The sequence below is a fragment of the Drosophila obscura genome, unplaced genomic scaffold (genome assembly GCF_018151105.1).
Source record: "Drosophila obscura isolate BZ-5 IFL unplaced genomic scaffold, ASM1815110v1 contig_179, whole genome shotgun sequence".
NCBI classification, from domain to species: Eukaryota; Metazoa; Arthropoda; class Insecta; order Diptera; family Drosophilidae; genus Drosophila; species Drosophila obscura.
The window spans coordinates 4,883,291-4,955,379 of NW_024542766.1; the positions used below are offsets into that span (position 1 = coordinate 4,883,291).

Below are 72,089 nucleotides of genomic sequence, written 5' to 3' on the forward strand. Positions count from 1 at the left end.
TTTGCATAATGTAAGATTTTTCCTCAGATTTTCCACAGATTTTTCGTATAAACAATAAACCAATCTTGTGGCTCGGCCAGCCAGCCACTCCTCTGCAGACGTACAAACTACACTCTTTCTTGCCTCAAAAAATGTTGTATGCTGCACAAAAATTATGTAGCACGTCCAAATGCTGTATATGTTTTGAAAAAAAAAAAAAAACAAAAACAAAATATTATGCACGACAAGTTACATGCATCAAACTGTGGCAGCACCACTGCTGCCTGTGCCAGTGCCATTGCCGGTGCCGGTGCCGGTGCAGCACCAAAATCTGAAAACGAATGCCCCATAAAATCAAAGCACAAACCAAGAAGGCGGTGGCGGCGGCGGCGGTGGCTCCAGAGAGGGGGAGAGTGCTGCTGGTGGTGTGCTGGCAAGTGGGGTTGAAGTTGTGGCAGACACACACACCCCGTCGGCGGCGGCCATGGCAGAGAATGGCAACCTGTTGCACGTAGCACACAACACACACACACACAAGCAGCGGGTAGGAAATCTTTTGAAATGCATTTCATTAAAAGACAAAAAATAAAACCAAAACAAACAGAGCCCGACAAAAGTGAAGAAAATGAGGTACGGGAACGGGAACGGGAAATTATATATATTTATTATAGGGAAAAGTTCTGGGAAGTAGTTCTTGAAAGGATCTAAGATCTGTGCCCAAGCAGGCCCACACAAAATTCTTTAATTTTTAACTATTAAAATCCAAAATTAAAGATGCTTTTTTTACGTTTTAAAGATTTTTTCAATCAATAAAAAATATATCTGGGTTCCCTTATAAAAAAGAAACCCTTACCACATCGCTTGCGACTAATTTGTGGGGTGTACCAGTCGAATATTGAGCCGCCCAAGAACCATTTGCACTTTAGCCTGCCCGCCACAAGGCCCAAGAAGAAGGCCAAGATGAGGCCGAAGAGGCAGCAGCAGTAGAGGACTGATGCAGCAGCAGTAGAGGACTGATGCAGCAGCAGTAGAGGACTGATGCAGCAGCAGTAGAAGCTGTAGCACCAGCACAGGCTGTGGCAACATCAGAAGGAGTCTGGGGCACAGTCTGAGGCAGAATCTGTGGCACTGCTAGCAGGCAGAGAGCAAAAGAGGCTGACGCCTTGCACCTCTCCCGGCGCATTGTGTTTCGGGCGCATTGTCCGAATCAATTGTGGGAAACGACGCACAGGAATAATCTGCCACACCGTTCGAGGTGCAATTGTATGTGTGTGTGTGTGTGTGTGTGTGTGGGTGTCTTTTGGGTGGGTGGCATTGGCCGCGCGACGACGCGACGTTTGTCGCTGTCAATTAAAGCCGGGCATCGGTCGCAACAGCCAAAGCCAAAGCCAGCGACAGGAACTGGAACTTGTTGCACAAGTTGCACTGTTGCTGTTGTTGCTGTTGCAGTTGCAGTTGCAGCAGTGCTGTTGCACTGGCACATGGCTGTGCCACTTTTCTATGCCTTCGTGGCATTTTTTGACACTCTGGCGACGTCGTCGTCGTCGTCGTTGCAGCAGCAGCAGCAGCAGCAGCGAAGTAGCAGCAGCAGCACCAGCAAGCGAGCAGCTGCTGTGGCAGCTACGCCCCTCGCTCGTTTCAGCCGCCGCCGGGCATCCAGAGCCAGAGCCGGGGCCGAGCCCTTCCGCTTCACGCTTGCCACCAGCTGCATTGTCTGTGTCTCTGTGTCTCTGTCTCTGTGCTTTTGACCAACTTTGGTGTTGCATGCATGTGGGTATGGTGAAGGGGGAAGGGGGAGGCTGCTCTCCACTGATATCGGTTTTCTGTCGAATGATATATTGACAGGCAGTGGAGCTGGAGCTGGAGCCAGGCAGCATTTGAATGCCATTTAAATGATGAGATACTTTTTATTGTATCTAAAAGGGAGATGGATAGAATATCTGTGAATGTATCTAACGCTTTTGAAAAGAGATAACTAAAAGTTCGATAAAGGTTGGGCATATCAACGGTAGTAACATTTTTGAGATACTTTTCTAGCACTAAGGAAAAAGAAAGGAAGAAATGGGCGGCTTCTAATGGATTTTTTTGGTCTTAAGTCGAAAAGATCTGTCCTGAAATCTATATAAAGTATCTCTCTCTATAGGAGAGTATCTGAATTATGCAAAAAGATACATTTGTATCTCATAATGGCACCAAAAAGGTTGTATCTTCGCGTATCTAGAGCATTTTCCTATGTATCTTTTATTGCCTACTCAATAATTAGCCAAAGATACTTTTGTATTTCCCACACAATTGACAAGAAAGTTTTCTCATTCGATCTGCTCCATCAACACTCTAGATACTTTTTGTATCTGAGCTTGTGGGGTGCCTGCAAATGAAACTAAATTGAGTGTAGCCATATCTGATGGCTGCACTTAGCTGCCACTCTCAAGGCTAGATATTGTATCTGCCAGATACAGATACAACCACCAAGTGCGATCATCATCATCGTCATGAGGATCGAAGAGGCAAGTCCAGTGCGATGATGATATAAAATTTATGTGCCCCAATCGCAGGCAACGCTGCATGGGAGCCGGGACCCAAAGGTTCGAACTGCTGGAATGTGGCATGTCCATCATGTTGCATCTCCCACTGTGTGCTGATGGCGAAGGTGGCAAGTGGCAGCAGTTGCTCAACTGAAGAGGGACACTCTGCTGTGCGTTGATTCGTCGTAATTCAAGCGATTGTATCTGTGTGCAACAGCAAGCCAGCAGCTTCCATGTTTATGGCTGCCACTGACAGCCGCCAAGACAGAGGAAACAACAACAACAACAAAAAAAGAGACGATGACGATGATGATGATAATGATGTTCCCTTAACCATCCACCATCCATCCATGTATTGTATCTTGTATCTCTCGCTCTCTCTTTCTCTGCCTCTGTGTGTATCTGCATCTCTGTCTCATTTTGATTGCGTGTTTCCGAAGTCCAATCCCAAAAGCGAAGACTCGAAGACGCGACGACGACTCTTTACCTGAACATCAATCGGCCATAAATTAGCATTTGAGTAAATTGCTTAAATTCGTTATTCGGAATTAGGCTCTACCTCCACCGCTACCCCTCCTACCACTGCCAACAATTTACCCACTCCCCAGTTAAGCGATCCATTGGGCATGCCAACTTGTTTTTATGTATATTCAATTTTTATTTCATTGATTGATTTATTTTTTTTTTACTGCTTGAAAATCTTCTTTTAATGGTGGAAATCTTGCGCAGATTGAGTTTGCCTCGTTGAGAAATTACGGCAATTAATGACAGTGTGAAAGCTTCTTGGGGCTGAAAAGCGTGTTAAGAAAATGTGTTTTCTTATAGAAAGTGGCTGTAGAATGTGTCTGGGAATAAATTGAGTTTGGGAAAATTGAGAGATTCCATTTGTTTAGGTTTGCAATGAAAAATATTAAACATAAGCTAAGATTTCAACAATTTGGCAGCACAGTAGGGGTAGCACTGGCACCACAAAAGCCAGCAAATTGGCAGCACTGTCAAGGTGAGACTCAAATTAGAGAGCAAGCAGCTTGGCAGCACTCAGGGCACAACCAGGTTGGCGGCCTCCAAAAGCTAATCCCAATTCTAATAAATAAAAATAATTCCAAAACTTAAACCCTTTTCGAAAAATAAAACCAAACCCCTTTTTGATTGCTGAGACAATTCCACAGCACAGAAAAACTTTCAGAAAATCAAAATGAATAACAAATCCATAAACATTGGAAAAATGCCTTCATAAAGACGTTGAACTCTTGAACTAGCGCCCGCCCGCCCGTTCGCCATCAATCCACAGACGGCGATGGACGGACTTCCAGCCGCGTGGAACGATAACCATTCGAATAAATAAAACTTTGAAAAAAAAAACAACAAAAAATCAATTTCAAAAGGAGATTTTTTTCTGAAGCTGAAAGTCTGGGCTTGGAAATTACCACGAACTCTATAAATCAATCGAATTTATTGACCAAATGACAAAATGGACAACAAATGAGATGAGAAAGAGAGAAAGGGAGAGAGAGAGAGGAGAGGTATAGAGAGCAGAACGAAATTAAAACAAAAACGAAAAGGCATTAAGAAGGAACCATGAAGATTAGGCCAAGCAGGAGCAGGAGGAGGAGCAACTAAAAATCGATTAAAACGAATGGAATGTCAAATGGAAGACCCAGAACCAGAGGCAATAAAAATGATAAAAAAAAAAAAAAAAAAAAACAGAAACCCAAATAATTCTTGGGGTGTTCTCTGTGGCATCTCCTCACCTCTGAGGCGCAGCTTTTTGTTTTGTTTTGTTATTTTGTTTGTTGGTATGTCTATGCCACAAATCAAATGAGAGACACCGAAGGATGCAAAACGGAACAGAACGGACTGTCTATATTTCTCGGTGGGGTTTGCTGTTGCTGTGTGTTGTCTCTGTCTCTGACTGCGACTTCTGTCTCCTTCTCTGGGAGTCTGTGCCTTCTGTCTCGTTCTCTTGGAGTCTGTGCCTTCTGTCTCTGTGTGTGTCTCTGGGCTTTGGAGCTCCTTCTGGATCTGGGGGAATCGGCAACGCAGATCGAAGCCCCCGCTGCAGGGCGTCCAACAGCAGCGTCATAATCACACGGCTGCTGCACTCGGCTTAGGGCAGCAGTGGGGGTAAATGAAACGATGATGGAGGAGGTGGGGAGGGGAGGGAGGGTCTCAGGAGTGTGGCATGGCTCTGTGGCATGCAGCTTTAGAGCAGAGCTGCCTCCTCTTGCACCTCCGCCGATAATTATGACGGGAAATAAATTGTGTATGATTGCTTGATTGGCGATTTATTGACTCACATTATTGGAAGCTGCCGTCGCCATCATCCTGCGAATGCGAATGCGAATACGAACACTCGTATGTGTTTGTGTGTGTGTGTGTATTCGTATCTGAGTCGCTCGAAGTGCAACCCATGAGTGTTCATAATCGATGCCCCTCTGACAGCGTATTTATTACCAAATGCGTATAATAATTCCAACGGGCACACGGTAAGGGAAGGACAGTAATAGGATGATGATTGAAATTGCGAATACGAGGTACGAGTACGTTTGTATCTGCCAGAACCGGAAGCTATTAAAATATAAAAGCTGCAACCTGCACGAAAAAAAGGCGCGTAAATGTTTTTGGGGAATGTCTTTAAAGGCCATTAAAAAACAACATTGGAAGCAGATAATTCTTGGATATAAAACTAAAAATAAATACAAATTTGAAAAGAAACATTTTTGAAACGTTTTTCTTACATTTAAAAATATTTTAGAGCATAACAATTATTATATATTGTTTTAAAAGTAATTTTTCGTGACATTTATCAACAAAAATTTAATATTCTTGCTGGAAAATACTACTATATATTTCTTTTGTACCCTCTAAATATCTGCAACTCCCAAAAAAGGCATAAATTAAGTATAAAATACTCCATGGAGTAGAAGAGCATTTTCTAATATTAATTCAATTCATACATTAAATATTAAATACACCATGGAGTAGAATAGCATTTTCTAATATTAATTCAACAAACTCCAGCATTTGTTCCACTATCATTAAGCATATATTAGGCATTAAATGAATCCTAAAACGACTTCAATTATGTTAAACCAAGACTTTTGTGTGTGCGTCCATTGTATCTGAAACTATGTATTTACCAGCACAAAGGTGCACCTATTAGATTGATTGGAACAAAGAGTTTATGCGAGATGGCAACGAAGAGTTTTAGTTAAGCTTTGGCTTTTGTTTGCCTGGCAACAACATTGATATGCTAAGCAGCTGCTGATGGAAAAGGAGACAAGAAAGAGAATCTAAAGATGGTGGCGAAAAGCAATTAACTAAATCCCCCAAATGCAGAAGAAGCAAACCGAGAGAAATGGAGTGAAAGAAGTGAAAGTGGAACTTAGAGCTAAACAACCCCCCTAGCAAAAAGTCCAATCGTTTTTGTGGTCTTTGGGTCTGGGCATTAAAATATAATTGCGACTATTTAATGCCATTAAAGTCACTGCAACGATTAATGACTAATGGGGTCACAGGGTTAGAGGGTGGCTCTCTAATCGGAACGCTCTCTGGCAGGCAGTCGGAGGCAAGGTGGGGGTGGTGCGTGGGTGTAACTCGTGCCTGGGATTGATAGAATGATTTAATGTCGCCAATAAATGGACACACAGACGAATGACGGGGGGGGGACAACGACAACGACAACGTGCTAGAAATTCGAAATGTTCTCTGACCCGCATGGGGATCTAAGCAGAGCCCAGAGAAAAACATGGCGGCTGGCTGCCTATTCTCATTGCATGCTCACATGACATTTAATGTGTCATATAAGGGTTACTCCCCCCAGGAGAGAGACAAGCGAGGCCTCGTCATCATCATCAACATCCACATCCACTTTCTTGAGGCCTCTCGCACTTGGACTACGGGTGTAACTTTTATGTGAAATTGATATCCCATCGACAGGGGTCCTTCCCCGCTCTCTCTCTCTCTCTCTGTGCAGTTCTTTCTCGCCCTTTCTCTCCAGTGATATCTGCTTTTCCTGCTTTTCCCCTGTGCGTACATAAATCTGTCAGTTGCTGGGGTTTTTCTCTTCGCTTCTCTTTTTTTTTTTGTTTGTCACTGCTCCTCTCCGACTGTCAATTCACACAAAAATTATGATCCTGAAAAGTAGATTATCCTTGATTTATGGCCGCATCATTCGAAAGTTGAAATTGCCTTTCCCCCCGCCCCAACCCCTGCAAAGAGAGTAAACGAGAGATGGATGGACACATGTGCACACACACACAGAGAGCAGTGTATGTATCTATGTATCTGTGTATCTGTATCTTTTGTGTGCCAGCATGTGTTGTCGTGTGCATTTTCATCTGTCTGTCTGTCGTGTCAGTCAGAGTTACGACACTTTTCGGCTTTCTTTTCGCTCTGGCTCTGGGGCAGGCCCTTTCTTCAATCTTATGGGCCTTTTATTTATGTGGTGGTACCCTCATGCACCCATACATGGTGCATGGTTTTGGTTCTGGGCTCTAGTTAGATAACAGGATACATCAAAATCATTTTTTGAGTGAAAGTTTCCGACTGCTGGAAAGGATACATACGTCTCTGAGTCACAGACACACAAAGGACATGGACATGGAACCATCCCCATCATCATCATCCACGCCGAATGATAATAAATAAAATTAAATGTGCTTTTGTTTGAAGCAATTGAATTATGTGCGTGTGAATGGCTCGTTTTTCCATTGCCCATTGCCATTGCCATTGCGACTCCATTTCCCATTTCCCATTTCGTTTTTCCTGTTTTTCTGTTTTTAAAACTCTGGCCAGTCAAATTTTATTGCCTTTCCATCGCATTTTTCCCATACGAAATGGCTTTCTTTGCTCATCCGCACATCCATCTGTCCATCCAACCACTTCTCATGAGTTATTCTCATTTTATGTGTGACATTATATTCTGTCGATATACCATGGTGTTTTTTTTTTTATTTTTGTCTGTTTGTTGGATTTTTTATGGCTAAAATTCTAAGAACTCTCATTCTGGACTTAGTATTAATTTACAAGACATTTTTAGCAGAGTATTTTCTTGGAAATATAGGCAAAAATAATTGAATAAAAAAAAAATAAGTAAACAAATAATTTAAAATAATGTTATTAATTTTAAAATATAAGCAACATTTGGTTCACTTACATAGAGTATTTTCTTGGAAATATAATCCAAAATTATTGAATATAAATATAAATAAATATACAAATCATTTAAAATATTGTTATTATTTATTATTTTTTTATTTTATTATTTATTTTATTTAATTTATTTTCATTTATTTTATTATTTTATTTTTATTTATTTTATTTTACTTATTTATTATTACTATTTATTATTTTAAAATATATTAGCAATATTTGGTTGATTTACATAGATGGTATTTAAGATTTTTCAGACACCCAAGCACATTATATTATTCATAGAATTATAAAGAGTAAATCCTATAGTTGAAAATATTTTTAAAATATATTTATAACTCTAGATTCAGCATATCATTGCTAAATTTCGAACTGAAACAAATACTCCCAATAATCCAACGCCGTGGAACTCTATTTTAGACCATCTTCCCCCCTTAAAACCCCTGCCTTTCACTTTCAATCAACTCTGGTTTTTGGATCCCCCATCAACGTTAAGAACTCTCATAAGAACAGCTCTGCCTCTGCCATCGCCCCTGTAGCTTTCATGCCATTAAAAGTCCTGTGGGCGTGTCAACTAAGTGACAGAATATAAAATATATATTCCAAGAGAGACTATCTTACAGATACAAAAATGTAACCCCTTTCGTTTTTAGATTTATGGATGGGCGGCATAAGGAATTGCTTTAGGCAAACGGAAAGGGGGAATGGCTATGAAGGCAGGATGGACTCGGACTCGGACTCGAACTCGGACTCGAACTCGGACTCGAACTCGGACTCGAACTCTGACTCTGTTGGCAGAACAAAAGGAAATACCAGCACCAAGTATCGAATCGACCACTAATCAAGTTTTGACAGTGGAAAGTCCACCATCGTGCGCGAGAGAGTGAGAGGCAGCTGAAGTCCACGGAGAACATGGCCGCCGCCTGATGATGGCGGTGCATCATCTAATGAAATGTGCCACCATATCGGTTAAATTAACACACACTGACGGTGCCGTCCCGTCCCGTCCCGCGTCCCGCATTGCATCCATCCCTCAGTTCGATGGCCATAAAACAATGTCACGCAATTTAAAATAAAAAGCCAGCACCCAGAGAGCCCAGAGCAACGAAGAAAATAGGGAAAAAAATGTCAAATTTTGAGTGATTTACAGGGGCAAAAAGGGCGGAGACGGACGTGAGTGAGGAGTTTTGGTATTTCCTATGAAAAGTGGAACATAAAAGGAGTTCATAATTCTGGCAGTCAAAGATAAGAAAGTTGGGAAAGTGACTGTGTCTCTGTGTCTGTGTCTGTGACTACGGGTGGCGGCAGCAGCAGCAGCAGCGACCCTTGACCCTAGCCAGCACATGCTGCGCTTTCTCCCTGCTCTCTCTCTCTCTCTCTGTTTGAATCCTTGTAAATTAGGCAAAACAGGACACGCCGCCGCCACAGGAGCAGCGTAGCGCTGATGCAATACTGAAGTCACGAAGACAGGCCCTGGGACATAAATCACGAGCCCAGGGCCAGGCACAGGGCCAGGGCAGCGCAGGAGGGCCCACTAATTTGGCAGAACGAAATCGAACGCGTTGCATCCGTCAGATACTTTTGCGCAGGCGTGCAGCTGCGCCTACGATACTCTCGAGTCCGCGTCCTTGTGGAAATATGAAAATTATGAAAGAGAAAGAAATGTTGATGTTTAAGAGCGCGTGTGCCCCTCAAATCATTCGATTTACGTGACCTTCGACAGGCCATTCCATCAGCAGATACTCATATACTTAGATACTCTCTGCCTTAATGCACTGGAACGACACGACGTCCTACAGGGTTTTATCTTTCCAGAAAATTATGTGCTGAGAGAGCGAGAGAATTTCTCTGATTTTTCTAATATTTTTATGATGCACATTTCCGTTCCGTTTCGCAGTTGTCTTTAATTTTTGAAGTGAAGTCAACGATTTATGTCTTTTTCTTTCACTTCGATTATGTAAGCCAAAGGCGGGTGTTTTTTTTTTCCTATTCTTTCCATTCCATTTTCATTCTTTCTTTCGGCTCATTTGTGTGGAAAGTCAATTATCAAATTTATGATCTTTCAACCATGAGATTTTTCGTTCACTCTCTGGCGGCACTTTTCTTTCGTTGTTTTCCCATGGAATAATTATTCTTGGATATTTTCGAGGGCATCGTATATCGTATATTAGAGTTTCCCAAAAAATCCATCGCATCTGTTGTTATTTAATTTGTTTGTAATTTTTAAGTTATTAGTCATAATTTTTGGTATTTTCAGGCAATCGCTGACAGCTCTGGATTTTTTTGATTATATGGTTTTTAATCAGGCAGGCTATGGTTTTAAATTGGGGAATATTTTTTGTGGCAGGCAGTGTTGTTCTATGGGAAATGGAGTTTTTTTTTCTGATGGAAATTATGATAAAAGGTAGAAATTTTTCTATAAAGGAAATAGGGATATCATTGATTTATGGGGTTTAAGAGGTGCTCTTTGATGTTTGCTGCAGAGAATATGAATGTTGGTAGGGGTCTTAGAGGCAGTTCTATTACTGCCTTAGTTTCCTTATAATAATACAGAATATTCCATGGATTAATATCGTCTATAGACCCTCCAAACCCTTCAAATTTAATGCTCTAAATGCTAAACAATTATTTTATATCAATTTTCTTTAAAATCGTTCCACTTTAATAAACTTTTCGAATACAAATTCCATTTTCTTTACCCACTGAAAATATTTAGCTAAGAATTTTCCTTAAGAAACTTCTCTGAAAAGCGTAACCAATTTCCACAGCTCAACTTTAGCTTTCCCTCTTCCCCTTTATCTTTGACCCATTGCTATTCCAAATGTATAATCGAAAAAGCACCCACACTCTGCTGGCATTGAAGAAAATTTCATTCATTTGTTGCGTTTGCCTTTCGTCAAAATTAACAGCAGCAGAGAGCGGCAAAAAGTTTTTAATGAAAAACCCGCATTGGGGACCGTCACACTCCACTCCACTCCACTCTCTCCACCCCTAAAACCCGCAACGCAAAGAAAACTTTGAAGAGTTTTCTTTAGAATTAGAGCAAAAGAGAGGGAAATAGAGGGCACACACACACCCATAGAGAGAGACGATGATTCCATCATGGCCGACGAGCGACGAAGAAGAAGGGAAACGACAACGACACGACGCCTGACAGCCTGTCAGTCATTCCAAAGGGGGCAGGGCAATGGCCATGCAGCAGCAGCAGCAGCAGCAGCATGTGCGGGCTCTCTCTCTCACTCACACTCTGTACTACTCGCTCTCTCCTTTACTTTTTCCCACTCGGTTTTTGGTGGGGTGGGAAGGGGGAACCAGCTCTGACGTTTTTCATCCACCATTCAAAGTCGGGGTTTTCTGGTTTTTGGCAAACATTTCCTTTACGTTTCCGAGGAGGATTCGAGAAAACGACCCTTATACTCCACTCGTGCACACACTCGTGCATATTCCTCTGCTCTTCTGTTGGACAGGCGGGTAGTCATAATTCTTTTTTATTTTGTGACACGAATAAATCACTCAATTGTATAAAATTAAACGCAAAAAGGACGAACTGAATGCCAAAAGGGGCACACACACACAGACATACCCAGAGTGGCAGAAATGGGGGTTGAGGGCAGGACTCGGGAGTTAAGTCACTCGCAGAGTCGCAGTTATTTAGGGCTTTCTCCCTCTCTCTTGCTTTTTGAATAAAATAATTCTGATTCGTGCGGCCGAATAAATCAGCAGATTGGACACAGATATCATAAAAATAATATCCTGTTCTGAGCAAAAAGAACCTCTGTTTGTCCTTTGGCAGCCGTTTGATGCGACCCTTCCTTTTCCATGTCCTCGTCCTCGTCCTTTGGCCAGCAAATCGCACTCATAATTTTCACTAGTTTTTTTTTTCCTTCCATTTTACTTTGCAGTTAAATGAGCATTTGGCACACATCAAAGTTTTTCTTTCCCTTTTTCTTTTTTAAGTAGATGGCAAAAGGAGATGCAAGATCCTACTTTATTGGATTGTTTTTGAGAAGGCAAAGGAGATATCTTTTGGGGCAGATTTGGAGAATGTTTTTGCTGCATTTGTAATTTTCAAGATTTTGAACACTTTTCTGAGCAACATATTTCAAGAACTTCTTTGAAAGCAAAATTAAAAGTCTTAAAAGGTTGTAAACTAATTTTAAAAAAATAATTCCCATAGATTTTTGTGAGAAATTTAACCAAATTAATTAACCCTTTTATATTATACTATATATATTATATTATATTATATTATAATATTATAATATAATATATATAATAATATATATTATAATATATTATATTATATTATATTCTTTAATTTGAATGCTCTTTACAGCCTTTTATTTTTTTGAAATCTTTATTTATACGAATTATCTGTCTAATTAATTAATTATTCTTTTTTTATAGTGTAATATTCACATGTGAGACTTGGAATTGGTCATCATGCAGGTATGGTTTTTGTTTACCGAAATATTTCTTGGCATCACAGAAATGCATAGAATTTCCGTTCACCTTCATTGACTCCTTTGCAAGATCTGACCCAAAACCCCTGCCTCAGAGCATCTAATATTCTCCATTACACAGCCCTCCACTCTCCCTTAATTTTTTCAGCCATTTTTTCGCTGCTTTCTCCGCCTTATGGAAGGTGGATGGCGGGTGGGTTGGCTGCTAAGTATTTGGTCCACGGCCATCACATGGCATAATATTCGTAATTTGATTTGTGATGTTTGATAGCGGCATATGAATTATGGCAGGAGAGAGAGAGCGAACGGGAGTGTGTGTGTGTGTCCTTAGTCCTTCCTTCGTGTCATCGTCATCAGCATTAAACGAGCGTTCATCTCCCAGCTCCCAATGCCACTGCCACTGCCACACAAAGCACAGCACAACCCCCTCCATCCGCCCATGCCCGTATCCATCCACTGATGTGGCATTTAGCAACCCTTAGCACGCATAAATTACTTTTATTACCTGTCAGGGGTATTTGTACGCTATGTTTGGCTGTGTCCTGTGTCCTGTGTACTCTGTTTTTTCTCATTTGGTTTTTAGCTATATTTTAATTGCATATCGCGCGGGCCATAACTATTTTGCGCTGCACTGACAGCAGATTGAAGATATTTATTAATATTAGATGCGACAGACAGACAGACAGACAAGCAGACACACAGCATTGGACACACAGGTTCCAGCCCATTCCGACTGCTGCTGTCTGTGTCTCTCTCTACTCTAACCCCAAATGAGTCGCATAATTCCGGGGGTTTCCATTAATTCTATTTTATTGCGTCACAGATTTTTAGATGATTTCGACTACATATCTATGTAGATTTTTGTGTGTGTCTGTCTGTGTCTGTGCCATTGTTTTGTCACGGATATGTTTTGTGTTTGTGTGCATTTTCATATTTCATGTCATTCAAAAAAAAACTGTGCAAATGACATTTTCAGACCATCATTCGTTTACGGGGGATTACTTTTGAGCAAGGGTTATGGCAGAGTATGGAAGATGGTTTTAGGCTGCTGGAAACTGGATTAAGGGAGAAGGGGCATCAAAAGTGTAGCTGGAAACACCTGAAATTATTATTATTTTTTTTTTTCAACCACAATCAATGGAAAATTGGTTTATGGAAGGATTTAGGCAGAGCGTGAAAGAGGAAAATATATGGTTTTATTGTAGGAAAAAACTATTAAAAAATAAGGAAACATTCATTCAAAAATTGCATCAGAATATGCATAAAATTCTATAATTTTCTCAGTTTTTAGCTACAATCAAATAATTTTTTACGAAAATACCTGAAAATACGTGAATAGCCACAATCAAAGCAAAAAAAAAAATATACCTTCTACTACCACAAGAACCTTCATCTTAAAAGATACAACTGCGGATATTGTATACCCAGACCCTTCAATTTATCAACCAAAAGACCCACTTCATCAGAGAGAGAGAGAGAGAGAGAAGCAACTTTTGTGCTGCCAGCAGGGCCAGCAGGGCCTACAACTGAATTAAAGTCTGAGACTCTCAAGAGAGATGTCTGCTGCTTTTATCGCTGAATTAATAGAGCTATTAATAAGTCTTTTGTAGGGGATCTTTCGATATCAAGCCAAAAAGAAAAAGAAATCCCCGGTTAACCTTGAGGTACTACGAGAAGATGGAAACACCAAAGGCGGGGAGGCGGAGATACAAATGTAAATCCTTCAGCAATAAAAGAAACTGATTTACCTGCGATGAAAGTGACATGTCCTCCATCTTGTGGAGGCGCACAGGTTCCTGCTGCATCTCCATCTTCAGGGGACTGCTGGTCTCCTGCCTCTCCTGCTGCTGCTGCTGCTGCTGCACATGGTGCTGCGCGGCCTGGAGACGACTTTGATAAATACCATGACAAATTCAAAACTGTCAGACATCATTTTTCAAATTGTAATTGCATTATTATCGAATGCTGAGTAGGGATAGGGATATACACAGAGGAGAGAATGAGGAGAGAATGAGAGTAGTGCGGGCGGTCCTGCCTCAAGAGTGAGTAGGGGGGAAAAATGGGAAATGGGGAAATGATGATGGGAACAATTGGCGCATTAATCTCACAAAATGTCGTAGCGAGAGAGAAAAAAAAAGGTCGCCATCCACGACATGTGTTTCGGCATATAGGATCTTCCTGCGTCTTCTCTCCCTCACTTTTCTTCGCTCCTATCTCTCTCTCTCTCACACTCACCTACTCACTCGGTCTTTTCTCTTTTGAATAATTGAAATGTCAAATGTCGGCATAGAGCAACTCCATAAGATAGAGAGCGGAGCAGCCACGGCACTGCCGTTGGGGGAGTGAAAGAGCAAGGTAGAAAGTTGCTTGAGTGCTTCACTCAATGAAGCAGAAACAGGTAGAGGGACACCGTAGGAGTTGGGTTGCGGCGGAAAAAAGGAGTGCAGGAAGAAAGAAATATAGAGGTGGTGGCGTAGGCGACAGAATTGTCGTCGTTTATGCGGTAGAAGCGAGTGATTTCATTGGGAATATAATAGAATAATAATAATAATTAATAAAATAAAATAATAAAATAATTAATTAAATTAATAATGTATGTTAGCTTAGTCATATTTTAAATGGTTTTTGTTTTTGGTCACCAAATAATGCAAAATACTGAAGAAATAGAAGAAAATAATTTAAAATTCTACTTTTTGGATTTGTAAACTGCACAACAGACGCAATGCCAGAAGATGCCTTGAATACGATACTCAAGGACCTCCAAAAGTAATAAAATCTAATAAAATACCTATCTTCCCTTTTCATAATTCATTTTTTTAAATTTATTTCTCCATAAATTTATATCTTAAATACATAGGGAAACAAAACAAAAAACCATTTAAAATATGTCTAACATGCATAACATACATCCATTATTAATTTTATTAATTATTTTATCTTTTATTATTTTATTTTATTAATTAATTTTAATAATTAATTTGATCCAGTATCCACTATTTCCCTTTCAAATATAGTTTCAACAGTATCATCCTACTATCCTTTTCATCATGATTTCGTTAACCGCATAAACGATCCACCATCCATCCACCATTTACCATTCCACATCCATTGAATTTCCCCTCGTCGAGTGAGTTGTGCTGCATCTGCAGTTTTTGGTTGCTGCTTAAAAAGGAAAGGCGCAAAGATTAATTGCGCGTGGAAACTCCTAATTAAATCATATCATGGTTTTTGGGTCGCCCGTTGGCACCTCCTCCTCCACCACCATTCTCCCCCATCTCTCTCACTCGTACTCCGCAGGCACCCATCGAATTCTTTTGCTGCAACTTCCCCGTCTGTGATGCCTCCGCCTGCTGGCTTTGCTGGTTCTTTTGGTGCCACTTAACGATGTTTTGATGTGGTCGATTTTTCATTTCCATTACACTTTGAAAAATTGCATATTCAAGTGTCTCAATTAAGGAGGGACAGACATACAATTTGGGTGTGTGTGCCACAGGGTGAACTAAGACAGGGACAGAGGGAGAGTCTGTGGTGCAGCGACTTAGAGGGATCTTAGGGCAGGTCCGTTCTACACTTTGTTTCACATTTTCAGTGGCATTTGCATGGGAAAAGCTCCCCCCAACCACTCGCTGATAATGCCTTACCTTTTGTTTAAGTTACATTTTCCATGCAGGTTGCAGGTGGCAGGCTGCAAGTATGTAGGTTGCATGTAGTAGCTGAAACAGAGGAGATGTCTACCATTTTGTAGGTGTGTGTGTTGCATGTGAAATCTGAAATCCTTTTCGGCCAAAGAGGCGGCAGCAGCAGCACCGACCTGATTGGTAGTTGACTGCTTCTCTCTGCTTTTGCTTCGTGCCTCTTCTGGCCAAGAGATTCCATCAGCCACAGCCACCAGCCAGCAGCCAGCAGCCAGCAGCAGCAGCAGCAACAAAAAGGGGCAACAACAACAACAGAAACTACAAGACAAACGAAAACGAAATGCTGCTGCTTGCTGCTGCTGCTCCTGAGACATGAAGTTGACAGCTCAATGCGCTCGAACACAAAACTCAAACTCGAACTTCGGAACAATGCAGCCAGAGCCAGACAGAGAGGCAGATACATGCAGCGACAGGGACAGACCAGGGCGAATGAGTGAGCAGGCGAAGCGAAGGAACACCAATACACATGAGCATGAGGAGCAAAAGCACAAAGGCGAACTGCAAGAAAAGAAAAAAAAAACAACGACATCAAAAAAGAAACTGCAAAAAGCTGCAAGGAGAAGTCAGAGCTGGAACGCTGTACAATCAAGGGCAAGGGAATAGCAGCAGCAGCTCAGGATGCAGTTGGGTAAATTGGCTAGGCGGTTTCAGGGGGGAGCTAATAGAATAGTTTTCTTTCGTAGAGGATTCAGTATGGAAATGTGTTATCTGAAGTAGAATTTTAAATAAAATTAAACAAACTAAAATTTCTCATTTCCAGAAAAATTTGCTTGTCATTTAAATCAGCTTTCTAGTACCTTTCCAGTTACCCTTGCATATGCTGAGTAAATTTCTGAGTTCCATTACAAAATAGTGTCTCCTAGCATAGGAGCATAGGGAATAGGTTCAGGTCACCTGAGGAGTTGTTGGGATTTCTAGGGGTTTGAAGGGAGTGGGAATAGAATAGTTTTTGTAGATAATGTATTCAGTATTGAAGTCTGTGGATATCTGAAGGAGCATCGAATCAAAGTTATATAAACAAAAATTTCTCTTTTCCATGAACTTTGCTTTTAAGATTTTTTTTTTTTTTTGTTTGAAATTTTTTAAAATTTACTGTACGATTTTCTTTTATTTATTCTTCCCACCGTTTTATTCGCTTCCCACTTAATTTCGCGTTCTATAATTTTGTTCCCTCTCCAATTACATATTTATGTATTTCCCTTGCCGTCAGTTCCTATATTACTGCCCCACACTGTCACTGGGCTTCAAGCTAAACGAATCGCAAAACGAGCTTCTTTACCTCCCAGCTTTTCCACCTTCCTTCCACTGCCATGCCATGCCCTTTAGCAGCAGCAGCGCAGCACCCACCCACCCCAGCTTCCTTTGCTTCAACTCACTGCCAGTCCCCCCTACCCCTCCACACTTCCCTTCAGCCCATGCACCGCATTGGAGAAGCGTTGAAGAAGAATCCATCAATTTTTATGTTGCCCTCGGTCGACATTTTTGTCGATTCTGTTTTTGCTCTCCCTCTCTGGCTCTGGCTCTGGCTCTCGTCGCTCTCGCTGTGGCTTTGTGTTTGCCTCGTAAAATGCAAATCGAAATTCATATCTCACACACAAACACACACACATACGCCCTGATATCTGCTGCGTGTGTGTGTGTGTGTGTGTGTGGGTTGAACGATTCCACCCCTTTTCCTCATTGTTCTGTCCATCAAAAATGTACCAAGAAAAAAAACTGAGCAAGCAGAGCATGGGTGATGGCTCTGAGGGAAAGAGAAACTTTGGCCGTCGAAGATTTTGATGCCCTTTGCAGAGATATAGGAACTAACGCTCTCCGATATTGGATAAGATATATGCCAAAATTAGTCGTGCTGAAAAAATAGTGTCTTTATAGGGTAGGAATTGAATATATATTAATTACACTACTCGACAAAATTGAACTTTTTATTTAGGCTGTGAACCAAAATGACTTTTTCTGATAGATTTCGGGACTTAAAAATTTTTGTAGTGGGGGTCCGATTTATAGCTGCATTTGCCTGCATTTCAGAACTGCAAAGTTCTATGCAACCAGATATAAGATACTTAAGTTATGTGAAAAATAGAAGCACTACCTCTGAAAAAAAACATTAAAAAAATACCAGATTTTAAAAAATTCATAAAAAAAACTAAACCATAAAAAAAAACCATAATTTGTTAAAAAATTGTTAAACCCCGAAATCTATAAGAAAAAGTCATTTTGGACCACAGCCTAATTTACGTGTTGACTAGTGTTATTATTAATTATTTATTTATTATTTATCTGCCCATAGTTTTTTCCCCCATTTTTACTAGGGTATCCAAGCAGCCATGCACATGATCTTCCTGCTGCTGCTGCTGACTGTCGTTGTTGTCTCGTTTCGTTGACTTTTTCGTCTGCTGCCTCCTCCTCGTCGTCGTCATCATCATCATCGTCGTCTCCGTTGTCTCCTTCGTTGTCGTTGTGTCGTCTCTCATTGTTCCTCCTTTACTGTTGATTCGTCGTTGGCTTCTGCTGCTGCTGCCTGCCTGCTGCCAGCCTGCCGCCTGCTTCGTCTCCTGCTTGAAAGCTTCGCTGCCAGCGTTTCAATTGTAGTTGTTATCGTTGCCGTTTCGATTTTTCTCATCGCTGGATGCTGCTGCTGCTGCCCTGCCCCTACTTGCTTGCTTGATTTTTACGCCCATTGTTGTTGTTGCTTTTTTACTTCACTTGCCACATGCCACTGTAGATGCTGCCACTGCCACTGGCACATGCCTCCTCCCGCTCTAGCAAAACTCCACTCCAAATGTCTGCCCCGAAAATGCCAACCCGCCCATTTTTCCATAGTTCTCTCTCTCTCTCTCTCTCTCTCTCTCGATCTCATGGCAGTCAACAGAAGCCGCTGGCTGGTTGAAAGGAAGTACCATGCCCCCCTGCCACACAATAGCAAACCATCCATGCTCCATCTCTGCCGCCTGCCTTCACAAGAGACTCCCAAGATGCAGCTTCAAACTTCATTTCTGTTACTTTTTGTGGGGGGGTTTTATGTTGGGCAACATTTCAAACTTTTCATTCAAAAATTGTTGCCTTTCAGCATTTTTGTGGCTTGAGATAAAGCCTCGATGATAATGCCATAAAAAGTTAGTGCAAAAGATCACAGGATAGGGCATAGAATTGGTAGCAGATATACATGGAGAGAATGCCAATGAATGAATGATATAAGGAAGATATTGTAGTAGAAATTTTATAGAAATCACTTGGAATATTCCACGCTATTTACTCATAGAAAATGATTAATTTCAAACCCATTTTACCCCTTTTTACTGCCCCCCAAAGTAGTTTCTTCTACACTTACATTAATATTCTTTAAGCTGCAGCTAAAACAGTTACCAATCCGCATGCCCTGGATACCCTTGCTTCCCTCTGCCCCTCTCTGCAGCTGCAACAGCCTCGTATATGCGCCACATTGCCCACATTGAAGCTGCAACCGTAAAACTAATTGAGTTGCAACATAAACCACGCCCCCCGTTTCGGGCTAATTTTCCCAAACACAATTTTCACTTAACTACACTTAACATAAATTAACTGGAGAGGGGGAAATCATTTCTTTAAAAATAATTTCAAATTGCATTTGTGCATGAGACGTGAGAGGAGACGCCGCTGCCAGACGGCAATAGCAGCAGAAGCAGGAGGCAGTGGCAGCAGGCAGGACCCACAGCAGGACATAAGTGGTAATTGCCATTAACGCGAAATAATTTTTGCGAAAAAGGCAATAAGAACGACAATTTTCAACACGCACGCACCAGTTCCAGTTGCAGTTGCAACTGCCCCCACCCATAACCCACGACCCCGTTCAGGACACAAATTGCAGGACAATCATCAGGCTCTGACGCCAGTCAGTGAGTGCCTCCCCAACCCGCCACGCCGCGCCGCGCCGCTCCGCACCATGCCATTAGCTGCTGGCACAACGCATAAAATGCACTGCAAAAAGGACTAAAAGGATGTGCCCCCACCAACCATTGCAGGATTGCAAAATCCACTCAAATGAATTTGTATTTGTATTTTAGGAATAATTTTCGCGTGCTCTCTCGCTCTCTGTGTTTGGCTCCTCATGGAGAGGCAATCAAAAATTGTTGACCCAGGCGAGAGTGGGTGTGTGGCGGTGTGTGGAGCGGTGTGGTGTGTGGCATCAAGTTAGAGTGGGTCAGAGGTTGCACGATTGGGCTGGTGGTTCGCCTGTCCTTCTGCTGGATTTTTATGCGGTAATCAACATTGGATTGTGTCGGATGTTTTGAGTGCTGATATGTGTGTTGTGCCTGTATGTGCCTGTGTGTGTCTGTGGTTGCTCTCTATCGATATGGATATACACCCACACTCTCTATCGCTCTCTCTCTCTCTCTTTCGCTCTCTATTTCCCTGCCCCCTTGCAACAGAACTTTATGTGGCGTCCTGAGGCTTATGCAATTTGGTCGAAATGTTTTTCAACGCCTGTTAATTGGCGGCATCAATTTCGATAGCCAGTTCGAAGTATGGATAAAAGGATATTTAAGGACTTTAGAGAGCCATATGGTCAGAGAGACAGAGAGAGAGAGAGAATGAGAGAGTGTGGTATTATTCAGTTATTATGGCCCATAATGCAGCTGACATATTAAATAGTTGACGAGGCAAATTTAAGGTTTATAGCAGCACGAAAAAATCAACATAAAAATGCAGCTGCTGGATGATTACACTACTCGACAAAATCGAACTTTTTTTTTCCCCAAGGATCCAAACCGACTTTTTCTGATAGATATGGGGCTTTAAAATTTTTTAAAGAATTTCAAAAATTTTTCAAAAAAAAGTTCTGCCATAGAAAAAAAAAAATATCATCTAAGCCCCAAATCTTTAATAAAAAGTTGGTTTTGTTCCTTGAGGAAAAATCGTGTTGACCAGTGTTATACGTATGTGAATTGGGTTTAAGTTAAAGATTCTTTGGTAGTCAAATCAAATATTACATTTGTTTCTATTATAACAGAATAAAATAAATAATTATTTATAATTCTTATAATTATAATTATTTATACAATTAATATAAATAATGAAAAATTATAGAATTTTACATTAAAATCTCCACCTTTTTTTTTTAAATTTAATCAATTTAATCAATTGTTCGTGTTTTAAAATACTAGAATTATTTTCAGATTATTCTTAAATATTTCAATTAAAACTTGTGCAATTTTCCTTGAATTTGTTTATATTTTTACCAACACTAAAAATGTTTTTTATAAACCTCAAAGAACCCATGGAAATTGCTCCAAAAAGTGTCCATTAAATAAGCAAAATCGAATATATTTCCACATAATTATTCCTTATTCTTCAGTCATGAAATTATATCATTTAGATAACCGAATAATGTGTGATTCCCTCCATCAAATATCATTCGATAACCTAACCCAAAAGCTATTTAAAACCCCCCCACCATGCTCTATAGATATATTTTTGGGGTTTGCGCCGAATGGGGAAATTGTTCAATTTTCTGGAACTCATCATGGGGCAAAAATCATAAATAATAACCAAAAAGAAAAGGCAGAACAGAACAGCAGAGCAGCAGAACAGCAGAACAGCAGAAAGAAACTAAATAACTCCCGAATAATGAATTATGACAGTTCTAATTGACTGAAATATGGTGCGATGGCTGCTTTCCATCATCTGTGTGAGAGATCTTGAGAGGGGGGTGGGAGTGGCAGAGTGGCAGCGAGGCAGAGTGGATGCCATTTCAGAGGGAGGATTGAAGTGAGCAAACGAGCATCTTACCAGATACTTTTGCTTCACTTTTCGTTTCAGTTACGCTTCTACGCTGATGCCGCCGCTTGGTTTTTGGATTGGATTGGATTGGTATTTGAGATACACAGACAGACGGACAGACAGACGGACAGACAGGAAAGGCTGCTGCTGATTCGAGTGGATCTCTCTTGAAAACAGAACCCCCAAAAGAGACGGCGACAGGCACACATACATATATATATAGCCACTGCCACACAGTATTTCATTTTCTTTTCTTTGCTTTTCGGTTTTTGAAGTGCCAGTTTATGTATCTGAAAGATACGCTTAGCAAGCACACACACACGCACACAGGGAGAGAGAATCGAAGTAAAGGAAACGCCATGCGATGCTGTTTTTGTCGGGTGGGAGGGGGCTTTCAAATGAAAGAAATGGATTTTTGACAGATTTATGACTATCGGAGCCGTCTTCATATTTTGAATTATTGCCATCGAAATAGACGAAAAATTTCGGGTTTTTCTTGCCTTCTTTCCTTATTTCTTTCTTTCTACTTCGCCCGCGGCCCGGGCTGGTTTGGGGGGTAAAGGGAGGCAAAAGGCAAGGTTTTGGCTGTCGTTTCGTTTCGATTCGGCTTGAAGGTTCCTTAGACTTGAGCTAGAATTTTTATATGATTTTTCTGGGTGTTAAAAGGGTGTTTGAATGGATTGTTAGCAGCAGATACCTCAATGAGCAACCACAAAACGCATTCAAAACATGCCACACTTCCTGCTCCATGCTTTTGAAAGTCTCTCACATATTTCTAATTGTTAAAAAAAATGTATTTTTTTTGTGTAAACATGCACATTCCACTCGTAACTACAACACATTCACCAATTTGTACGATGGCGCATGTAAATGCCTTTCTCTCTGCATCTCGGGAAAGACTCTTTCTCTCTATCGCAGTGCAATCGAGCGTATCGACAACTGTTTTCATTTGCTTCGTGACATCCACAAAATGCCCAAACATCCCCCAACATATACCCAAACCAAACAATATCCGCCAACAACAACAGCAACAACAAAAACAGCCGTAAACATAAACATCTAATCGGAATCGGCAGCAATGCGGGGATTGATAAGAGAGACTCGGAAAATTAAGTAGCGCTAAGAAATTAACCCGCAGGTCCTTTCGCTTTTTTTTTTGGCGATAAAAACGATCTCATAAACAAAGCCAATTTTGGAGGCAGCCAACCAGCCAGCCACTGGGGGAGACGGGCACTGTAGATCGAACAGGGGAAAAAACTCTTCGAACGAAAAAAAACAACAGAAGCAACAGCAGCAACAGCAGCAGCTACTTTAAATGAACAATTTTATTTTTATCCCGCAAACAAATCTTGCCCCAAACGAATGTTTTACAATTCCACTGTGCAGGCCGCCTGCCTGCCCGCCCGCCTCCTCCCACTGTGCGGCGGTGGACGAATCGGAGAGGAATCAGAGAGGAATCGGGAGTCCGCATGGAGTTGCCAGCCCAGAGTCCATCGTCGTATTTAAGCAACATTATTGCCAAATCGTGACTATAGTTCCATGAAACTGATATGAAGGCAGCCGCTGCCGCCGCTGCTGCCGCTGCTGCAGCCTTCGTTTTGGTCGCTTGCTGCCACGCCCCCGCGGCCACTGCGCTTGATCTGGTGGCGCCCTCCCAACTCCAACTCCTACCACAACTTCTGTGCTCGCTTTTTGCTTCACTTGTTGTTTGCCATACAAATTAAATTAAGTGCAAAATGCAGCAGCCAGGCCAGGCCAGTGAGCCAGCGAGCTAGAGCGCCATTGCCCGGCAGCAGCAAAACTATTGGAAATCATAACGGTGTTACACCCTCCCCCTCCCCACACCCAGCTGCATGTTGCATGCCGGAGGGTTCCGTTCCGTTCCGCACACTCGCATATGCTTAACTTTACATCAAATCCAGCGATGGAGCGATACAGCGATCAAGAGATCGTAAATTCCCAGCTTATAATGCCAATATTTATGGATTCTATTTAATGCTAGACGTTTGGAGTGTTCCTAAGGCTAAGCTAATGCATTTGTTTGTTTGTCTCTGTGGAATGTTTTTGGGCAAACAAATTCTTTGATTGGAGCAAATCAAAGATTTTCGAATTTTTCTGGTTTCGATTTTTGAAGACTTTATTTGAACATTCAGTTCACATTTTTGAATTAATAAAATTAATCAGTTGAAGTTTATTTTTAGCTAAAAGTTCATGTTTTATGTTGCTTTTTCTTTGCCTGTATCACAATTTGTATGTTTTATTGTCATTATGCTCCCAAAATATGACTAAAGGAAATACATCTGATATTTCCTATTTTTCATGGCCTTTTGATATTTGTTTTTCGTGGATCCGTAAGTAAGCGGAAGAGGTGCGCTGTTGCAAGACGCGCCACATGTCTTATCGATCTACAGATCTAGTACGCTTGAAATAAAACTTTCAAGGATGCATAGGACTCAACAAAGATCAGCTACAGATTTACCATTCTTCAAAAAGATACTTTTATGATTCATAGACTGTGCAAATATCCCACAAAATAAATACACAATATCCAAGTTCCTGCTGAATTTTAACTTCCGGAAAATCAAAATAAAATCCAATCAAAATAAACCCAACAGTAGTAGCTCTTTTCCAGTCTTTTCCTTTGCAGTTTTTTAGCTTAAAAGCTTTAGTGTTTGTCGCTTAAACTCCTTGCTGCTTGAGTTTTGCAGCTTGATCTCTTTTCACCTTCAGGATTCCCCCAAAGGATCCATCGATGCCTCGCCGATCCCTCATACAAATATGGCTCTGGCCAGGCGCGCATCGATATTCGATTACAGATCTGAGTGTTGTAGTCACTCGGCTGTAGTCACGGCCCCTGGGATTGGCCTTTTGGCCACTGCCAATCGCCAAAGAGTGGTCTGGTCGTCGCTGTTCTGTCGTCGTAGCAAGACGACCTGTGTAGCCTGTGTGCTGTGTGCTCTGCTCCCGTTGTACGAAGTAAATGTTGTCGCCATCGTCGCCCCACAGACGACATCACACATTTTTGGTTTTTGGTACCCAATGGAGAATTTAGTGCAGTTGCCAGCAATCGTTGTATGCATAGTCCTATAGTCGTCGTAGTCTTTTGCTGCACGTTGTGTGCCCCGCTGTATGTCTGATTTACGAGGCAGAAGAAGGTGCATGCAGCAGCAGCACCAACAGCAGCAGAGGCAGCAGCAGCAGCAGGAGGACTGCTGTTGCGATGCCATGGCCATGATCATCGGTTTTTGTGGCGCAGGTCAGTTCCATTATTTCTGGCTGGCCAATTCGCCATTGTTACAAATGCTAATTTTGATATTTTGTATTTAAATGCAGGCGCTGATCCCAAAAGACAGCAGCACTGCAGCCAGCCCATGCAGTACTTGCAGCAGCAGCACCAGCAGCTGCTGATGTTGCAGCCAGAAGCAAGCATAGAACTTTATGGTGCACTGCAGCATTTATCCTTTAAAATCTAAGCTATGTTAGGAGAGGGTATAGGGAGTTTTGAGGATGGTTTTGTAACGATAGAAAAGGAAAAACATGTCCCGAAGAAAACACTTAGATTTATCTATCGATATGGAAAGAATATCCCATTCGATCGTTGCATTTATTGGTTTTATTTCATGTATAATTGGTTTACTTTAGTTTTATTGAAATACCTATCAAAACATATTTTTTAATCGATGTTTTATCGGTCAATTTTGTTATAGAAATTATATATCCCAGAATTTAAAAAATGTGGATTAGTTTTTAATTTTTTTAGCGAAATAACTAAAAAAAAAAATCGCTTTTATCGATCATTTATCGATAAATTTATTGAAGTGTTTCTAGAATTTTACACCACTAAATAATTATTTTATTGGAGCTTTTCAGACATTTCTTTTATGGAAAAGAGCATTATATTTTCGCTCTTAAATGAATGTACCTTTATTTTTGCAGCAAACATTTCTGTACTTTTTCCAGTTGATTCAGCAAATGTGGCATTGAATTTCATATTGCTCTCGCCCCAGAGGAGATAGCCCCCACAGCCGCCTCTTTTTCGCTTTGTATCTCCTACCATGCCCTGCCCTGCACTGCGCCCAATGGACTGTGGATCTACCACCAAATCGCATTCACAATCGTAAGCGTCGTCGACCACGTCCTCAACCTCATCCACATCGTCGTCGTCGTCGTCGTAGTCGTCGTCGTAGTCTTGTGGTCGAGTCGAGTCGAGTCGATCGCTGTGTAATGGATGTTATGTTCTTGGCGGCGATCGCATGACAGGCGCATGTTGCAGCCGCTGGCATCCGCACCATTATGGCCAAGAGTCGCGCGGTTCTCGCTCTCTCTCGCTTTGTCTCTCTGCCTCTCTCTCTCTCTCTCTCTCTCTGTATGGGTGCCCCAATGCATTGCAGCATTCCCCAAAAAGCGTGTAATCAATAAACAACAAGAGCCATCGCCATCGAAAAGCGTCTTTGCCTCTCTGTTGCACCTATCGCTTGCTGTCCTGCTCGCTCTCTGTGTCTCTCTGCCCCCCTCTTGCTGGCCCCTTGGACACTGCTTGTGGCATCTCTTCTTGGTTGCGGTGTAACCTATGGGAATGCCGTGGCGATTGCGCTCGATTGTATCTGTTTCTTCGCTCTTCTTGGCTCTGCCTGCGTTCGTTCTTCTCTTCTCGTCTCTGCTCGACTCTTCTCTTCTCGTCTCTTCTCTCTTTTTGTTTTAGTTTTTTTGTATCTGGATAATGATCCATTGTTTGCATCTTGAACTTGTTTTAAATGTGCCTGCCCCAGCCCCAGCCCCAGCCTCCAATGCCAATGCCATTCCACTGCCACTTCCATCTTGTGGTCGTCTGGCTGCCTGAATGCCAGCCTGGCCTGCCTGCCTGTGCCTGCCTCATCATCGTCAATGCTGCCACAAGACCATATCTGGAACTGGCTCAAGTATTTCCAGCAGCAATTCCTTTAATTAAAAGTTATTTCTAAGCTTATTAGAATATGTCTTTAAGATTGGTTCAAGAATTTTTTGGTGTGAGAAAAAAGGTATGCCAGAGAAGAGTAAGCAATGACCGTGGGGCGCTGCTGCAAGACGCGTGACTTTGAGAACTGATTGAAAGTTCATCTAAAAATTCTAATTATTTCCTCTCCATAATCAAATTCCCAAAGATCATGCATCATGACTCAGTAGAGAACATCTCAACCTTACCCAAAAAAAAAAAAACAAAACAGGGATTCCTTCCATGGATCTTCACCAGAACTGAGATCTGAGCCTTCAGGGGAATCTCAAAATGTGTTAAGATATGCAGGGGAGATGTCATCACGAAAAACCCAGGCTGAAACCAGAACGCGAACATTGAGAACGATTTTTGCATTTGGGGGCCAATAATTTCAGGAATTGACACAAACTAAATAAATCACTCAGGCAGCAGCAGCAACAGCAGCAACAGCAGAAGGATACCCATTCCAGCAGGACAGCAACATCAGCCCCAAAGGATCGTGCAATACTTGTTGGGCCATGTCACAGTGGATGGGGATCGAGCCACAGACCACTCCTAAATGACCCATTGTGTTGTGTTCTTCCTAAACAATTGTTTTGCCTGAGACTGACATTGGGTTTTGGTTGTTTTTCTTTCGTTTTTTTTTTTTTTTTTGGTTAAAAGAAACAATCGATCGTTGAATTCGTCGCTGAAACCGATCCGATCCGATCCGATTCGATTCCGATCCCTGTCGCTGCGACAAATATCACGCATGAATATTTAAAAGTTTCTCTCTCCCTGTTTTTATTTTTTCCGCATAAAATCAAAAAGGTTTTCGTGAAATTTATGACCTCTACTGTTCCGCAAAAAACAAAAACAAAAACAAAACAAAAATAAAGAAAACAATTCCTAGCAAATCAGTTATGAAGGGTCTTCAAGAGAATGCATTGAGTTGGGGGTCTTATGTGCATTGATTTATGGCAGATAGTGTTCTGGTTCTGCTGCGATAAAACCGATAGCCATCAGACGACCGACCATCATCTATATATATATAGTAAATCTCTGTGTTGCCTTATCAGTCATTAAACGATTATCTTGCAATTGTTCAAATTGTTTTACCATGGAAAAAAAACGATGAGTAATACCCACCAGGCCTTATGGCGATAGGGCTTATCCCCCCATTGGTACTGGTGCTCTCTCTTCCTACTCGTTGGTTGATGTTTGTTCTGCTTTTGTTTGGATTTACGATTGGAACATGAACGACTCTTTTATATTCATAAATCAGTCATTAGCTATCAATTGCTGGTTTGATTGATTTACTCAATGCGTTTGATCTTTTTGCCTGGTACCCTCGTACCCTGGTTTTCTTTTTTTTTCCAGATTAGATTTGGTATTATTTATAGAGAACTTTTATAGAAGATGTCTGCTCTACGCTGTGATAAGCTATAGAACTTTGTTGTGTGTTGGATCAGGTTAGTTTTATAGAGAAAAAGAGCTTTAAAGAGATATATTATGGGTGCAAGGGAATATGGAATGTAGCCTAAAGCTAGGAATTAGCTGAAAATCTTCAGGTTCTATGGATCTAAAACTTTACTTGCTGTCTAAGTTATATTCCAGGGCACATTCAACGCCATAACTTACTTTTTAAGAGTTATTTTCAATTTTTTAGTGTCATGCACACGTCATGTATGTGGTTTTTATTTACTATTCTCGAGCATTCTCTTTTGCCACATTCACTTGTGCCACATTCGTCTCCTCTCCCAATTTTCTCCATAGACTTCCTGCATTTCTACATCTCGCATTGATTGATCCACCATATCGATCTCCATTTATTGTGCCATTCATTCATTTATTCCACTTGATTTTGCACACATTTTGCAGCTTTAATCATGGGCAATTCTTTACCATTCAACGATTCCTAGCAACTTAATCTACATCTAGTCGTAGACACAGAAGCTTCACCATGCGCCTGCGCATGCGCTGCTGCTGTCAATTGAGTGGAGCTACAAACAAAAAATATATAAAACTATCTGCAGATGCAACAACTCTGTTTAATGGCAAGAAGCCACGACGTTTGAGATCGGCTGGAGCGGCTCTTCGTTACGGGGGGAAATTTAAATACAAACAACTGCTCAAGACGCTCCTCAATGCGAGGCGATGCTGGCTGGCTGGCTGGCTGGCTGGCGCTAAATCAAACGATGAACACGAACATTGCCATAATGACGACACCGTGCAGACTCCCAGTCAAATTATATTGGAAAATTGTTTGCGCATGCCCCCAGTTACCGTTGTTTGAACACTTGTTGAGAGGATCATACGAGCATCTAGCTACTTGCTAAAAAAAAAATTACCATCGCCTGCTGCATCGTTTCGGGGTGCCGTGATTCCCGCGACACAGAAGCAGAAGCCACAAAACGTTCATCAAAAAGTGCAAATTTGTGGCAGCTACTTCATGCCTGCCCTGCCTGGCTGGCTGGCCTCTCCTTTCATAGACCCCAAACAGCATACATTCCATACAATGTCTCTCTGCCACATACGAGGGTTGGGATGTGTGTGCTGTGTGCTGTGTGCGGCAGTGTCTGATGGTTGAACAAAAGTCGCTTTGGTCACGACTCTTCCCATAGAAGAGAAGTCTGCTGCAGCAGCAACAGAGGAGTAGGGCTTCAGTGAGTCACTCCTTATGGTCTGGGGGATGCAACAATTGTTGCGTTATAAAATGCGAATGATCGTATAGAGTGGCAATCGATGTGGCTTGGCTACTGTGGAAAATGTGGCTTTGCCGTCGGTGTTTTGTAGCTTTAGAGAAGAGTTTTTGAAGTTTTTGAAAGGGTTTTTGGATGAAGGAAGACGCTTAAGGGGAAAATGTTTGAATAGAAATATGCATACAAAATATTAAACAAAAAATGGAAGAGATGATTTGCTGGTACTGGAAACCATACAGAGATTTCTAAAGCTTAGTGCGCTGCGATCTATGGCTAGATGACTCCATGAATCGATTTTTTAATATATTTAATATATTTTTGTATAGATAAATCACTTAATAGGTAGAGTTTTGATGGCTATATCACTCCATTGGTAACCAAAACTTGCCTTTAGATAGATTTAACATCAAAACTGCTCGCAGCTGAAAGCATCTAAAAATTTAAATAAAGTTCACCAAAAATTCCATCAAATATTCATAGATTTAAATGTACAATTTCCCTTTGAATAATCTCATTGATTTCGTTGTTATCGTAACGAAAGGTTCCCCCTCAAAACAAAAATTAATATTTTCCACAATTCGAATTAGAAATTTGCAACTGTTTTTGCCACCCACGGAAACTTTTTTTAATTTTCGCTATAAAAAGTAAACTTTTGAAACGCCTTGCAAGATGTTTAAAATTATTCTGTTTGTGTTGAGCTGCTATTATTTGGCGTTCGTTTGTGCTGATGTGGTGGCAGCTAACAAGGATGTTGCCACTGCCACGCCGCTGTACACCATTGAGGGTTACATTTTGCCACCGAATCGTAACTTGGGCCTGACCAACCGCTGGCTGGCGGACATCACGCTGGCCATCAATGGCGGCGAGTACAAGGGATTCGTGCGCATCGATGGCCGATTTCGGATCAGCGGAGTGCCCTATGGCAGCTATGTGGTGGAGGTCTACCATCCGGATATCTACTTCCGTCCCGTGCGCGTCGAGATCAATGCGAAGGGCAAGTACAGGGCTCGGGCGGTGAGCTATGTGATGCCGGGAGCCATTTCACAGATTGCCTATCCACTGCGACTGCCGCCAGTGAAGCGTCGCAAATTCTTTACGGAACGTGAACAGTGGCGTTTCGTTGACTTTGTCCTGAATCCCATGATCCTGATTATGCTGGCGCCCGTCCTGATGCTCATGATTGTGCCACGCATCATACGCGATCCCCAAACGAAGCGCGAACTGGAAAATATGCAATTTCCCAAGGTGCCCAACAATATGCCGGATCTCAGCGATATGCTCACATCTCTGCTTTCGGCCAAGCAACCCGCACCACCCACACCCGAGAAGACCACAGCCAAGAAGATCTGCCACAGTTGCACAACGAAACAAAACAAGAAGAAGCGTTGAAGCATCATCATTCCCTGCCACCTGAAACATAGATCCAGTACCAGACCAGCCCTCCCTTCCAGCTTTGAGTAAATAAATAATTCGCTTTGTTGTAATGTTCATAAAAACGTTTTTCATTTCATTTTTTGTTTTGTTTATTGGATCACAATGTTTTCTTTTTCTTTTTTCAAATTTCATAACTCTTTGCAGAGAGATGTGGCAGCCCTGACAAGGGCTTGGTTTGTGTGGTTTTTTTTTCTAACAACAACAAAAAAAACCCCACCAGTAGATCAGCCATGCCAAGCCATAGTTTTTCAAGGATCCCAAGTTTTATATATTCTGCAATGAAGAAAAGAGAAAAGGAGTTTTAGTTGAGGGTTTTCATGGGAAAAATAAATAATTATAGATTATATATCATCTATAGGTTACACTATATCAAAGATTATAGAACACAAATGTGAGGCGGAACAGCTTACGCGCTCATTCGCTTCATTAAAAATTGCTTCGTTACACTTTTTTCCATTCTAGAACGTTCCCCTTTGTCACAACAGCTGATGTTCTCATTCTCTTGCTTAAACTTTGTTCTATTATCACTTATTCCTACAACAGCTTATGCTCTCATTCTCATCATTACGAACAATACTTTGTTCTATTCTCACATGTTTCCATTACCCATAACAGGTTATGCGCTCATTCGCCTCATTAAACATTGCTTCGTTACACTTTTTTTCCATTCTAGAACGTTCCCCTTTGTCACAACAGCTGATGCTCTCATTCTGTTCCATTCTCTCTTGTTTCTCTTTCATTTTTGCTCTATAATCTTTGCTATTGGTTAAGTCTTTTTAATTCTTGAATAATTACCTTGAAAAAGTAGGCCTTAAGGCTTGCTGAACGCGCGGGTGGGTCGTCGCCATGGCGTAGGAGTAGTACGCGCGGCAGGATACAATCCCCAACTGCCGCCTGGCATCTGGATTGAGTTCTCCTTCTCCTCCTCAATCAGTATTTTCATTATAATCGTTTCAATGATACCGAACATATATCTTTCCATATCTCGGTGGTGTCTTCTTCTATCTGTCGTCAAAGTGTCGTCCAAGTGGCAGTACTTTTGACTCTGGAATCTCTCTCTTCTCTTCTCTCTGAATGGTTGCCGCAGTGTCCGCCCACCCCACACCGCCGCCGCCACCCCAAAAAAGGTGCATGGGAATTTTTCCGGGGGGCTGCTTGTGGCAGTTTGATGCGGAGTGCGGGGTGTGGGTGGTGGCGTGTGGGCAACGCGCAGGCAAACCCCAAAAAAATTTGTTTGAAAATGCTTTTTGTTTGCGCAAAAACAACGAAAAAACGAGGCTAACGAGAGCGTTTGACGGAACGGTCCGGTTTGCGGCCGAGAAGCTCCAGCTCTTAGGCGGTCTTCTCCTTCTTCACGCAGAACTGTCGCAGTGCCGCCAGCGAATTGCTGGCGCTTAGATTTTCCGGTGATTCGCTGCCACCACCACCAGCCACGGGCGGCAGCACGCCACCGGCGACAGCTGCCGCTGCAGCGGCCAGCTTGGCTCTCGTATTGGCAGCCGCTCCCCCGCCACCGCCACTGGCGCCCAACGAGTCAAACATCGAGGAGAGGGCATTCAGCGAGTCGCTGGGATACTTTTTGTTGTTGCCCTCGCTGCCATCGTAGGACTTGTGACTGGAGGCTGGCGACTTGGGTGTGGCCGAACGTTGGCTATCCGCTGGACTGCGCGGCGGCAGCAGCCGCGTCGACTGTGGACTGCCAGCCACCGAGGGGGTCTTGGGTGAGGCACGCTCCACATTGTTGTTGTTGTTGTTATTATTGTTGTTGGCCGAGGAGGCATTGGTGGTGGTGGAGTAGCTGCCATTGACCAGCGTTGACTCCATTTTGGGCGATGGCATGGCCGCGTCATCGTTCTGCTCATCGCTGATCTCAGACTTGATCTCCATTTTGATGGCAGGATCCTCCTGCTTGATGGGCCTAACAGCAGCAGCAGCAGCCGCAGCCGCAGCAGACTCCTCTGTGTTGGAGGCGACTCCAGTCATCAGCGGCAGCGGCTGCTGCTGTTGCTGCTTCTCGGGCGTTGGTGCATCCAAACGTGGCCTTGCCGCAGCCGCCGCCGCCTCTGCGCTGCATTCGCTGCCACTGCGCTCGCTGCTCGTATACCGATAATGCTGATAGTACGGATCATTGGTGTCAATCAATGGCTTATTGTAGTCCACAGTCTCATCGATGCCGAGACGCTTCAGTATGCTGCTGGCCACTGGGGAGGTGTTCTTGGTCGATGAATTGGAGGGACTGCTCGCCGGCAGGCTGGCATGCCGCGGCGGTGTATCAAAGCTGGTGGTAAACATCTGCTCGATGGCACTCAACACCGACGAATTGCCCGGCTTGGCGTTGCCATTCTTTTGCTCCAGCAGCTCCGGCGATTTGTTTTTGGCCAACAGCTGTGCGGCAGCCACCTTGGCAATCTCCTCCGGAGACTTCACGCCCGTTATGTACTGCCGCATGCGTTCGGCAAAGAGTGCCGCATCGTTCTTGTCGCCACCGCCGGGTCCCAGGCCGGGTTTGCCCTGCACTGCCGACTTTTCCGCTGCCAAATCATCCTGGCTGGCTCCTGCACCGCCACCGCCGCCGCCGCCGCCGCCTCCCTTCATTTCTAGCAGTTTCCGCACGGGCAGCGATTTCTCGCGCTTCTTGGGCGCCGGCCGCTTGCGTGCGCCCGCATTCTGCAGCAGCGGCTCGGCATAGTGATTATTTTTGGCCATGTGATTGCTGAGATCGCCCAGACTATTGAAGGCCTTGTCGCACACCTTGCACGTGAGCACGGCGCTGAGGGTGCGACTCTCCTCGGAGCTGAGGCTGTTGTTGTGATTGTCCTTCGAGTCCGAATTGGCATTGGCCTGATTCTGTGACTTGATGGAGATGCTCTGCTCCTGCGACAGGATGTTCGTGTAGTGCTGCGTCTCCTGCATGTGCTTGGTCATCTCGCCCAGCGAACGGAAGCTCTCGCCGCACCGCATGCACTTGAGGATCTGCATGGCCTGCTCCACGCCCTTCCCCAGCCACACATTCTGGCCGCGCACCAGCTTACGGGGCAGCGGTGTCGGTGGATCACCGCGATACTGAAATGCATTTTTGACATTCGCCGAGGGCGAGTGATTCGCATTGGCCTGCTTGCGCATATTCTGATGGTTCTGCTGCTGTGGCTGCTGTGCTGCCTGATGGTGATGCTGCTGCTGCTGTTGGTGCTGCTGGTGCTGGTGATGCTGCTGTGGATTGTTGCTGGGCAGATTACCAAACGGTGGCACATTCACGCCGCAGTGTTTGCTGTCCTTCATGTGGGTGGTGAGGGCCTCCAGTGTGGGGAAGCTCTGCTTGCACCACACACACCGGAACACAGAGCTGGCCACGCCCTTGTTCTGCCAATGCGATTGCCAGATGTTGTGGCGTGCCTTGGTCACGCCAGCCGTGGCCGTGTTAGCTCCACCACCTGCAGCAGCTCCACCACCCGAACTTGATCCTCCCTCGGAATTATGGCTATTGTTTGGATCCCTGCTGCTGTTGCTGTTGCTGCTGCTGTGCGGGACTCTTTGGCGGTGCTGCCTGGGCGGGCGGTGTGGCCTTCGATTGATGCTGTTGCTGTTGCTGCTGATGATGATGATGATGATGCTGCTGCTTCTCCTTGTGTCCCTGTGCTCCGCCCCTCACAATGTCCGACATCTTTTCGAGGGGATCCACCACGAGATCATTTTTGCCATTCCAATCGGGAAACTGTCCGGTGCGAAAGATATTGGCAGCCGCCACAGCCGCCAGATAGGGATTGACGCCCGGCATCAATTGGCTGGCAGTGGGTGGCGCCGGCGCAGGCGATGCATTCGCCGGTGGACTCTCCGACTTGAACATTTTCTTCACTTGTATGTGCCCCAGCTGCGGCTCGGCGTCGTGGCCGCGCTTCCGTGTACCCACCGACAGATCCAACGGATTGTTGGCCCCATCATCGAAATCCTCCTCCTCCTCGGAGGCTGGCGGCTCTGCCGATTCCGCGCGCCCATATAGATTCGTGCGAAAGTCCAGCGCCTCCGAGTGATTGCTGGAGGCCGTGGGCGAGGCTTGCGGTGGCAGCTTGAACGGTGCCGCCGCCTCATTGGGCAGCGGCAGGGGTAGCCGTGGTCCAGCTGCCGCTGCTGCGGCCAGGGGGAAGCCATACTGCTGTGCGGCTGCTGCCACCATATGCAGATACGCCTCCATGGAGGGCGGCTGGGCGGGCAGATTCTGCGGCACGGCCGGGAATGTCGAGTGCATGGATGTGGGCGGCATGCCGGCCCCACTGGGATCGCCGCGCTGTCCCCCATTGTCCGAGGAATTGGATTCGTGCGAGGGACAACGCTCGCTGGAATTTGCCGATTCCGTGGAACGGGGACGAGCTGTGGGCAGGGCGCTGCAAAGGCAAATAAAAGGGAGAATTTATTTATTATTTTATTTATTCATTATTTATTTATTACGAATAATTTAAATATAATCTTGGTCCCTTAAGGATTCTTCGAGAGTGTTTTAAAGAGTTCTAATCATCGTTTTATTTATTAAAACTATTTTCAGGCTGACTAAAACAATCTCTGATGTAATTTGGGTGAGTGAAAAACAATCTTTATGTTATCCATTATCCCTGATACCTTTGCTTTATATCCCCAAAGATCTGCTTCATTTTATCATTAACATTTAATCATTAATCAATCAATCCACACAAAAAACTGATTGAAGCTTTCTCCACTTTGCCATCAAGCGACTTTCACAAGCCAAAAAAAAAACCCTCTATAAATTGGATAAGCAATCAAGAGCATAAATATTGGAAATCTGTTTTATAGCCCCATCCGCCCCTTCCCCCACCCCGCTCCAAATATGTTTATATTCTGCGCTAAATCATAAGCCACCGAAAACGAACCGCAGGAACAACTAACAACAACAACAAAAACAATGGTAACAATGCCAAACATATGTCAACATTTCGATTTGTTATTCAAATCTCAAAAGGCGCCATAAACCAAAACGAAAAAAAAAAAAAAAAAAAAAAAAACCAAAAAAAAAAAGAAAAAAATAATGAAAAATGAAACTGTGTCTGTTTGTCGCTTTGGATCACAGCTGTGTGCTTCATTACGTTCCACTGCCCGTCCGTAGCTCTATAGTTTTAGGTTCCACTGTCCATCTGTCTCCCCTGCTGCTATACGTTCCACTTCCCTGGGACGTGCCTCCATTGCTGCCTTACTTACGCCACTTTTTGTTCCACTATCCGTTTGTCCCCTCTCTCCCAAACCCAAGACACGTTCCACTGTCCATCTGTCGCCCCTATACGTTCCACCTCTGCCTTGCCTGCCTGTCTGTCCCTCTCTGATATACATTCCACTCCCTCAAAACGTCCCCCCTCACTACTCACACTCCTTCTCACTGCAGCGCTGTGCTCTTACGGTGCTCTATGCGGTCGTAAAAGTCTATATTGGAACAATGGCGTTTAATTCGAGATTTAAGGCGTGAGTTATGAGCAGAGACAGAGACTGAGACAGAGACCAAAGACCGACCCGGGAGATGATCATAATCATAAGCATCTGAGATCTGAAATCTGCGGCAATTATTATCATCTGCTTGCTTGGGGCTGGCTCACACATTCCGCATAACAGTTTGCATAAATTAATTGGCCACAAAATTTTTATGGCAACTCAAAAAAAAAAAAAAAACGAGCAGGAAAAACCTATGGAATTTGATTTCCTAGTATTTTTACAATCGAAAATGGTAACACATATTTAATTTTTGCTATTTTACGATTGTGTTTGAAAAAGAAAAAAAAAAGAAAAAAAAAACATAATTTTGTGAATATCTTTGAATGATTGCCTTGATTGACTTTGAAGTATATGCAAAATGCTTATAAATTCTTTGATGATTAGGCACTATATTTGTCTTTACATATATAATATCTGTGTGTGTGTGTGTGTGTGTGTGTGTGTGTGTGTGTGTGTGTGGGCGTCTGCTGTTTGTGTTGGTGTGTTGGCTGATTTTTACGACTCTTTCATGGCGGAAATCACTGAACAAAAGCGGCGTTAATGTGACTTGATTTGAATGAAAAAAATATTATTATTAAAAAAAAAAATAGATATATATAAATATATGTGTCTTGAGGGTGTTGTCAACAATTTGTCATGTGTGTTCTATTGTCTAAGAAGCGATCGCTCAAAAAAAGCTTCTTTAACGGGAATTAAGTTGTTCGAATAAAACAACAAAATGTTTGTCAAAAGTTCCCTAATTGATGGATAGTACACACACACCACACACAGAAAACCGCACACGGGGAGATTCAGACTATAGACAATATTGATGGGTTGCGGTCTTAAAGGTACTGTCTACTACTGTCCCAAAGGCAGATGATTCATGGATAGGGGTGCACCTGTTCGTACGTGCTTGGCTTTAAAGGCAGTCGTTTATGACAGCACATCATAGATACAGATACTTATTACACACCGATCGCTCACAGCTAATTAGCCATCCATCCAGATTGCATTCAGCGATTAAGCCCGCATACAAAATCATATTATAGCCATAGTCATAGCGGCACAGCTTGGCTGTTGTTTTTGCCTTGTTTTGTTTTCTTGGCAACAAGTTTTCCTCATAGCAATAGCATATCATAATCGGAAATCTCGTTATTCGATTAAGCTTAAATCACAAATGATTTATACGCAACTTCTCCCGCGAGTGCAGTTAATTACAGGTCGGAATTGTCTCATTAATAATCGAGTGTGAGAGAGAGTTACATGGTTGCATCTATGGCAAGCGTTTCAGGTGCAAGCAATGGGTTACAGTGCGTAGAGCAAGTATGTCTCCATATATGAGAAGTACATTGCATTTTTTTTCAGAGATGATAACTGACCTTTTTGCAGGTTTGATTTGTGGAAAATTATAAGAATTGTTTGTTTAATGCATTATTTAGTGCTGCGATAACATTACTAATGATTTTAATACGATAAGTAATTGATTGATTACAAGTTTAATGTTTAAGAGATTTCAAGCTCTAAAGTAAAACACTTTTATTATATTTTAATTCAAATAATATTAAAGACTTCAAAGATCTCTAATTCTGAATATTTTATTTGAGATATATAAATGCTTTAAGGGTATAGTTTTATGATGGGCAGATATCCCTAATTTATATGCACATCCCTACACTTATGCAATGCACTGTAGTGCACTGTTTAAATGGAAAAAACTAAAACATGACTAATCCGTTAAAGGTAACAAAAGTGAATATTACTACACACAGCTGCAGATACACACACACACACACTCATATACCACGCACAAATCAGCGGCAAATTGTGAACATAAATCTTCCCGGTAATAGGCAGACAGACACACACAAAGCTACAGATACAAAGTCAGATATAGAGAGCGGTAGGTAGGTAGGGGAGGGCAAAGTGGAAAAGTGGCAAAGATACAGATACAGGCACCCACCCAATTGAGGGAGATGGCAACCAGAGCGTATCCGTGAGTTTTTCTTCACTTTTGTGCATGATTTATTCAAAAATTTTCTGGTACGTCATCGCCTTGGTAAAATCTTGAACACATTTTCTATCCAACCAACCCATCGCCATCCCATCTACAAAGTAGATGAAAAACTGGGGGGCAAAAAATATAATATTGCAAATTCGTATATCTCACAGTCGGCACACAGCAAAACGAGACAATTTGTCGCACTTTATTAGTAATGCCACAGATGCAACACTCACACACACACAGAGCCATCCATTCCCCCTGGAAAACCCGTTTTCAGATGTATCTCGAAACTTGTTTAATCATAATTTGTAGATACACACACACACACACACACACACACAGCAGCAGCGAATTAATAGCCACCCAAAAGATAGATCATTTTCGGAATCTATAGCACAATTTTTGTGTTTAATTTTTAGCCCCAAACCCCCCGCCCAACACCATTCGTATTACTGCAGCGATTACAAATCAAGTTTTTTGCGTATTTTACAACTTGATAAACGTTATTGTTCTTTCGGGCGTTCTGGGGGTTTCTGGGGTTCGGGATTTCTATTAGTATAAATCAATACTTTTTCGAAAACAGAACTGTTGCTCACGATGTGCGCGGGGGTGGGTGGGTGTATGTGATATGTGCCCCTGATATATGGTGTGCCTCAAATATTGGCGTGGGGCTGAATTTATAACGACAGGTGTGCGACGCAGTCGACGACGACGGCGACGACGAGGACGCCAATCATCAATGTGCTATGGAACTCTTTTGATGAAATAATCATTTCTTGGTTTCTCTGTATATTTATTTGTGCCCCACCACATCCTAAAGTAATATTTTAATGGGCCATTGACTATCAAAAAATCAGAATTCTAGCCCCTACTGATGACGAGGCGAAATGAAAGAGAAGGTCGCTCGCTCTTTTGATTAAAAACGTTCATATGGTTAGGCGACAGTTTTGGTTCTATATTTGTGGATTTGATAGATGGTGGAAGAGTGCGGCCATTAAATTATAACATTTTGTGGGGGGAATCACAAGGGGAATCTATCTATGGAAATGTAGCAAAATCAAAGGAGGAGAGAACAGATCTATGCAGATAACTCAACATATCAAATATCTATCTATCAGAATGCTAGTTCTTAAAGCTTGAAGTTCGTTTAATATATGGAAAACATTGTAGTGGAAATACTTGAGTACTTCTAACATGGTGCTAATATAAACTGTAGTTCCTCAAAATAAAAAAATATAACTTTAATTATTTTAATAACTATTTCCAATTTTCTTAATACATATTCTTTAATTCAGTTTGAAACCGATGGACTGGAACTTCAATAGAAAGAAGTCATCCCATATTTTCAGAGCTACAATCGTAAACAGAAATCTACACATAGTTTTTTCCAGTTCTCCACTAAATGGTTTTCCACTAAATATTTTTCTTCCTTCAACTCTCTATTTGAAGTCTTTCCCTATGGTTTTATGTATGAAATGTAAGCTAAATCTTAACTAATTAACTAACTAATTATTCCTACTCTTCCCAACCACATATAAACAATCTCCATCAAACATATATTCTATAACTATCCAAAACCTCTCAGATATTATCTTCCTAACATAACCCAACGTAACTAAATCCAAACACTTACCCGGCATTTAGCGCCTGTCTGTAGATCTCGAGCATCAATGCCTCGTGCAACATGTTGAGATTTTGTTGAATTTTGACGATTTTGATAGAGAACTTATTTTCTTAATTTGACACAATATTCATAAATTTTTGTTTTGTTTTGGTTTTTTTTATTTTGCACTTGGTACGTTTTTTTCGTATAGAATTTGTTTTGTTGTAGCGTATAACTTTGTTGGATTTTCCGATATATATATATATATATATTATATTTTTTTGTATTTTATATATCGTATGGCAGACAAAAATTTAGATTTAAATATTTTTGTTTTTAAATTTAATTTAATAATTGCATTGAATCGTATACTTCGTTAAGGGTTTTTTGTGTTGTTTGTTGATTTTTACATTATTTGTTTGTTTGAATTTTGTTGTGAGCAAAATATTGTTAAATATAATTTATATAATATATTTTTGTAGTTTTTATTTAGTTTTTAAGTTTTAGTTTAATAAATATATTTGTGGGCTATAATAATTTGTTGTAGTTGTTTTTGTTGTCTGTTCTTTTTTTTACGTATACTTTGTTGAACCATTTGTTGTAGTTTTTGTTTTTGTTTAATAATTTTGTTGTTGCTGTTGTTGTTGTGTTTCTTGTTGTTGTTGTTTCAGTCTTGATCAAACATTTGAAGCGCATTTCATGTTTGATGAACTTTTCAACTCAATTTATTTTTTGACTAGATATGATGGTAGGACTCGGCTTTCTTTCAAAAATACTCTTAATTATTATTACGTTGCGTATCACACTTGCATTTTTGAATATTTCTTGTGGCTTGAATGGCGTTCAAAATTCAAAATTCAATATTCAAAATTCATTTCTTCTCTCCTTTATTTCTCTCGCCTTTCTCTGTTGTAATATTACTGTTATATTATTTTCTTGGGAACACGCGTCGCGCGTCGCGTGTACGTATACGAGATGTATGTAGGTGTGTGCGTGTATGAGTGTGTTCCGAGTTACGGATTCCTCGTCGTTACTCGTTTGAGAGTCCGAATTCGAATGAATTCTGCTGCCGCTTCTGCTGTTGGCCTGCCACTGCTCTGCCTTGCCGTCGCGCTTCTTCGGCTCTGCTACTGCGCTGCGCTGCTGATGGGCCCTCTGCTGTGTGGCTGCTCGTTGTTGTTGCTCGGATTGAGTGGGAGGGGTGGGGGCTGTCACTCTGATTCAGTCAAGAATCAGACGCGTCGCGTCGCTCGCGTCGTCGGTTGCGTTCTCTCTGTCTCTCCCCCCCGCGTTCTGCCCGCTGATTGATACCAAAAAAATGAAGTTCAAAGCGCGACGGCAGCGACGCGCACGTTTCGTTTTTGTCTGCTGCGCGGACTGTTGCTGTTGCTGCTGCTGTGCTTCTGCTTTTGGAGCTGCTGCTTGGATGCTGGGGCTGTTGGCTGCTGCTGCTCTGCTTGCTGCTTACTTTGTTTTTTGTTTTTGTTGTTTTTTGACGAGAGACGACAAACGTTCGTTAACACGAAGCCCGCGTTTTGGCGACGGCAATTTTGATTCGATTTGCGTTAAGCGACGGCGCAACGCAGTCGGCGCAGTATGACTGTGTGTGTGTGTGTCGACAGCGCTGCGTGTTGATTACTTTTGCTGCTTTTTCTTTTTGTTACCGTTGTTCCGTTTCCACTCTCCACCCACCCACTGAAAGCCGACAACTGACGTGAGACGTGATTAAATTGTGCGCCTGTCTCGCTCGCGCACAGTAGCAGCGCTGCTCTGGGCTCACTCTCTCTGCTAATTAATTACTGTTTACTGTGTGATGCCAGGCAGGCAGGCAGCGACGTAACAGTGGCGTTTACCCTTTTTTACGTACTTTTCGGCCACTTTTTCGTTTCGTGAGAGCTTACGCGCCGCAAAGCTTTTCAAACATGATCACGCTGTAACGGTCCGTTGTGGACTGAAGAACAACTACAAAAGCCGCCCGCTTGATGTTCGCTCTCTCTTTTGCGATAGAGAGAGATGGATGGAGAGAGAGAGAGAGAGCCAGCAGTTGGCTGAGAGACAGAGAGCACATGCCAGCGCGATCATGCGCACCAGCAATATCAGTTTCCCCTTCGCACCAATTGGAATGGTGATAAATCTTTACGAATGAATGGGAATGGAACGCAGGGGAAATAACAGCCTCTCTCAGAGAGAGAGTGGCTGTCTGTCTCTCTGTGTGTGGGTGTTTGTTCGTGTGAAATCTGTTTTGCCGCCTTTCGTCAGCCTTCCCGCTCTTTCGTATCACCCTTTCGTATGCCCTATACTCCTACGATTCCGATTCCATCACTCCGCCGCAATTAAGATTTATGACAGTTCAAAACAAATTTTCTCGCTCGCATGCGCTGGCCTGCTCACACCTCCCACTCCCCACCCCCACTCCGCCCCCCCGTTCCAGCTCCCACACATTTACAGTTGTACAGTACATAGACGAGTGGCGGTATATATGTATGAGTGTGTGTAGGTGTCTCTCGTTCTAATTTGTTGCTGCGACGTCGCTGCCCTCTGCTTCTGCTGCTGCTACAGCTGTCGCGCTTTCGACATTTTGTCTCTCTGTCTGACATTCGTTTCGTCTTCTTCTTCTGCTTATTTTTGCAATGCGCGGGTGCTTCTCTGTGTGTGGGTGTGCAGAGGGAATGACAATGTAAAACAGCTAAATAAATAGTGGTAATAGAAGCGAGTGGAAGAGATGGAGAGTGAATGTGAGAGAGAGAGGGTGAGTGGGGGCCGCGTTAGGGAGCAGCTTCCAAGTTGTTGCTTTTGAGCTTTTCGTCCTCGTCAATTTGAAGCGTGACTCTCTCTCTCTCTCTGTCTCTCTCACTCACTCACTTTGCCTCGCTCGCTCTGTCGTTCGTTCTTTGCTCGGATAGGACTGGCGGCGGCTCCTTCTGCATCTTCTTCTGCTGATTGTCATCCCCCATCCCCCATCCCTTGCTGCAGTCACTTGACATGTCACTCTTTGTTTTGTCTTTTTTCTCTCACTGCAGTTTTTCTTTTGTCTCCCTTTCGTCGTCGTCGTCGTCGTTCACGGGGTGGTGGTGCCTATCCCGTTATGAAAGCCCAGGGGTTGGGGGTGGGTTTTTTTTTTGGTGCGTGTGTCGCTGCATTTGGATGGAAAAAAAAAAAACTTGAAGAAGTTTTTCCCTTTTCGGCTTTTGGCTGGAGAAAACAATTAAATTAGCGGCACTTGGACTTTGGAATGGGGTGTAATTTTCTTTTGAGTGGGAAAATCTGTGAAATGTTACATTTTTACGAGTTCAAGATGGATTCTATGGGCACAATTTTGTTTTCAAAAGTTTCTCATGTGATTTATGACGAATTTCGTGCTCGAAATTATGCTTTAAATATGTTTCGTGAAAAGGGATAATCAAGAAATGGGCCTTGCAAGGGCTTTTCTCAAATAAATTCGAAGCTATGTAACCATTTTCTTATAGATTGAAGGATGAATAGTTTTCTGCTGTAAATATTACTTCCAAAACTTCTGAAGCTTCATAAAAAAGAACTAGTCTCTTCTAATGACCATTCTAATTGAATTTATGCTCACGGGTATTCCCCTATTCTACAGTCAGCACAAAATCCCCCCATATACCTAACATAATTACACAATTATGATCCATTAAGAGAGCTGCCTGAAAGCTAACATTATCTGGATACCTGCTTTAAAGCCATCATCGGATGATGCCCTGCCCTGCCCTGCTTGACGAATGCCTGGAGAACCATAAAAATGGATGCCATCGAGCGACGACATCGATGATGGGTGAAAAATGGTGGACAACCCATCTTGTGTGTGCTGTGTGCTCCTTCAACGGCTTGTACCGTGTCATTTTATTGGTTCTGAAGGAGTCCAGCAGTCCTGCTGACTGCACTTGTTGCTCCCAAAACGGAGCCAGCCGCAGCCTTAGTCCCACTTAATGCGCTCCACGGACGAGGGGCGAATGAATCGTAAAAGTTTTTACGATTTACCAATTAACCGATAATAATCAAATCACTTGGAACCCACTTGACAGAAAGAGAGGAGGCTAGGCAAAGAGACAGAGAAAGAGAGAGGGAAGGCCATTGCTTCTGACGGTTCTCTTCTGCCTGTCTGTCGCCACCAACACTCCTGAAAGAGACAGTGAGAGAGAGAGGGGTGAGAGAGAGCCCCCCACTGATGAGGTCCCTGGTGGTAATAAATACTTTTACGATTCTATAATTTGATTTGGGCATTTCCTTTTTTTTTCTTATTTAATATTTCTACTTCGTCTGCCACTTTGACATAGAGATCTCTCCGCGTAGAAGGCCTTCTTCGCTCTATCGCATCTTTTGCCGCCGCTCGCCTCTCGCAGCTCGCAGCACATTAATTTTTTTATGTGTTCGATCGTTAAATTCCGTTTGATAAATTATTATTTGGAATTCTTATTCGATTCGATGCTAAAGGTATCCGCTGGATACGCAGGCATCCACAAGCATAATCTCTGCATATTTAAGAATGCCACAAATCTAGTTCCCCCCGCCGCCGTCCGCCAGAGAGGTTTTGATTAGTCGAGAATTATGATGATTGCTGCGGTGTATAAATATTGTTTGAGTAGAAATTGTGTGAAGTTTTCCGAACACATTAGGGATGGGGGGCAACCTGAGAAGGAAACCTGAGAAACTCTTCAATTTTAATTCCTTAATTTAAAATGAAACTTTTCCATGCAAGCCAAAAATTAACAACAACAAAAATCCATAAGAATTGCACGTTTTTTGTTTTTAAAATTGATGTGAGAACACAGACAATCGAAAAGCTTAAAAACTCATTAAGCAGATGCTAAAATGCATAAGGAAAAAATTTGAATATAAAAAAAAGAATATAAAAAAAGAACATGCAAAAAAATTATCACGAGAATTGAGAACAAAACGTATTATAAAAGAGACTTTTTGGTGAGCGGCATTCGTCATTGTCCGAGTGTCAACGCTTCCGTTCCAAGCAGATCCCGAACCAGAACACAAATACAGATATACTGTATCCATAAGATCTGTCGTATCTGTCGCCCACGAAATGGCGCGCGGGCTATGAGTTATTCATTTGGAACGATCTGCTCAAAGATTTTGATCGCAGCATTGCCTTGGATTTATTTTTAATGGCGGATTTTGATGGGGCCAAGGGATTAACCCGTTGCCCGCGTATCGTCGAAATTTTGATTCATGAACCAACCGTAAATCTCCAGACTGATATATTACTTTGATGAGGTCCACAAAAATATATATAATATATATAGATATATATTAGTGATCCCCATAAAGCGGCAACACACGTGGGGGCAATCTCTTTTTGGTTTTATTATTTAACTAAAATCAAATTCCAATTTGTGCCCAAAACTCGTCTGCGATTGGTATTTATTCATTCGATAAATCAATCAAATAAATTACAATTAACGAAAACTCATAAAACTGAATGGCACAGCATACACGAAAAAATTCAATATGAATATGAAGAAATCCAACAGCCAGAGTAGAGAAGCGAAACAAACAAACAAAAATTTAAGAAGTTGTTAATTATAAATGTGAAATTTATGGCGCCACTCAGAGCCATAGAAAAATTCCACAGATTGATCATTCCGGCTTTAAGCTCTCCCCCAACAAAAAAAACAAAATGCCACAGACGGATTCTCTCGATGACATCTAGAAATCGTATCGAAAACGAAATCTGGTTTCAAACAATTCAGATCGTAAAACATTTATTCAAATTATGACAAAGAGACGCGCAAAATATCGCAAAGATTTCATTTCGTTTCGAATTTCGATCGGTGGCATTAATTAATCCACAAACACACACACACACACACATACAAAATACACACTAAACAAAAGATCATTAAAAGACATACATCTATATATTTTATTCATTTTGGCCACAAAATGTGTTTCGGTTTAAATGGATGGACATTAATTTCCATCGAGAAATAGAGAGAAAAAGATAAACCTTAAGTTTCGCATAAATGGTGATAATTAAATAGAAATTTGTTCCAAGTATCGGGTTTTTATGGGGTCTCCCAAATCGTTGCTAATGGTTGCTTATCAATTCCAGATGAAATCGAGAAGGAATCAAGCATTAAATGTGGGCCAAATGCTGAAAGGCAACTGCCGAAGTGATGAATAAAATTGTTTGCTTAGCGAATTAATTTTAAAAAATTTTTTTAAAGGAAATCCAACACAAGTTTTGCAGTGTATAAACTCTATGCTAAATATATATGTTTTAAGCCCTGATTTAACACTCACAATTAACCCCAAAAAAAATTGCTTGCAAAATGTTAACCACAAAAATGACGACAAAAATCGACACGAACAAATTAATTATTCGCACTTTATGTACACGGCTTTAAGGTCTTACAGCATGCAAAATGTTGACCAAAAATAGTTAAATCAAAGCCTATAAAAAAGAAATATCCACTGAGCTTTAAAGTTATGAGCGAGACTGTAGTAAAGCTCTGCGGATCAGTTGACTGGCGAAACGGTAATTTAAGCGGAAGCCCAGGGAGCGAAAAAGGGATTTAGGATATTTCCAATTTTTATAGTTTTGGTCTCAAAAGCCTGGAGCCAGAGTTTACGACCTTTTCGCATCGATTATTGGCTGCGGGAAGGGAGGCCCCTCCCGCGGTAGTCATTGGATGTCTCTTGACCAATAAACAATCTTAATTTAATGCAAACGATTTCGATTTCGGACTAAATGTAAAGCCGGTTCAATATTGTTGACTTACTTTAAGGCACAGCCCAGACAGCACATGGACATTCAATATATATTGTGATGCGTTGTTATTTCCAAGCTGAATTTATTACTTAAATCTATTTTGAGGGGCGGCCTCTGAGTCACTTTTAAGTGGGAGAAGGTACCACGTGGAGGGAGACTCTTGGGTTGGGCATGAAAATGGAATGAAGAAGGAAATTCATTTCCTGAACATCCTCATGTTTTTTTCCCCTGCTTACTGACTTGCCCATGGCATAGTTTTTGGCTATTGTAACATGGATAGCACAAAATAGGGGAAAAATAATGTTGGAAAGCATTGAGTAGTGTTGGAAAACCAAGTGAAATTGTTTTCTTACGATTTTACCTATTATACAATTTGTTTTTCGTAGTCAAATGAAATCGCAGAAATTTATTGTAGATAAAAAGTTATAGAGAGAAATTGTTCTTGGAATGGAGAAATTTTAGGGTTGAAAAGCTTGTGGCAATGGGTTGGCAAACGAAGCGAATCGTTGTTGAAATAATTTGGAATTATGACTTATTTTAGTACCATCTTAAACCATTCCTAATCAATAACCTCCATTCTGTCGCACATTCGATTCTTTATACTCCTTCCAAACCAAAACCATCTTTCTCTCACTCTTTAGCAATCACCTCATGCAGCCTGCCTCCACCTGAACAATCAACAACAAGATGCACATCTCAGCATTCAGCATCAGCATCCAGATCCACATCCTCAATGCCATACATCGTTGACATGATGTTGTCTTTGTCTGGGACTGTGACGGTAACTGCGCCTGCGCGCCTTCGTCTTTGTCATACTCTCTGCCACTTCTTCGGTATTGAGGCTCCCTTTCTGCCTTTCTGCCTTGCTGCCTGGCTGGCTTTTGAGGCTTTGTTCTTGGGGTCGCAGCGCACAGTGTTATTTATGTGCATCATTATAAAGTTGCCCATTTTATTGGATCGCCCTCGAATAAATAAGGTTCAATAAAGTTGTTACTTTATATTGACACTTGCAGGCGGCAATCGCTCGTCACTTTCGGTTGTCCCTTCGCTTGGGTTCTCTTCTCGTGTTGGATTTGGCTGCAGTTCGGTTCGGATATTTATGTGAAAGTCTTGGGAAAGTATTTCCCCCTACGTTGGCTGCTGTCGGATGATCGTGTTTAGTGCGGTCGTAAAATCTTGAAATGTCTCCAATATGTTTAACTTTTTATCAAAGGCCCCCCCCCCCACCCCAACCACCATCTGTCTGCTACGCCCCAAAAATTGGACATGCTATGCCCCATGCCCCATGCACCATGCCACATGCCTATGGTCATGTAACTCTGATTTTTACGATCCATGTTCATTTGGCTCGCGGGACTAAAACAAAAACAAAAAAAAATTGTGAAATGATTTTATTTAGCGTTCAGCTTAATGATTGTCGCTCCTTTCGCCCCCCTACGCTTAAATGCTGTAAAAAGACTCGGATATCAAAAGGCAATAAAAAATGTTATGATCTCTACCAACTATTTTATCTACCAAATATTCCAAGATAGTTAGTTCTCGATGTTGATTTTTTTGTTGGACATTAAAATGTCTTCAAGTTTTTTTCGAATTAGAATTCAAGTTCGATCAACGTTTTATGACTTTATCAAATGCTGGCGAGTTATTTTATGTGGTTTCGAAGTTCAGTAACGCTTGAAAATGGTTTGAAATTCAGTAACACTTGGAAATGTTTTTAATTTAATGGAAATTGTCTTTTGTGTATCGAATGATCTAATATTTATGCTAAAAATGCCATTAGAATAAAGTTTAATATTGAAAATAAAATAGAAAAAAAATGTTACAAAGAGTTGAGCATTATACCGAGCGAATTCAGAGCAGAAAAGCAGCCCAACCAACCGAGGCTCGCTGCTGCATGACGCGCTAATTGATATTTTTGATTTAATATTTAATATTGTCTATTCAATTTCTCTTAAATATTTCTCCAAATTATATTATCGCAGTTTATGAAAATTTCCCCCTTGAGAGAGAGTTTCAGTGTCTGGCATACATATCGCATATCGAATTCCCTGTTTCGCCTGGGTCTGCCCCTCCCCGTTTCCCACTGGCATGGCATGGCATGCATTAAAAATATGTATTTCACAATCTACTCGCACTGTACTTGTGCCGATGTCGGTGTCGAAAAGTATGCGGCAATAATAACTCAGATTTTGTGGTTGTTAATTTTTGACACCGCCGCCATCAAGCCGCAAACACAACAATAACTACGATCGGGTGGGGTTGGGGTGTGGGAGGGAGATTCTTTCATTGTGTGTGGGGTGTATCGCTGATGGGGGGGACTGGGGAATGTTTGTTTATTTTAAATCAACGCCTAGCGCCGCCAATTATCGACAGAACGATAAAAATGGAGAGAGTCGGGAGCCAGGGCGTGAGGGAGAGGGAGAGAGGAGTGGTTGGAAAAACTATGAAGTATGTAGTGACCCGACACAGCCATAATTATGACGTCAACGCTTCTTGTTTGTACTAGTATGTGTTTGAGTACAGTTTTTTTTTGGGAAGGGTACTACGATATTTCAAAGAGGTTTTCCATGCAGAAACGGTGTTATTTTTTTGAGCATTAATTCAGGACTAATTAATAAAAAAAACTTAACTTAGAGAAGGCAATATTTTTGACTGTGAAGTGTCTATAAAATTTTGATCTCTTGAACAGCAGAAAGTTCTCTTCATATTTTTTCCAGATTACTGACAATCCTTCCATTTCAGATATTCTATTCTTTCAGATATAAAATTGGAATATTCCTTTCTATATATTCAAGAAGATTACAATTTATATTCCTGCTGTTGTACAGATCTCAACTTATGCAGCAGAAACCATATAAATCGTAAGCTCTGGAATCTGAGGACTATTTCATACAAATTTCAGTGAAACTGCTGTTTTTAAGATAAATAAAAAATACTGCATAAACCTCTGATTTTATTTCGTGTTTATTTTGTGCTGATTTCAGAGAAATTTATGGTATAAAATAGGTTTACAATAATGAATTGTTCAGTTTTTAAGAGATAAAATCGTTTGCGAGAAGTTTATAAAAATCTTCGCTTATTTATTTTTTTATGTTCCACATTATTTTTCCTAGAATTTCTTATACAGTAAGTCCCTGCATAATCCTAACAAGATCTGCCAACATCAGACAATTTTATCATCTATGTAGCTGCTGCAGAAAATATCCCTCTTTAAGTGTATCTTCTGCTGCGGTGTCCCCAACTATCTTTATTATTGTTTTTCTGTGAATTTTTTTCTGCTGCTGTTCTGTGTGTGTGTTTTTGGTGTTGCGGTTTTTTTGGTTTTTCTGGTCAAAATGCAAATTGCGCCAGATGCAAATCCACACACACACGCACAGAAATGGAACAGATCTACCGAAAGTATATATTGGATTATGCGGCACACGACGACATACATGAGCGCTACAACAATCTGCCTCTGGATTGGTAGTTTAGGGGGTGTGTGTGGTTGGAGTGGTATGGAGTGGGGGCAGGGCGCCAGGCGGTGCGGCATTGCATCAAAGTTGAAATGCGGCACAAAACCCTTTGATCAATGGTTGTCCGCCCTGACTGCCCTGACTGGCTAATTGCTACGATTGTGTGGGCGCTGCCTCTTTGTAATTGATAAAAGATAAAAGATACTACCACAATAAGTACACATACCCCAAAGTCCGATTGTCTAGTGTGTCCGGTGGTCTCTGTAGGATCCATCCATCAATGGTCTTAGCGTTTAAATCACTTAATTTTCGGACTATTTTTCTGACCAATGTCCGAGGTCTTGCCACGGTGCGGCGACTCATAGATCTGCTGACCATACCCCCAAAAAAAAATTACAAAAAAACAAACGCCGTGTTACCGCCAGCACAAAATGCCCATTGATCGATTGTGAATTTGGCAAGAGTCGGGCAAAGTCGTTGGGCCCAGTTGGGCCCCAACGTTTACTACAGTTTTGACGGATTAATTCTCGATTTTGGGCCTAAACCGCATTATGATAGATGATAGATGGATCACCAGGCGATCGCTCTTTCGCTCAACCAACAGCCAACTTTTTCTTGGGCTTAAGTTTTCGCTTACGTAGAAAATTGATTGAGCAACTTGTGACGCCGCCTCCCCCATACACCACCCCCCCCCAACTTGATTGATGTCTCAACAAAAGGAGGCACGGAGTAGTGCGAATGGGAATTAAACAAATAAACTGTCTTCGGAAGTGACGAATGGGAGGGGAATGGGCGGGTTATTGTTTTAAGGTTTCTTGCTGCCGTGGGCACACCCCGTGATTTGTGGGCTGCTTCCTTGTGGGTGGTTGGTTCGTTTGCTGCTGGCATTGATCAATTGTTTTTTTGGAGCACAATTGCAATCGGATGTATTAACAAATCAATTAATTTATTGTTAGTTTTTTTTTGTTTTGTTGGTTTTTAAAGATTTATTTACCTTTAAACTTTTCCTTAAGATTCTTCCCAATTCTCCCGATTTTGTGCCAGTTTATTCATCTCTCACTCCACTCTAAAAACAATTATTTCACAATTTATTGTCTTCCGTTTAACAAAAATAATCGAAAAGCCTCTTCGAAAAACCAATTAATCTCTTGGCAAATCAATCGATAAACATATCCATTTCACATTTAAGAAAAAGAATTAAATACACAGCCAAAGAAATGTTTCAAATTCATGTCCAATGCTTGTTTCGATTTGGCTTTCAATTGGTTTTGCGCTGCCCAATGGGTGTTCCACCATTTCGTTGGCGTTAATTGGTTCAACAAAATATAATTATATATCTACCAAATCTTTTCGCTCTCTCACTTTCTTCAGGCAATGTTTTGTCTTGTATTTATTTCTTTTTGCAAAAGCTACAAACATGCAACATAATGTTGTTTTTCCCCCCTCATGTTTTATGCGCTTTTAATGGGAGCTGTAGAGCCCGAGAGAGAGAGAGAGAGAGGGAGGGCAGGCCCCTGTGGGCTGTAAAATAATTTAAGAGTAGGCCCCATAAATACCAGAAGCATTGCTCATAAATCTTTCACTGATTTTGCTGGCTAGCAAACCAATTGGCTGCTTAAGTATTTAATTTTTTTTCAATATTTGTGGGCCCCTAAAATAAGGGGTACATGGGTTTTGAGGGTAGGCAGGAAAGTGGTACCAGCAAAGCCACGAAAAAAATATATTCTAGATCGAGAACCAAAGTGTAACTAATAAATAAATTTCCTTTATTTATTTATTTCCTTTAAAAAAATATTTCGAATCTTTATTTTGCCTAGAACAAATCCCTTTTTAAGTGTATCAAACACTTCTGCCTGCGTTTTTCTTGTTTCCTTGCTTTGTTTTGATTGCCAGATACCAGATACACTCTCGCACACGCACTGAAAGATGCCCCACACACAAAATGGGGCCAAAACATCTGTCAGTCAACGCTCGCAGCCTGACAACAATGTTGAGATACAAATTATCTAAATTGTATCTTCACTCGCCCCCAAGCCAAATGTGCATCTTGTGGATCGAAACGGTTCGGATCGGATCGTATAGAATTTGTTTTGTTTGTTTGTTTTCACTCTTTGTATGGGATTTTCTTGTACTCGTTCTTTTCTGATTGGCCCCCAGACCCAGCCACAGCCAGAGCGTTGAGTTTTCATTTTTCATTCCCCGTCGCGTGGCAGGGCGAGAGAGAAAGCGAGTGGTAGGAGGGGGCAGGGCACTTCAAGCCTCTGTGGCAGGGCACCGTGGTGAGAGATTTCAATTTAAACATTAAACTGACAGATTTATCAGGTATTAGACGATACATGCGTCAACAGAGCAGGCCCCATCCGAAGGCCCCTGAAGAATGTGTAACAAAAAAAAAAAACGCCAAAAGTCACACTGTTTTATAGTGTTGGTTAATGGCCATGAGTGTTGATGAACATGTGTGTGTGTGTGTGTGTGTGTGTGCTTGCAATTGAAGAGTACGTACTTTTTGGTATGTGCTTTTTGAGGAATGAGTCTTAATATATTTCAAGAGATTTGAAATGATTATTCATTAGCAATGTTTAAAGTCTAAAATGAATAGAATCTTTGGATATTTCTGCCCCAAATTTTCGATGCTTTCTTTGCCTCTGTTTTTCTCTATTTCTCCACAACCAAATTGCCACAACATTGCGGTTCTATCAATCACATAATAACTGCGCCAAATGGCTACCATTGACGCACTGCCTCTGGCTTTTTTAGGGGAGGCGACCCACTTTATGTTGGAGGCTATCTCAATCTCGCTCTCTCTCTCTCTCCGCTTTGCGCCTAGTCAGTCCAGCAATCGTCATCATCCATCAATCAAAAAAAAAGCTCTGGCGGATGTCCAAATGACTAACTGCGTGGCTAAGCTGAATGCCGGGCCTGACTGGACTGACTCACTGACTGACTGACTGGCTGACTCTCTTGCGGCATTGCGTGACGCAGCGCACTTGCTGGCACACTCCCTGCCTCCCCCGCCCCCTTAGCGGTAACCCTTTCGTGGGTTAATCAGTCGTTGTAGGCTCTCTGACATTCGATCGATCAATCAGCCATCCATCAGTTTGGAAACATCACAGAAACTGTTGCTGCTTTTTTTGCTTTTTTTTTCTGTGGTGATTGATAGCTCAACGCAAAATTTACTTAACCGCATTTTGTAGAGCGCATTTCTGTTACTATTTTTTTTTTTGTTTTTTTTGGTGGCATTTCTATTTGTGGTTCAGCAGATAATGAAAGCGTGGAATCAAAGGTGTCACAGTTTTAATTGTTCTTATTTTTGTTTGTTAATTTTTTGTATTGCCAAAAAGGTAAATGAAAGCGAAATATTATAGGAAATTTTACTTAAATGTTGGATCATTGAATATTAACTTTATAGAACTCAAAAGCTGTCTTGGAGGACCATGTTTAGACTAGAAAGATGGGGAGACCGTTTATGGTTTTCACCTAAATGATTGTGCCTAATTTTTTCTGAATAAACGAAATAAGAAAAACGCTTTTGAATCTGTCTTTTGAACCTCAATATCTCAGAAATAAAATAAATTGTGTAATAAAATATAAAATAGGAAATTTCATTCATGAAAAATTCATTTCTTTTAGGAATTTCATTCATCAAAAAACCATAGCCACTTTTTTCTTTTCTTGAATGAAAAAACGCTGCCAAATATTCAATATATCATATGATATATCATTTAGCAATCGCTCATACCCCAATCATATCCAATTGGATACTCAAAAACTCTATACAAATCAATATAAAAACTCATTAAATTTGCTCAAATAATTCATTGATTGATTCACAAAAAAACGTAAGTAATTTTCACACACTTCACTGACTGACTTCCTACATTATCATTAATGAACACCAACAAAAAAAAAACTGACCAAAAGCTAATTTGATGACCGCTGACACACCTCCGCACAATACAAAAAAAAATCGATAGCTCATAATGAATCGATTTTACATAATATATCAAAAATATATACAATTTTGTGACAAATGGACAGATCGTTAAAGCTAATGAAAGTCATTAATTATAATGAAGAGCGACCAGACTGAGAGACAGCCGAAAGGGAGTGTAAAAATGTTACTCAAAGTGAGTGGACGTCTACTGTATGGCATTGGCTGGATCCTACAGTTGTGTTCTTTTCGATATTGCACACAAAGAAATCAATATGTTGTCCAGAGATATGTGTATTATCATATAGTTTTGACTTTATTGAAAGTTCTGCTCTTAGGCGTGGATATACCCATGTTGATAATCATTTTTTTTACTCTACATTCCGCTAAAATTGTGGATAATGTCACAACTATATTGCTTGTGGGACAAATTATATTATGGCTGAGTCGTTTGGTTGCTTTAATCGCACTGATATGCCTCACACATGTGCCCTACTATCAAGTGAAAATAGTAAAAATATTAAATAGGATTTCGGACATTGACAGAGAGTTGGAAAACTGTTTTCTTGATGAAAATTCAACAAAGGAAAAGCCTTGGATATTAGTTCTTCTGTTTGCATTGGCTGCACTTCGTTTTGCCTCCGATTTGTATTCAACATTCGGACGTGTGGTGCATCTTGTGGCAGCTCTTTACTACAATACCCTGCTGCATCTGTGCTACCTGTCTGTGGCTTTATATCTAACCAAATTTATAGAATGGCGAAGAGATCTGTCTTTATTTATGGGTGAATTTATGATGGGTCTTCGAGGGGATGATTGCTACTTCAGGACTCAAAATGAGCGTCTTATCTGCTGTCTACGACTAAACTTTTCCATCATAAACCTCCAAAGAAGTTTCTTTCGCATATTTAATACATTTTCCTTTGTGATACCTCTGCTAATTCTTAATTTTGTGTGCCTTTGGGATTGGGCTTTGTTTACACATTTTTTGAGCATATTTTTATTGGGTCTTTTGAGCGATAAAGCAAAAAGAATGGAAAAAGAGTTCATAAATCAATTGCTTGAAATGGATTTAATTGTAAATAAAAAAGAGTTGATGGAACCCCAGGAATATAAAACTATGGTGAGTGTTTTTTATTATATTTAAAAGCAAAATACTTTTTTAATTAAACATACTCCCCTATTTAGGTATTTCTAACCATTTGCAATCAACATTTGAACTCTTCAGTGGATCCCCCTACCATCGCATATTGAGTAGAAAATATGCCTTAAATTTAATCACCCGGTTACTGGTATATTTTATTGTCTATTGGTTTGGTCTCTTTATGAATTCTCGCTCTTCTTTTCTGCGTAAAATGAGAACAGGTTTAATTTTATAGAAATTAAATATTATGTACATTAAATATATGGCCATAACAATCTCGAAAAAACATCATTTAGATCTAATACTATACGTACGTATATTACGAGTATTTCCCATCAAATTTAATGAGGCAGCAAATGTTGCATAAATGTTCGTTTTGTAGGGGTGGAGCGGGGTGTGAGGCATTCCCCCGATGAGAATAATTTCACATGTTGCACACATAAAATAAAATTTTATTTTATTCATGTCTCAAATGCAAAAAAAAAAAAAACGAAATAACGAATTTGACTGACGAAATGAATGAATAAATAAATGAGAGGAAGGGAGAGAGAGTGAGAGAGAGAGGTGTACGCGTACAGCACAGAACATAACTTTAAATTTGTATTACCACCCAAGAGCCCAATGAGAACGGGAACAAAGGATCCTTGGAGTCCTGGAAAAACCTGAATATTTTCCACTTTTCCACACACACACACACACCCTCTATCCCACTCTTCCCCTTCTTTGGCTCTAAATGAAATGCTCAAGTGTGCCTGGAATTTTGATTTTTCGCCAAAAGAAAAGCCCCCACTCCCTGCCTTTCCCTGCCCTCCCCTTTTCCTCTGCTCTTCTTTTTGTGATAAGGAATTTTCTTCAGTTTGTTCCGTTCGTCATGTCGCTGGCTTGCAAATCAATTTTATGTCAGTCATTTTCCTGCTAAGTGGGAAATTTTTTGAAATTTCATCAAAAATCTGCCTCTGCAATGCCTCTGCCCCATGCTGCCGCCTGCCCCATCCGCACGTCGAACATATGCTGCTCGGGGGAATTGGCTGCTCTGCTGCACGGTGGTACTTTTTTTTTTTTTTACCCAAAGACTGAGACGGGATACGATACGATACGATACGGGGGTTTTCTCGCATCTAAAGCGAAACACATTTGAATGTAAATTTCCTTCAGACGCGCTCGGCGCAAGGCATTGCATGTCCATGAATTCTCTCTCTCTCGCCGCCCCCGCAGGACCTCTACTTGCAGAAAGAAGCGAAGGAAACAAAAAAAAAACAAATATTGTATTAAAATGCTGGAAAGCAGCTAAAACGCATAATAGTAAAATTTTATGTTATTGCCAGTGTGAGGAAAACACGTCAGGCAGTTAGTCAAATAACGCAGCAGCAGCAGCAGCAGCAGCCAACGCAAAAGCAAAAGAAATGTGGCTGCTGGGGAAACTCAAACTCGGATAGGGGGAAAGCGAAAGAAAAGCGCACACAGAAGGACAATGAAAATTTAGATGATGACAGGCCAAGGCACATGAAGAACTCTGAATGCGAGGAAGGAAAAATGGGAAGATCTCTCTGTGCAGACAGAGCACAAGAGCTAAGAGTGCGAACTCAGCAGAGGAGTTGAAGAAAGGTAGTGTATCTTTGGGCTTGTGGAGGGATTTCTTTCTACTTATTAGCAGAAATTAGTTAAAGAAAATATAAATTAATTGCACAAATTGTTTAGTTATTTATTTATATATATCTAACGGGCAAATATAAAATTACAAGCTAGTATGGAACATTGGCGGCATAAGGCTTTGATTTCAAATTAATTTTTATTTATAATTATATTATTATTATATTATTATATTTATTATTATTATTATATTATATTTACTGATTTAAACTCTATAAAAATTAGCAGCATTTCTTTATTTATAATAGATTGAAATTGTACAGAAAAAATTTCCAAGCACATTTATAGCAATTCCTGTATTAAACTACGTAATACTCTATTCAAATGTTCTCGCTGTTCTTTTGGTATCCTGTTATACGAATAATACCATTTTTTAGGCACTTGTTCTTCGACAAAAACATTTCTACTGCTTCTAATTATAACAAAAATATCTATGAAAACATTAAAAAAAATGTTTCGTAGGTTTTAAAAATTTTAGAAAAGTCTCTCTTTGAGGCTGCTGAATGAGTTTGTGTTTATCAAACTCTGATGAACTATTTAAAGTCTGAATAATAATAATGCCATTTTGCCAAAAATTCTCGCTGATCCAAAAGGTCTTTTAGGTGCATCTAAAAATGAAACTAATTCTAACTTAAATGTAACAATTTTGTATCCCGCATTGAAGCCACTATTTATGGCAATCGATTCTTATGGCAGCATAACCCCATCAGAAACCATTCCGAAGAAACCCAAGCATAAAGCTCATGTCAAGCATATGTAACATACACATTGGTCGATTCTCAAATCATTTGCGTGCCATTGAACAGAGGATATTGCCACCTCCTCCACCCACCCACTTTCTCCACCCCCTGAGAAATCAACGAATGCAACTGGGCGGGGGGAGGTAAAAGCGGAAAAAGGGTCGCTTAAGGAAAATAAAAGGTTGCGCACATCAAATAAAATCAAACGCAAAACAAGCGAGAAAACATTGTTTCAAATTGACCAGCACCAAAACCCCCCCAAAGCCCCAAACCCAGGCGTATAAAGGGGGCGTGGCAAATGTCCGCCAATTCAGGCGCAACTAATTCCCATCCCCCCCATACCAAACTCTTTCTACAACCCATTCAGAGAGCTGTGAAACTATTCACGGAACAAAAAAAAAAAAAAACCTGGGGTTTTGAGGGTTCGCTTTCCGTATTTTATTGTGCGAAAAATGATTTTTTATTTTCAATTTTCCTGCTTCTACTGCCACTGCCACGGCCACTCTCTGTTTCCGAAATGGAAAGTAAAAGTTTTTGGTGTTGGCCGAATGACGGGCCAAAAACCAATTTGATTTTGAATACGTTATGAGGCGCAAAAATAAGACGAAAACAGAGTGTGAAAAAAATCCGGAAAAAGATCGTAAAAATAAACACCAAAAGTGTTACCCCCAAAAAACGCAACAATTCCGCATTGAAAAGAACACAGTGCAAAAAAAAATAAAAAAAGGGTTTGTGGCAATTTTCTGATTGTTTGCCAGAAGCCCCCCAGCCCCGTGCACTAAAAACTAATGATTTTTCATATGTTTGTTCAATGAATCGTGCGTCGTGGGATCACATGGACCTTTGAATGGAATCATACGCTAGAAATACGAGTGCTTATAAATTGACCGAAATACGTACAAAAACCTTTTTACATTAAGTACAAACAGATTATGGGGAGGCTAGGGAAAGGCTAACAATTGAAAATGACCATTGGTTGTAGGAAAAGTTTGGCCTCATTGATTTTAATCTTGGAAATCAGCTGCTGTTACTATTTTGAAGGGTTTGCATAAGCCATAAAGTTCTTTGATAGTTCCAAAGAAGATTGGTGTACACGCAGAGAAAAAATCCCTGAAAGTTTAATATTTGTAATTAGATTTAAAAATCGATCTATTTGCTATAGATTTGCTCTGAAAGTGGAAATCGTAAAGGAAAGTGTTCGCTTATTTGATTTAAGTATATTTTAGTTTTTAAATAAATTTATTTTTTAATATTTAAATTGAACTTCTTTCATATTTAATTAACTATTTTTAATTTTCTTATTTAGATCAAATATATATTAAAGATACAAAAATTAATATATTTTATATTTAAATTAAATGTTTTCTTATTTCTAAGAAATATTCCCTACAAATTAAATAGTAATATTAAATTTATTTTAAAGTGTAAAACACTTCGGTTTTAAAAATAATTGTTTATACATTTGTGCTTAAATTAAAATAAATTTAATATAACTATGTAATTTGTAGGGAATATTTCATAGAAATAAGAAAACATTTAATTTAAATGTTAACATATTAAATTTTATATTTTATCTTTAATTAAAAATGCGTCTGATTTTTTACAATGCTTAATAGAGATTTTATTGAATATTTAGTAATGAATATTTAATTTTAATTATTTATTTATTTATTATTTATATATAAATATAGTATATATATGTTTATTATTTATTTATTTCATTTAAATTTTTAAACTATTTTGTTTATATACAATATTTTTTTATTATGCTCTATGGAGCATAATTTTCATTCTGTATCTATCATTACAAATGAGTGATAATTACCCTCTGAAACCCCTTGCCATGGATAAATAACAGAACTGAATGTCAGACAGAGAAGGCGCTCATCAGCAGGCGTTGCATGTTGCATGCTCTGCTCTGCTGCATGTTTCATATTTCGCACTATGCAGTTATCGAACATTTCGCACAATTCGCATATTATTTCACGCACTTTTCGCCGCCGCGTCTCCGCGACCTCTGACCCTAGCCATCGTTCATGGCTATCTGCCGCTTTGTCGTACGGTCCCCCCCTTGTATGCTGCTGCTTCATCGCTGACATGGTCGTCGCTGGGTAGTGCATTGAAATCCACTTCATTTCATGGCAATGGCGATGGCCAATCCGATTGGCAATGGCCAAAATCAGAGACAGAGACGGAGTCAGAGTCACTGCCACATTCAGCGGCAATGGCAGTGGCAGTGGCAGAGAGACACAGCAGCCGCCCTCGTCCAGCTGCACACCACATTGAAGGGTATTAACAGTCATTATTCAATGATATCTGACTGCGGACATTGCAGGACAGGGACATCATCATTCGTGCGGAATATTCGGCTTCTCTTTTGGCTCTTTGGGCGCTCGTCCCCTCCCCACCCCACCCCTGTAAATGGATCGATTTTCCACCAACCACCCACTGAAACGTTGAGAGGATCAAGGACCCGCACCCGTCCCGTCCCGCCACGCCCCACTCGATGCATCTGCATATCCTTAATTATGATTATTGTTATTTTCGACTCTGAATGTCGCATTTAATGCCATGCCCAGGCTACAGCCTGCCCAGGGCCCTGCCATCCACATTCCCCCAGTGTCCATCGTCTGGCTCGTTATGTTGTCATAAATTTTGCGCTTTGGTGGCAGGCAGTCGCTCCTCCAAATGGCGGACGGCCTCCACCCAAAATGACGTCTGGCCCATTAAAATATCGAGAACGCAGTCAGTCGTCAGTCGTTCCAGTCCCTGCTGCCATAGCCCTTTATCCCCCCCCTCTCTCTCTGTCCCACCATTTTCGTATTGCATTATGACGCCATTTCAGGGCTTTTTTCGCACTCTTTCGCTCTCTCTCTCTCTCTCTCTCTCTGTCTTTCTGTCTTTCTGTCAGTTGTTTTTCACACAGAAATTCACATGTTTTACTGTTATTGATGGGCGCCATTTTGTTCGATTTTGGGCAGGAAATTACCCAAAAGGAGAGGGACATGATCAGCAACCCAAAAATCCACATGTTCCATGCAGCAAAATCTCCTTAAGAATTTGATCTATAAAAGTTGTCTATCCTTTTCTTTAGCCCTACCATTCGCTTTGATAAACATTTCAACGTAAAAGCATCAATTTATTAAACTTCCAAAACACGTTTCATCGACTTAATCAGCTTGACTAGCAAAAGCATTTGTTTCCCTTTTTTTACACACACACACACAAATTGGTTAAATCAACCTCCGCGCAAATAGACAGAGTGAGCGAGGAGAGAGTGCGGTGTGGATATACATATATATTTTTTTAGTCTTTTAGCCAGAAATGTAAATTCGGCAACTTGCATCCAGACGCATCATCCGCAGAGAGGTCGTACTCCCCGAACATGATTGCAGTTGTTTTTCTTTTTTGCGATTCACGCTATGGGTTCTAGGTTGAATGGAAGCGGAAAAACAAGGTCGACTAGCGGATGCTCTGGGGTACTTAAGGGAAGGAAAGATTTAGGCGAAAGGCATAGAAGAGCAGGCATCAGTTTAAATTAATCTTAATAAATTTTAGCCCTGGCTACTCTTCTTTTTTCTAATATAAAAAAACAGAAAAACAATAAAGAAAATAAATTCCCACTTGCATATATATAATTTATATTTTTTTTGTATATATTTTTATTATTTAAATCGCCTAAATAAATATAAATCTATTTAATTTAATTTAATTTAAATTTTTGTTTCATTTATTCCTCTATTTACAGCCAAAAATAAAGACAGCAGTTAAACATCTTTTGCTGACTCATATAATCCTCTGAAAAATCGTCAAAATCTCCACTAAGGTAAGCTCTAAATGTAAATATTTTTTAAGAGTTTTCTGCAGAGTATTCCCAAAGTCGTGCATCGTGCCAATATCCACTGTATCCATAGCGCGCTCAAAGTCGAAAATTGGTTTTAATTAAATCGAATTGAGCTTCTTTTTTGTTTGTTCTTTCACGTCTTGCACTCGTTCCACGCGCTTCAGTTGCTGGCATGACTCTCTGGCTCCTGGCTCTGGGTTGCTCTTCATTTTGCAGGTCGCCTTTTTGCATGCGAATGAGGCAGGCGGCAGTGAAGGAACAGGGGCAGTGGCAGTGGCAGCAGCAGTGCAAGCGAAGTGAATGAGTGAGTGAATCGCAACTCATGGCAGCCTGAAACGTGGACAGGGACAGGGACAGGAACAGGAACAGGGCATGTGGCTGTGGCTGTGTGCTGTGGATGTTGGACAGGGACATAGCCATGGACACGGACACAGACACGGACACGGAACGCATTTAACGCTGACGCTGCCAGTTTTATGTGCGTCATTGAGTTGCCCTTTCGAAGCAGCAGCAGGCGCATCCTCCCCTGCCCTGCCCTGCCCTGCCCCTACCACATTTGTGGAGCCACCTTTTTTGATTGAAATGTTGGCTGGCATTGCATCGAGCGGGTGGGGGGTGGGCAGCTGCGGACATCAAAGCAGTTGAAATGTTGGTTGGTTGGCATTCTGCTTTTTTTTTTTGGTTTTGTTTTTGTTTTTCGCTGTGCACAAATGTTGCACCAAAATGGTGTTGCACCCTGGTTCGGTTCCATGCTCCCCTTTTTTTTTTTGTTGAGTGACGGAACTGACCGCACACACACAAACACACACCCCCGCCATGTCCTGTGTGTGCTGGTTTGGGTGGTGATGTATGGTCGGTCAGTTTGCGGACATCCAGTGGACACTTGGATTAACATGACGTAATTGATGCGGAAAGTGTTGAGTGTGTGGCAGCTGTCCTGGCAGAGGCAGTGGCTACTTCCATTTTTTCCTTCTCCATTTAGGCTTCTGCTTTTTAGCCACCATTGGAGGCTTCTTTTTAGCCACCATTGAAGGCTTTTTTTCTGTGTTTCTTCCTGTAGAAAAAACTGAAGAGAAAATGGTAAAGAAAAACCTTGTTCAAATTGATTTTCATCAGCTAATCCTCAGGTAAATCGTTTAGGGAAGCAGAGTTCGGGTGACTTATGGCGTTCATGGCGGGTTGAATGATGATTGGGGATGTACAAAAAATATGACAAAATTATGTACCAGGCCTCGAAACAAATATAAAAAAATGTTGCAGGTGGATCGCTATTTGGAGTGCATTTCTGTAGATGCAAAAGCATTTATATTCTCTCTATTTTATTCCAAGTTGCCTCTACTTTTATTGTTCATATTTTCTTTGTTATATAAATTTAATATTTTTTTGTATATTTAAAATCCTTACCATGACTATGATCCATTAGGTCAACTGCCTGCTAAAAGCAGCAACATTTTATGGCTATGCTTCCCTTCCCTGCCACTTTATGTTGCGAGTCGGAATTAATTTTGTTGAACTTAGCAGGAAAATGTGCCCTTACCTCACACTCCATTTTCAAGGCAACATTTCGTGCTGTCGAGTGCACTCATCATACTTGCAACTCGTGTGTGCAGCAGCAGCAACAGCAGCAACAGCAAGATGATGGTAGGAGGGAGCTACCATTTTATTGATGCCCACCTGCCAGGCGAAGGCGAAGAAGGAGGCGGTGGTTGCTTGATTGTTCGGATTGCATTGCAAATTTTTGTGCAACTCGAACATGCAACGTGCATTTGGCAGTCGGAACAATATCCAGAAAAGGATGAAGCAAGTGTGCCACAGGATGCAGTATGGGGGAACAGCAGCAGCAGCAGCAGCCACAGACGCTGCCAATATTGACTGAGCCAGTGGCTCGTTTCAGTTCACTCTCACACACACACGTGCATATATATATTTTTTATTCCTTTGCCATATGAGTTTGTGTGTGTGTGTATATTTTGTGTGTTATCCTTGCAATGCGAGAGATGCGATGCGATGCGAGAGTATTTTTAATAAAATAAACCCAGAAATGTAATCAACATAAAGGATTTCCACACAGCATATATGAAATTTTCTGCTGCTGCTGCTGCTTTTGATGCTAGCAGGGAAAACGCTTAACGAGATACCACGTAGATATCATTGACGATGTCCACCCAACAGCCAGCTATCCACAACAGATGCGCACAGTGGGGCCACGTAGCAGGTACAAAAATGTGGCAACGAAAGGCGCAATTTATGTATTAAAAAAAAAGCTTAAAGTAGCTTTTAATTAAAAGTACAATATTTAATAATAAATATATTAATATTAATAATAAATAAATAAATATATTAATAATAAATAAATAAATATATTAATAATAAATAAATAAATAAAATAAAAATAAAATAAATAAAAATAAAATAAATAAATAATATTTTATGATTGATTGATATTTTCCATCAATGCCTGCACCACTGTGCCCTCAGTAAAAATAACCCCAGCATTGAAAAGAAAGCACGAAACCCTAGAGCCGAGGCAGTGGCTGAGGCAGAGCAGTGGGCGAGAGAGAGGAAAAACCCTTTATGAAATGTTGTCCGTTGCGATGCGAATGCTGTCAATGCAGTCAGCCAGCTGTATGTGCGCTTTGTATCTATGCCCCAGACTCTGCTACGTGTGTGTGTGAGATACATTTGCAATTATCGTGACTTGAGATGGTCAAAGCGGTGGCCCCCACACCCCACCAGCAGACAAGCCACCACAGAACAGAACAGAACAGGAATAGCCAGAGCCATGGAGAGCCACAGCCACAGCCACAGCCAAAGCCAAAGCCATCCTGTTGGGTCTCACATGTCGGTGACAGTTTATTAAATCGATTACTTTCGGTTTTTGATATTCTAAATAAACATATTTTTCCTCTCAAAAGCAACAAAAAGGGGTGGGGTTTGGCTTGGAGACTGTTCTGACCACACACTGGGATATCATATCCATTGTTATATACAGAAGGGGTGGGTGGGGGCGTAGTGGGTGGTTGGACTGCCTCTCTGGCTACTCCATTGATGAGATTTTCTGCTGAAAAATGTATAAATTCGTGACAGAGCAGCAGCAAGCTCTCTGAGTGGCCTTCTGCTGCTCCCCCTGCTGCTGCTGCTCCATTTGTCTGCAGGACAACAGCAGCAGCAGCAGCACAGCAACAACATTTGAAAGATTAGTTTATTGTTAATCAAAAAAGAAGGCAAACATTTCGCATTTTGCATTAAATTGACTTTGAAATTGACAGGAATTTGTGTGGGGAAAAACTTTTACGACTTTTCCTATAACAACTAACAAATGCATTGAAAGGTTGCAGCAATGTTGCACGTGTCAGGTGGCAGGTGGCAGTTGGCATGGCATAGTCTTGTCGTGTCTGCTGTGTGTCCTGTGCTGTTCTGTTTGTGCATAATTTGAGGTTCATGTTTTCGTATTCTGTTTTTGACAATCGGTTGGGGAAGCTAAATTGATTTTTAGATTTTTGGTAATTGTTGAAAGATGTTCGTTTTTGCTTTGATTTTTGTGCATTTTTTGTGGATTTTTCTTGGCTGGAATAATGGAGGAAAGGTTAAGCAACTCGAGCATGTTGATTTAAAGACATTTTTAGACGTTCTTTGGTGATTTTTCTGCATTAAAAGTATAGGATTTTTCCTTGATTGACTACTATGCCTAATAGATCCATCAGTCAGCATTTGATTGCTGATCTTTCTTCAGTTTCCAAACCAAATAGCAGCTCTCCCTCGCTCTGTTTTTGCTTGCACCCTATTCAACATTAAAAAAAAAACCTCATAAATGTTGCATATTAACACCAAATATTGTACTGGCTAGACGCCATCCCTCCTGCTGCTGCTGGGGATGCAGTGGCTGCAGTGGCAGATCCTCCACAGATCTGTAGCTACACTGCATCTGCCCTTTGCCAATCGCGGCCACATGTGGCGCATTCAGTGGATGCCTCATTGCATGTTGATGATGTTGAGATGGCGGCACAACGATTGCGTGCCCATGATGTGGGCTTCGTTCGTAGCAGCTCCCTCCTGTGTCTCTGTGTGTTGGCTGCGTGGCCGCTTAAAACGCTTCTGGGTTGAGACACCCAGCCATCAGAGCATCAGGCCCCATCAGGCCCCATCAGCAGGGGGAACAGTGCTCGTACAGCAAAAATTTACAAGCTCACAAACTAGAAAACAACACGTTCAACAAAAGCCCAAGCGCAAGCATTTGCTTGGGTGCTTGGGCCATAATTTAAACGATTTTTTGAATAATTGCAAGCAGGCGCGGGAGCGGCAGCGTCAGCGGGCACACTGCAACTGCAAACAGCCAAGAGGAAGGAAGGCAGGAATATATGCAACAGCTTCAGACAACAGCAGCATGAAGATATTGGCGGTTACTGCTGCTGCTGCTGCTGCTGCTGGCGGCTAATCGACAGACATGCAACATTTTCCAATCTCATCGAAAGTAAAAGCAACAACAAAACTGAAAAAAAAGAAGGTCCGATCCAGGGCACAAATATCCCCCATAAATTGTCAAGCTTTATGTGGCTGAAATTGAAGCGAATCGAGCCGAACGATCGACAGAAATAATGTGAAGTGAAGTGAACTGAAGACTTTCTGCATCGCATGTTCATCATAAAAATCAGAGAACAAACAAACAAACAAAGACGAGGAGTGGGGATATTTTCAGCTTTTATTAGCAATTGTTGCAGCCTTCGATTGGGAATAGTTTGTGGAGGCAGCAACATGGCGGGAATTTTTGGGAGTACATCTTTGGAGACTTTAAATATGCTTAGGTAAAGGATTACTCTGAATACTTGTTTAATTTTTAGGGATATTTAAACACAAAAAAATTGCTTTAAATTAAAATTTTCTATTAAGTACTTTTCTAGTCTTCCAAATTCCGTTGCATACAACTCACAAAATCAATTTGGCTGCGCAAATATGAATAATTGCATATTCATATTGCATATTCATATTTGTCGAGGAGTAATGCCTCTGCCGCCCCGTCTCCGTTGGCACAAACATGTGTGTTTACATTGTATATGCTCGTAGTCGTATTCGTACTGGTATCTGGGTATCTGGGTATCTGGCAGATAGATGACCCCTTCCCTTGTCTAATTGATTCTGTTTAGCAATTGTCTGGGGCCTGGTGCCTGGTGCCTGCTGCCAGCGTCTGCAGTTGAGAGGAATGTCAATGCTAATAATCGTCATGTAAATTGCCTCTGAAATTTTGCTATACATATGTGCGAGAGTATGTCTGTTAAGTGTTTCCATTTGGCTCGTGCCCCCTGCTTAGAGCTGAGTTTTACTGGGTATATGTATGTTGTTGTGTGCACTTTTTGAACCTTTTATAATCCATCAATAAATTCAAGTCACTTTGGTGACATTTATAGTTTGTTTTCATCACCGTAAAACTGGTTCTCTTTCTGCTCCAGACTTGGTTACGAGTCGAGTCTCTCTCTGTGTCTGTCTGTCTTTCTGTTGGCTTTGTGCGTGGGCTTTTTGGCCAAATGCAATGTCTGTCGGTCTGTCTGTCGGTCTGTGTCTGGTGTTCACTTGTCACCGGCCTCAAATATTTTTCTCATAGCGACAAAGTCCTAAATTATTGTCGAAACAGGTTTCGGGGCCTAATAATGAAGCCTGTCAATGGCAAGTGACAGTTGAGCTAATAATTGCAATTGCCTCAACTGAAGCGAAACAAGTTGTTAGATTGGTTTTTATCGATGGATTTTTACATCAGCGAGGCTGGGAAATATGCCTGAACTTTTGATGTGGAAAATGGCTATGAATATGATGAATGATTTTATTGTGAGAAAAATAATTGCTAATTTCCTTGGAATGTGAAGTTTAGATTACTTTGGATATGGCAACTATATTCTTATGCACTTTTGGGGAGACATTTTTGCTTTAATTCAGCATTTGGTGAGCCATTTTGCATTTATTTAGCATTTGGTGACCCATCATAATGTGATTTATCAGCCTAACTCTTCGTTTATTATTATTAAAAGATATTTTAGCAGGTTATCTTTAAATTTCTTGCACTTTAAACATTTATCTATAATTTGGTGACCCATCAAAGGCAAAGTGTTCAATAGGTGACCCAACAATTTGCCAGCTTCTTGCCCTTTCCCAGCCCTAACATCTCAGATCTACCTCTCCAACCTCTGCTCCTTCCCCTCCCCAAAATATATTAAGCACATGGAATGTTCCCATAAGCGAATATCTCCGCCATCTTTTAGATGGATTCAATAAATTGAAATTCGCTTCACAGTTTAATTTTGGAGTCGGAGACGACATTTTTTACACGTATTGATTAATTTCCGTGGCTCTTCTTTTGCAATTTGCGGCAATGACGACGCCGCTTAATAGCTTTTGCCACAGTGTGTGTGTGTGTGTGTGTGGTGATGGAAAAGATACAAGATACTCCACTCCTTGCAAGCGAAACGTAGCGTAAATAAATATAAACATAAATCTGAAAAGAAGGCGACACAGACAATTCGATAATGGAAGAGCGGGATAGATAGACCAAGCAAAAAAAAAAAAAAAAAAAAAACAAAATTCATTGAAGACAACATCCCCAATTGACGGTAAATCACTCAAGATGACATCTATCGATGGGCCCCGCCAGATAAGAAGTGTTTCGTCTCGTTTTCGCACTTTTACACAATCAACTCTCGGGTCGGGCCAACGAACAAGCTAAAGAAAAAGGAGAGAAGACCAGAGAGAAGAGCAGAAAGACGACTAAAAGTACAAAGAAGAAGGACACAAAGAAGAAGCTGCGAATGATATAGTATATTGGGGGCGGGGACGCGCAGGGACATAATCATGAAGCCTGCCAACTTGACGTCATTGCAATTTAAAGCTCAACTTGTGCCAGCCAAAACCAGAGCCAGCACCAGAGCCAGCCAGCACATACGAGCCACCCCCAGATGGGCACTCCCCCGCTCCCTCCCCTACAAAAAAAGTGTCGAAATCAAATCGAAGCAGAACCCAAGAACCCCAGAGTATAGATGGGTGCCCTCGAACAACTCTGAAGAAGTCCTCCAATGACATACTGAGGCTGACAACAACGTGGCTTGGCTTGACTTTGATATACCAACAGTGGTACGAAGTTTATTTGAAATGCATTGCGGTTTTAAAATATGTAGAAATTATAGAATATAATAACATTGACGGGAAATGACTGCAAGAGAAACTAAGCTGTAGTTTGTGATGCAGGCAGAAAGCAAAGACTGGGACATTTTCTCACATAACAAATAATCATTTTCTAAGATTTGTTAGCAATTTCTGATTGATTATTTCTATGCTTAAATAAATACCTTTGATTCTCTTGCTCTGATATCTGCAATATTCAGTAGCTATCTATATTTTATCTTTTGCCTAAACTAGCTTTCATTGTGTGATAAAATTTTCTATCTTATCTATGAATGAATGCCCCAAAAACAAGTGTGATATCTGTGAATATTTTTGCAATCAAAGTAAACAACTCTTAGAAGACCAGAAAGCTGATTGAAAGTTATGCAAAATATTTATAGATAAAAATGATTATGAAAAGTACATAAATTCCCAGTATTTGTTCCACTTTATTGCACACCTTTGTGCCACTGTGCCGGCCGCTTGCTTCACTGTGTGGCCCTTTGCTCAGCTTTCGGGTTTCGGGCGTAGGAGAATGGAAACCTACAATGAAATGAGTGATTTATTGGTTGCGGCAAATGAATTGAAGTTGATGCCGAAAGACATTGGCAACACACAAGTAAATGAAAGAGATGGCAATGCCACGTTAGAGTGAGTGAGATGGCTATAGAAAACAAGACAGAGAGAGAGAGAGGGAGAGTCCCAAGTGGAGAGTGAATAAGATGTGTGTCAGAGTTGACTGAGTGGCAGACTGACGACGCCGTTGATGGCGTCGAACGAGAACCAAACAAAAAAAAATTAAATGTAGCAAAGTGGTTGCAGGGGCAGAGAGAGAGACAGAAAAAGAGAGGTAGAGGTAGAGAGAAAGGGACTCTGAAGAAAAGGACCAACTTCGATAAGCGTAAAATAAAAGCAAAATGTCGTTGGACGTGGACGAGGACGAGGACGGAGCGGACTGTGATATATCACACGCAACATTAAATCAAACCCAAGGAATTGCCACCCGAAACCGAGCGGAACCCAAAAGACAAGGTGATGGTCGAAAATTCCCTTTTATTTTCGTTCTCCTTTTGCTCCGTTTCTCCTTCCTTTTTTTTCAGCTGTCACTTTGACAATTTACTGGCGAAAAGAAGAGCAGAGAGAGAGAGAGAGAGAGAGAGGGAGCAGGGTAGAGCAGCATGCCCGCACTTATCTGATGGATTCCTTGATATTTTTCCCTCACATGTAACGAAAGCGAGAACTTTCCTTCATGCCATGCCGGTTTTTTTTTTTTGTGAAAGCTCAGCAGTATCGAGGGGTGTAGCTTGATGGGTGGTTGGGTGGGGGCTGGGGGGTCGGGTGGCTGTGTGGCTGCTTGTCTGTGTGAGGTGGTAATGGTAGCTGGTGGCCCTTAAGAGCGAACGAGAGCATGAATAATATTTATGAGGATGAAATGTTCCCAAATGCGACATAAATATGTCCACAGCACCCGCACATGAGACGAGAGACGCCTCAGCATAAAATGCGTTGAAATGCCATCCCATCAGGGTAGTAGATAGGGCATAGGGCTTGCAGGGTTGCAGGGTGGAGACGTGGACCTGTTCTGAAAGCAATGCCACAAATTATAAAGCTCTTTTGGCAAAAGGACCTTTTCCTTTGCTTTGCTTTGGCCTGCCTTGGAATGAGTACGGATCACATGTGCAGTAATTAGGAGCGGAAGCTGAATGGGGGTTGCTGGCAGCAGATAAATTGGGATTTAGGGCCAGAAATATATACATATAGTGCATATTATACGGGGGATTATAACTGAAATATTATATCTATAATATATTATATCTATAATTATTTCTATCTATTCCCTAACAAAAAAAAAAAACAACCACTTTTATATGGCCTCTACCATCTTTTCGCTTGCGACACAAATCAATCACATTTTAAGGGTGAAAATTGCAGCCCCTTGTTCAAGCAAAAACAACCCCTAGAAGTTGATGGATTGCTGTCATTCTGGAGTCTGTGTTGGAATGCTAAGCGCAAAAGGGAAAATGGTATAAAAACGCACAAAAAATAGCCAATGGGCATGAGCAGCGAAGACAGCGAAAAATGGCTGAAATTTACAGGGAAACTCGCAGAAAAAAAACTCCCAATTCAGAGATATTTTTTAGGACAAAAAACTCTCAACGTAAGACCTCCAACTTGAAGCACAGGAAACTGCCAGAGAAACACCTCAAAACTTGAAGCACAGGAAACTAGCAGAGAAACGCCTATTAGCCGATAGATACTGGTCTGATATTTCAGCACTCACACACAGCAAAGTCTTGAACGAAAATCAATCAAGAATTTAAGACGGGGCAGCAGCAGCATGCAAATGACTAATTCGTTAATTGAAATGCCAATCAAGGCAGCACACAAAATAAAGCACAGAATTAAAGAGAGAAGCCAGAAATGAGTATAAATATAAAATGCAACATTTTGCCGCATCATGTCAGAGATTGATAGCCAGAAGCCACCGACTTGAAGACTCCAAGAGAGAGACGGGAGAGAGAGAGAGAGAGAGGCCAAAAAGCTGTGCGTGAAAGGAAAACCCGGGATGGGATACCCATCCGATCCGTCGATCCAACCGTCTATGTTTTTGTGCAGAGAGTCGTCGACTGTCTGTCTGTACTGGGGGACTCATTAGGCAGGCAAACGTAAATCATTTCGATATCGATTAAGAAATCCACCGAAAAGCAGGGGCCAACCGCACGCAACGACGCAAAGACGTTGGCGCTTGGCCGTTCGCCAAGATCCGCCGCAGCTCTGCTGAATGAAAGAGGGAGCCGGAGCCTGCCTCTGTGGAGCGGAGCTCGTGGGGCGACAGTGTGCACATCAATTAATGAACCTGTCGCACCAAGCGTAAATTTGTCGCCAGTACAGGCAGCCAGGCAGCAAGGCAGCAAGGCAGCCAGGCAGCAGCTGGTTCTCAGTCTCCTCTCTCCCTCTCTGTCTTTGTGCAACGGAAGTCTTAATGCCGATCGTCGATCGCCGATTGACTTGACCTGCTTGTCAATCAAACTCAAATCATTTTGGCTGGACATTGGAATTCGCTTTAGCCGCACAGACTGAGACTCAGATTCAGTCTCAGTCTCAGGCTGAGACGGAGACTCTGGCTGTTGGTTCCACACATGACTGGGCACACCTGTCATAATCAATCACGGCTCAGGCCAGTCGATTTGAATGCATCAATTATCATTTGGAGCTGGTGCTGGTGGTGGAGCTGCTGCTGCTTGGATCCCGTGTGAACATTCTCCGCTTGCAATTCTGCCTGCTATGTGGTAGTTGTCACTATTGATGGACTCTGAACAGGTTGGAGATGGAAAATAAAAGTTTTTGTGTGTAAATCCACGTATCTGGCAACCGGTTCGAGATCAGAGCAGCCAGCAGCAGTAGGTTACTGAAGCTACAACTTGGTAATTGATCTTAATCATGAATGTATCTACATATATATGTATGTACATAGCTCTCTGCATGCTGCAGCTAGTGAGTGAGCAATCACACTGATTGATGAACAGAGATGGATTGTGAACGGAACTAGTTAATTGAATTTAAATGTACAACGAAATTAAGGTTAAACTAAGAGTAAAGTTGATCAATAGCTGGCAGATACTACGACTAAGAATGTAGAATTTGTGCGTAAAGAATTTAGTAAAAAACATTCTGTAAATGATATAATCTTCATTTAAGA

At 41.4% G+C, this 72,089-nt stretch overlaps 2 protein-coding genes across 2 annotated transcripts; one reads left to right on the forward strand and one right to left on the reverse strand.

Moving 5' to 3' along the window:
• The first annotated feature begins 29,898 nt into the window (after nucleotides 1–29,898).
• Nucleotides 29,899–30,618, forward strand: LOC111064699 (ER membrane protein complex subunit 7 homolog). The gene has a single exon (XM_022352454.2). It carries the CDS (start codon nucleotides 29,899–29,901, stop codon nucleotides 30,616–30,618), a length of 720 nt encoding a protein of 239 aa, XP_022208146.2.
• A 171-nt stretch (nucleotides 30,619–30,789) lies between these two features.
• LOC111064664 (protein teashirt) lies at nucleotides 30,790–39,963 on the reverse strand. Its single transcript, XM_041592368.1, has 4 exons — nucleotides 39,771–39,963; nucleotides 34,176–35,042; nucleotides 31,459–34,141; nucleotides 30,790–30,936 (listed from the first exon to the last, which is right to left on the reverse strand). Exons 1-3 carry the CDS (start codon nucleotides 39,821–39,823, stop codon nucleotides 31,996–31,998), a joined length of 3,066 nt encoding a protein of 1,021 aa, XP_041448302.1. The 5' UTR covers nucleotides 39,824–39,963; the 3' UTR covers nucleotides 30,790–30,936; nucleotides 31,459–31,995.
• Between the last annotated feature and the right edge of the window lie 32,126 nt (nucleotides 39,964–72,089).

What these genes read in the sequence shown, in the direction of transcription:
- LOC111064699 (XM_022352454.2), top strand. Translation starts at nt 29,899, where the DNA reads ATGTTTAAAATTATTCTGTTTGTGTTGAGCTGCTATTATTTGGCGTTC.
- LOC111064664 (XM_041592368.1), bottom strand. Translation starts at nt 39,823, where the DNA reads ATGTTGCACGAGGCATTGATGCTCGAGATCTACAGACAGGCGCTAAAT. An exon ending in AGACAGGCGCTAAATGCCGG is followed by an intron (nt 35,043 to 39,770) that starts GTAAGTGTTTGG and finishes TTGCCTTTGCAG; the next exon opens with CGCCCTGCCCACAGCTCGTC. An exon ending in AAGAGTCCCGCACAGCAGCA is followed by an intron (nt 34,142 to 34,175) that starts GCAACAGCAACA and finishes TCCAAACAATAG; the next exon opens with CCATAATTCCGAGGGAGGAT.